The sequence below is a fragment of the Sciurus vulgaris genome (genome assembly GCF_902686455.1).
Source record: "Sciurus vulgaris genome assembly, chromosome: 10".
Lineage (NCBI taxonomy): Eukaryota > Metazoa > Chordata > Mammalia > Rodentia > Sciuridae > Sciurus > Sciurus vulgaris.
The window spans coordinates 14,081,278-14,153,366 of NC_136470.1; the positions used below are offsets into that span (position 1 = coordinate 14,081,278).

Below are 72,089 nucleotides of genomic sequence, written 5' to 3' on the forward strand. Positions count from 1 at the left end.
GATGGAAAGGTGGGCTACCCTCATTTCTTCCTGCTGTTCACTCACTTAACCTTCTAAATAAAAGCATGGAACAGCAGATTTTGCACCTTCAGATTTATCCTTCTAAAGTATGTGATATAAGAAAATGCTATATGAATAATTGTTAAACCAACAGAAAGGGAAACATAGTCAGTTTGAGATCATAGGAATAGCATATGGACATGCCCCTCACAGCCAATTGAGGCAGTGCAGAACTTTCTCCTTGCAATATCCAGAATCTTCCAAATTTAACCAGGTTTGTTAACTTTCAACAAAAAGCCATTCAACCAATACCTTGTAAACATATTGCTCACTTTTTGAAGGTTAGCAAATCACCAAACTACATATTGGGACATCAGGGAATCACTGATTGTAAACTTCAAAAGAAGTACAGTACAAAATATAAAGTACTCTTAATTCTGTAGCTTTTGGCATATGTACCATGGCAGTTGTTAAAGATTTGTTTTGTTTTATCTCATTCAATGTCTAAGTATTTTTCATCTCTCAAATTATTTAGACATTCACGACTTTTTTCTGATTTCATTACTTCTTTGGTGTACGAAATTGATCTGCATATTTTAATGCACTTTCCTAATCCAATAAGCATATGCTATCAAGGCATATTAATTGTTGCTGACATGCTCACCATGATTATTTTACTATTTTTTATTGAAAATTCAGATGTTCAACACATTGGTTTCATCTCCTACTAATTTAATTTGTGCTTATAGATGTCTAGCAATGACAATAAGATTCTACTTTAAAATGAAACATAAGACCATGGATATTCTGAGGTTTCTAGCAATTGTCTTGATAAATGGCATTAATTGGGAACACTCCTCTACATTAATAATAACCTCCAGGCTGGGGAGATAGCTCAGTCGGTAGAGTGCTTGCCTTGCAAGCCCAAGGCCCTGGGTTCGATCCCCAGCACCGCAAAAAAAAAAAAAAAAAAAAAAAAAAAAAAAAATCTCAATAATAACCTCCATGTCCTATGCATTCTCCATATTATGGAAGACAATGACCTTTCCTCAGTGGATGAGTGTCCTTTATGTGACATCTGGTCCTCCAAGATGTCAGGAGCAGGCAGTTTACAGCACATAAGGCACTTGTAAAATGTGTTAGACATGGCCAATGCTTCTAGTGAGGGACTGCAGGGATGAACTAACACAATCTTGAAAGTTCATATCACAAGAAGGGTGGACTGAAGAATGGCTCTTCTATGTTGACAGTCTGGTGTCAAACATATCATTCTGATAAAGATCCCTCATAAGAAGTCAGAGATAGTGTGGCCAGTAGGGCATTTGTTTTATATTGATCTTTCAATTAAATGTTGAAAATTTTCATCAGAAAATTAATATGAACCTGTTTTCTATAATAATCCAATCTAATTGAGGCATTAGTAAACATTGAAGTCCCTCAAAAAATGCATTTAACCGGACTTTGTAAGTTTCTTAAAGCCCCATGCTAAATTAATCTAAATATGAAGCTAATAATTATAATTATTTAATGCATTGTGAAGAACACAATGAAGTGCCAAGTTTTTCAAATTATACCTGTGAAAAAGTACAATATTTCCTACATTATGTTTTGCTTTCTTAATTATAAGTGTGTTCAACTCTATCACAGTGTACATATATATGAATGTATATACATTTCACATAGGTGTATATATTTCATATATATACATCTATATATATGAAAAATGCTGCATCCCTACTTTAAATGGAAACATTCACTTTCAAATAATTCTAGAAAATATGTTCACATGAACATTTAGAGAAATAAAATATCTAATTATGGGGGCTCATACTTCCTTACACACAAGTACCCATCAGGGACCTACTTGATTATAATCAGCTAGCCATGGACCCTAACTTGCAGTTCTCTAACTTACAGTGCATGCTGGATGACAGGTAATTCAGCTGTGTATTTCCTTTTCATTACTCTATTTTCTCATCTAAAGTCAAAAGACATTAGCATACTCTAAAGAAATAAATCTCAAAATAATAAAAGTATTCTTGGACTACTTGAATTTCTTGGCAATTGTTTAAAAATTAAAGGAAGGATGTAGGGTTTGCAACCTAGGTCACCCTCCATGGAGTGGAGTTGATTAGGTATTTTGTAACCTCAAACCATAGCTTTATTGAAAATGTTGAAACCATTTTATTTTCATGACCTAAAGAAGTGAAGTTTACTTAATAGTTTTTCATAGAAGCTTCCGAGGAGCTAGATAGACTTGTCTAGGTATTTAAGATTAATGGTTTCAGAGACAAATTGAGAGGACATACAAACACATATACATGATATTTTGTTGACTCTGTACTTTTTTACTCCTCTTAATTCCATGCACGCAACCTCTGGATTCCAATATAAATAGACCATTGCCAGATCTAACTACACAATGGAAGAGAACAAGCATGTATAAAGATCTCTTGCAGTCCACACAAAGCATGGTGCTTCTCCTGTTTCTACTACTGGCAGTTGCATTGATGAGCCTTCATTTTTCATCACAGTAGAATATCCAATATTCCAATTTTTGGTATGAAATTCTTATTGGTTGATAAATATCTCGTATTATCAATTCAGCATGAACTGCCTCTCTGGAGGTAATGATTGCCTGCAAGATCTATCTTTAACACAAATTTATAAATTCATTACAGAACTTACTCAACAGCAGGGTGAAAAGATTACTATACTTTTAAGCATACTTGACATCTTGTTTCCTATAGAGAAACTGACTCTCCATTCCTCTACATATTATTACAACAAAACAGTACATTAAAATTCACTTGTACTTCTTTTCCAGTAATGTGGGAGAGGGTAAAAAAGAAGAAAAAGAAAGACAGGAAGAAAGACCAAAAAATATATTTGTTCAAGTGTACTGTCTGAAATGTTTTTGGTAAAACACAATTCAATTGTTTAAAATTATATTGACAAACACATTGTTTGAGCATTATTTATTTAACAAGTTTTTTGAATTGCCATAACATACTGAGTACTTGCACAGACAAACATTGCATGAATTCTTCTGCATCAAAAAATGGGCAGTTTACAAATACTACCATGTTAATCCTTTGGAATATAAAAGTGTAACATGACTAAAACTTTAATCCAATTTGTTACTCTATAACCTCATCATCAAATGTCAAAGCAATTTTGATGTTAGTGGGAATGGGGAGCATTTTCTGGAAAAGAAAATATTTCCAGAAAGATCATTCACCAGGAAGTTTTAATGGGGAAGAGTTTCTGCCTCAGTATTTTCTAGAATGTAATTGGTCTGTAGTATTTGATGCAGACATATATTTAATCAGAGACCTTGAGAATTGGTGGATGCCAATTTACTTATCCAGTGTATCCCCAACCAAATTTTGTAGAAACATTCTCAAAGTAAATCAACTTCTCAGTTCAATCACTGAGCCTGTAAGTTGTAGGTCAAGAAATCTGCTTTACTTTTGTCCTAAAGGCAAAGCAACATTTTGTTTGGCAATAATCATTTGAATCTATTCTTTATGGAAATGTTTACCTTCATCTGTTTTTTTTGGGGGGAAAAGATCCAGGAAATTGATGTTTAATGAGTGATGTCAAAATCTATAGTCAAGATACAAAGACTAGAAAGCTAACAATCAATAAAAATATACCAAAATAGGAAACCTTACCAGTCATTTAATACATACTTTTTAGATCAATAATTAGATGCTATTTTCCATTTTGAAATTGTAAAAACAAATAATGGTAACAATACCCAGTGTTATTCAGGAGTTGATCAGCGAATACTTACATGGTGAGGTAGAAGTGTGGATTTAGACACTAGTATCAAAAACTGCTAAAAAATATTGTGATTCAAATAGGTGTGTTCTTTTTTTAACTGATATAAAAATCTAAACAGAGAAAAGCAGAAAGAAGAGCAGACTCGAAACAAATCCTAGAGATTTCAATGGTTGTCATGAGGGCCTATGGAAACATTTGCAAAATCTCTCAGGACTTGGGGTTCACTTCATCTCACTTCAGGTAGTATTACAATTAATTTGAATTCCAAATGCTAGTATATTCTTTACAATGGGGAAATTTACATGGAACTGTAAACTGAGTATAAGTTAGAATGAGAGTATTTTGTTTTGAAAATTTTGTTTATAAGAAGTCCACCATGTTGTATCCATTTCCCCTTTTGCTTCCACCTAGAGTTGATGAAATTCAAGGGTAAGAGGTCTTCTTGCCTTGTCAGTCACTGGTCCAGCCTTTGCTATGCTGTACCCACCACTGATAGCTGCAAACACTTACCTTCTCCCCTGCTCTTAAACATATCCTGGAGAATATGTCATGACCCATCTTAACTACCATGACCCTGGCTCTTTCCTGGATATAATAAGAGGAGTGAGGGTTAATAGCTAGAAAAGGAGTGTTTGAAAAATGTAATTAAAATTATATGAGAAGTCTGGAGGGTGTTTTCACAGTCATCTGAACAATTATTAAGGGAATGCTGTCAGATGAAGGAACCACATCAAGATGGAAGTGAGGGTGTGTAGGGAAGGGTCCGCCAGAGTGAGCGCATAGAGGAAAGTGCCCTGGGAGGCAACAATCTCACCTGAAAGAGTCACATCTCAGCAGGCATCTCTACCTCTACTGAAACACTCTCTCAACTTGGCATCTTTCAGACACTGCTGCTCTGGAAATTGGAACCCTTTTTCTTTGGGGAGTCAGTGCTACATTGCTTTACCTTGTCTGTTCTCAGCTTGCTGCTCTGTACCTATGCTGAGGGTCTGCTCTCTACTTATTAAGTAGCTGCCAGCTTGCTTCCTGGATTGCTGCCAAGAGAATTGTGGTAAAACTAGACCCACCAACCAGGCAACCATAGGCGCAGTATCTGAGACCTCTTACTGTCCTCCTGCCAATTGCTCTGTCCTGACCTTGCCAAGGAATTCACTTTGTTCCTGCTGCTCCCTGTGTCCCAGTTAAGACCATCCACCAACACAGATGAGATGCCCAAGATTCCCATGCTGCCCATGTCTCCCAGTCCCTGAATTTCATGTCTTCTAGTGGCTTCCTTTTGATTTATGCCAACAACTGATCAGGTGAACAACAGTGGCCAACCACTAACCTTATCATCCAGTAGATCTAGATCTCTGACCTAGGCACTGGTGGTTTCTAAAATTTGTCTTGTTGTCTAGAGAACCTGGCATTTACCTTTCAGTAATTTTGGTTAAACAGAATCAATAATAACACTATTTTTTTAATTTAAAATGTGTTCCTGTATATCACATCTTGTAAAAATGTGCTAAGTAAAATTATTTTCTTTTATACCATTTATTTCAAGATTCTCCAGGGCAGTCCAGTCTCTAGCTCAATTTTTACTCACGTGTCTTCAACCAAGCCAAAAAGATTTGCTTTAACTTCTTATAAATGTGCTTACTTGAGTCCTGCAAATATTGTTTTTCTTAATATTCATGTGTTAATCCAATTAAATTTGTGATATTTTTTAAATTAATGAGAAAGCTCTGTCTACTTGATAAAGGATGGTAAATGTAACCTGAGTTATGTGATTTCTTCTTTGTTTCCTTCAGCAAATATAGATTAACTTTTAAAGTTGTGCCAGATACTGAATTATATTATTTTCTTTGGATTGTACCCGATGTTGATTTTTCTAAGGTCTTTTTTTTTAATCATTAATATGGTAGTGTGGTATTGTATCATTAACATAAAACTCTCAAATTCTCATTATGAGGCTTTCTTGGGTAGGACTGAAAGGGATTAAATCTAGTTCAATGGTGGTTCGCAGCCCAAGTTAAGAGGACAGTATTGGGGTTTATTCTACCTTTTTATCATTCTCAAAGATGTCCAGGTGATCAAAAATGTATAATCCTGTTGGAAAGTCTCTAAGCAATTGCTGTAACTGAAAGCATAAAACTACTAGGTATACCTGATGGGATCTAAGTATGGAAGAGTACCATTGAATGTTCAGTACAATCCCTGTGTAAATTCCCCAGAGCAGTATCAGTTACTATCCCATCAACTCTTTTGCAACTGGGAAAATTATGCTTAAGTAATTTATTTACAATGTGCTATTTCAGAAATAATTAATTGCACAAATTGCAGAAAATCATGAATTGTTCCAATTAAAATACAAATGCAATCTGACAAATGTGAAGTTTAAATTCTTCTCAGTACTTTATTTACTAATACTGGTAAATGAGCCAAATGAGCTGGTTCACAGTGATAGATTAACTGGTGGTGAATTAGTTTTCTATAACTTCTTAAAATTTGGAAATTAGGTGTTTTTTATAAAGGTAATGATCTTTAAAACTCAGGAAGACATTGTACAGTGCCTACTAAAGGCATGTTTAGCTGTTGTTCATTCCTCACAGAGTCATAAATCGTCACAAATGCTGTGTTCTCCTTCCCTTGTATACTGCCTGGTGTGTCCAGAGCTTAATAACAAGGTGGCTCACCATGAAACTCATTAACTTACTTCATTTCCTGAGAAATAACGTATAAGGAAAACTGAAATCGATTATTGACAGAGGGAGAGGAGAGTCATTGCAGTGTGTGACCTAGGCAGGTGCACTGTCACCACTGTGCTAGAGGCTGTACTGGAGCTATTCAGCATTCCAAACCATCATGGTGACCGACATTTTGCTCTCACATCGAGTAAAGTTTGAATTCAGGTTTCCATCAGGAGCAAACCTTTCTGCCTGCCTCAGGAACCCTCTGCAAAAGTTAAATAAGGGGAAAGATGAGAAAGTGCATTGCCAATGATACCTGAGTGGTATCAGTACACAAAGCATTATTAAATGGTAGCTTATTTGACAAAATAAGCTAAGTCCCAGTTGCCTATGGCAAAAACTGATGAAGAAATTAAAAGATCTCTTTGGTTTATTAGTGGTCAATACATTAGCCCATTGTTCATAGTTTATTTCACCTCTTATTTCAGGATTACTATAGATTTACAAAAAGTTATGGAGATAGAAAAGCAAGTTTCGTACTCCACATCTAGTTTCCCTATTAATAAAAGTTTACATAGGAATTCACTTTGTCACCATTAGTGAAGCAATGAAGATTATTGTGAGGCAAAGTCTATACTTTATTCAAGCTCTCTTTAGTTTTTCGCTAATATTCTTCTCATGTTCCAGAATACCATTTGGGATTACCACATAGAATTTAGTCATCATGTCTCCTTAGACTACTTTAGTTGTGACATTTCCCCAAATTTTCCTTGTTTACCATGTCCATGAGATTTTAAGGTGCATGACTGAGGAATTTTATATAATGTCCTCAATTTTGATTTCCCTCACATTTTTCTCAAGATCAGACTGGCACTCTGGGATTTCAGAAGGACCACAGAGGTCCATGTCAAGAATATACGCTGTAGACATGACTTTTCATGATGTTACCTAAGTTCACTTTTTTGCTGTATTAGTGTTTTCTTAGGCTGTGCTGTGTAATTCTTTGCTTTCCTCTTTTTCTATACTGCGAATTGCTAAAGAACGCCACTTTGTACAGTCCATGTTTAAGTGGGAGTCAAGTTCTACCTATTTAAGTGTTGAGTAGCTCAATATCCTATTTGGGAATATTCTTCATGAGGTATTTGTCAATTCTCTCCTATTTATTGTTTTTACAATGAATTATTTTATGGATGTGAACACATGGGTATATATTTCATACTTTGGTGTATAGCTAATAATATATTTTTATTTATTGCTCAAATTGTTCCACTTTGGCCATTAAGAGCTCTTTCAGTTGGTTTCTGTGTCTCTTTGACAGGTACCAAAATTGTTTGGTTAGGTTTGGTTTGGTTTTTGAGCAATCATTTCTTTCAGGCATAAAAAAAAATTCCAATTTTATCTGGTATTCCCTGTGAGAAATACACATATTCCACATGCATATGTCATAGTTTAGGAATCAAAAGTACATGTAAATTCATTGAGCATTTGACCTCAGGAAGGTCTTGCTTAAGTAAGACCCATGAAGGAACTCTTTACGGTAAACTTATTCTTACATCATAAGTGCTTATCAATTTTTGACATTTTTATGATTTTATGCTTTCCTATCACAGAATGGGACCTTTTAAGAAGAGAAGAGGAGAGGAGAGGAGAGAAGAGGAGAGGAGAGGAGAGGGGAAGGGAGGGAAGGGAAATAAGAAAGAGAGAGAGAGAAAAATCTCCAGGGCATAGAAGAAAGCCCAATGCATATGGAAAATTATACGAAAGCAATGTCATTCTGGATTTCATAATAAGGAATTAAATTTTTGTTAAATGAAAAACTATCTTCTGGTTTCAGCCTTTGAGAGACCCTTGGTAGAATATATCTATTTGTTTATTTTCGGAAAAGAATATGCTTGAGTAAAGTTACAGTTGTGAATTTGTTTGACCTAAAGTGGAACTTGACTTACTTATTTTGAGGGAAGATATCCTGAGAAATAATTCTCAAAATGAACCAATGTATAACAAAGTGACTTTAAATAAAACAGAAATAGTAATAATTAGGCTCAAAGAAGATTTTATAGTTAAAAGAAATGTCCCCATAATGAACTATGAAGAGTGAGACCTGAATTTAATTATGTTAAAAAAGAAAGGTAAATTGACTTTCTTTATGTTTTGGATATTTATGTATATGGAGGCAGAGATTTAAGTGGTGATTTGGACTTCTGCTTCCAACCAAACTGGAGCAGCAGGAATAGAATCTATTCTCCCCATCTGAAATAATAAAAAATCTAAACACAATATCTAAAATCCTGAGCCACTGGGATTATAAGCATGAGCTACTACGCCCAGGAGCTGGTTGATTAAGTTCTGCAAGATCAATGTATGTTGTTAGTTATAATAGACACCTCCCTGTTCAATAAAGAGAATTACAACCTGAGTCACTTCATTTTCAATTTATGCAAAGATCATAAAGTGTGTATATAGTGCTACCAGTATTATAGGATTCATTTAAATATGACTGTTGAAATATGCACTCAGGAACAGATATAGAGTCAATGCCAGTAGAGATGTTTCCTGATGTCTCAGATGTAGAGAACACTTACCTGATGACCAGATCCACATAAATGAGCTGTGAAGAATTTTGAGAAATTCTAAGAGGGAAATTCAGCTATCTGTACATTTCTGGTTAAGGAATGGCCTTCTTCTGGAAGCAAGAGGTGCCTTTTTCCACAAACTGGTATTTAAAGAGGCAGTATGTGGCAGCATTTTGAAAGGTCAGCCCAGTCAAATCGCCCTTGGCTAACTGCTGTGGGTGTGGCTGGGTGGACAGTGGTCAAGGCCTTACATACACTTTTTCCATTATATCCTGAAACATATCAGTGAGATGGTGTTCAATGTGCTTATTTTTGCATATGCAGTAAATGAAGTTTTGAAAATTTAGATCTGAGAGCAAAATAATTACATAGTACTGAGCTTGTGTGTTCTGCCTTTATTTGCTCTGGCCACAAATGTTCAGTCTTTGGGTTTCACCATTCAGAAAGATAACTCTGAGAGCTGGAGGCAAGAGAACAATTCTAAATAAGATCTTTTATTTTCCTCCTTTGATATGTATTACTAGAATTCTGTTTCCAGATACACAAGTCCATTTTTCTAAACTATATGCTTTGAGATTGAGTTATAGAGTTTAGCAATATTACTGACCTAAAACCACATTTCTTCCTGGCAGATTGGTCTAGGAATTCTACTTTCTTTCCACATACTTAGTATAATGTAATACTAAATAATCTACAGACAAATAAAACTTTCCAAAATATTAACTTATAAATTATATTATGTTAAATAATAGGGAAGCTATGAATTATTTCAAAGGCTTTTACACATGGGGAATACTCCTTGTAAAATAGTAATATGCAAACTGGCTATAAACAACACTGTTATATTTTCTATTTCATACTGAATTCACATATCCAAGGAGATATGGCCTATTTCTTTTACAATAGCATCAATCAAAACACATACGCTAACACCTTCAGTTTCATGCTAATAAAAGATAGAACCACAGTCCCACATCCACTCATTGGGTGTGGTTTACCAGAAATTAACAAGGCTTTTTGAGTCACTATTCTTCTTTGGGAAAGATGCATCTGAAAATGATATCTGTGTGGACTTTCTCAGACATGAATTGGATTTTGAATTTAGCTTAAATCTCTGAAGAATGAAAAACAAACTTCAGTTCCCAAATAAAGATTTTTTTTTAACACTTATCATTTCTAAAACAAAATATGTTATTGACACTTTTAAATGTTTACACATTTTTTATATATTTTTTTGTTTTATGAAAAAAGTGACCATACATGAATCCTCACCAATTACACAGATTCATTAGTGAGTTTTAAGAACAACTTACAGAAATGGTGAAGACTGATAAAGGAACACAATTTCTAATGGAGCAATTGACCTGTAGTGCAAGAAAACTGGAACAGGGTAGACCACATAGATTATGAAATGGTAGTTATTTGACGATGTGATATTGATAATATGTCCTTTATAGGTTAGTGGGAGGAGTGCTTGGGAGGTACCTGAATAATACTCTAAGGAGATGTCTCACCAGTGGTTCTGAAATATGAGCAGGAGGATAGGCTTTGGAGGGAACCCACACCCAGCAGCCAGGATATATAAAGGGTAAGCACAACGGGAAACAATCACAGTTCAGCAACCTGCTCCCTGAAAATTAATCAAGGCCTGACCATCATCTCCACCATGTCCAACAATAACTGCAGCTCTGAAAACTACAGCTCTCCCTCTCTTGAGAATTCAGGTCACACTCCTGTCACCACATCGAGTGCTCTCTGCTCCACTGACGTGAGCTCTGGAGATGCCCCCTGCTCTCCTGGTAACAGCCTTGGCAGCAACACACTCCAGGACAAGTGCCAGGAACTTTGCAATGAACACACAAGCTGCCAATCAACCAACTGTGGGAGGGTTTCTTGTAGCCCTTCTGGCTCTTCTCCAGTTATTTCTGATGTGTCTCCATCTCATCAAGGAACTAGCTGTCTTCCTATCACATCCTGTGATTCCAGTCTCTGTCTTCCAGCATCCAGTAGACAACTTTTGGGCTGCCATCTTCCAAGTCACCGGTCCTACAGCTACCAACTCCTGCACTACCCGACCTTTGGCCGACAACCACTGAATTACCTTGGCTATGATCGCCAGGCACTGAGATACCTGACCCGTGGATGCCAACCTCTCAGCTGCATGCCTGACTCTTATAGACCTATCAGCTACACAGACAGAAATTTTCAACCATGCTCCTCTTCCTTGAGTGGCTGGAGGTACCGTTACTGAAGAAAATCATCCCGAGTAGCTGGAAACAACCTCTTGCTTACTGGCTTTGAAAATTCACTCAGCTTCACATCCATCAATTTTTATTCTACAACATTATGTTATATTGTTCTAATTTTGTGCTAAATATCCTTTATGAGACTTTTTTCTTTTCATTGAGGGGTTCCTATCACTTACTTTTACTTGAAAAAAAGATGTAATGATTTTCAACTTGGCTAAATTTCTTTTCTTTAGTTTCTTTCTAATTAAATCATAATTTGGCATACAAATACTGCTTATAATGTGTTTTCATTTATGTGTACCCTATTTTATTGCTAGTCGTTCCCTTAAAATACATTAACCACTTCATGCAACTTCGATGATTTTTTTTGGATTAGCTATGAAGAACATTGAAAGCTTTAGAAGTAGAAAAAAATGTTTAATTGCAAGCAATCTATAAAATAATAAATTACAATGACTAATTAGTGACTGTCAATATTCATGCACTATATGGTTTTGGAATTTGCCATCAAGATCCTTCAGGTAATAATAAACTTAGCCTCAATTGGATGCTTCTAGTTATAGTAAATTGTGTTGTAACAAATAAGCCCACAAATATCTCTTATTCTTTTAATAGTATTGGCCAAAGAAAAATATCAATAGGTAAGCTCTCCATCAGGTCATTTAGAAATAGTCGAGCAAGATTTGATTAAGATGTGTCCACCAAGATGGAACTAGAGGTTGCACTCCATTATAGCTGAGCATAGAAGGCAGTCCATTGGCCCAATCCAGCCACAAATGAGGCTGTTGTATATAATTTTATATCCAGGGAAAAGAGAAAAATACAGAATTGGTAGAATAGCCAGTGGACACTGTAGGGACTTATCTAAGACAGAATTGATTAAACAAAAGAAAATTCTCACCTATTGCCATGTTGTATCCAAGGTTCTGATTTACAGCTTAAGTTTGACAGAGCTCAGACACGTAATGCTTTTGTTTTGGTCCACAGCTTCAGGTGTGTTCAGATGAGGTATTTGTTTTTAACTTTATTTTTATTTATTTATTTATTTATTTATTTATTTATTTAGTGGTACCAGGGATTGAACCTAAGGGCTCTTAACCACTGAGCCACATCCCCAGCCCTTTTTATTTTTTATTTTGAGACAATTTATCATTAATAAATCATGATGGTGTACGCCTGTCATCCCAGTGACTTGGGAGGCTGAGGCAGGAGGATCAGATGTTCAAAGCCAGCCTCAGCAAAAGCAAAGCCCTAAGCAACTCAGTGAGACTGTCTCAAAATAAAATACAAAATAGGGCTGGGGATGTGACTCAGTGGTTGAATACGTCTGAGTTCAATCCCCAGTACCAAAAAAAAAAAAAAAAAAAAAAAAAGTGGTTATCATTACCTCTGTCTTACTTAAGAAGAAACAGAATCAGTGAGATAAATCCTCTCCCTCAAGATCTCATTTATAAGTTGCTTAGAGCCTCACTAAATTGCTGAGGCTGGCCTTGTACTTGCAGTCCTCCTGCTTCAGCCTCCTGAGCCACTGGGATTACAGGTGTGAGTCATCACATTTGGCTTCAGTTGAATCTTAAACTTCCATAATAACTATGGGACTACAGTCCTCTTTCCTAAAATTGCTATTTTACCAATTCCAGTTTTACAGTTGCTCAATTCAACTTAAAACTTCCATATTTTATTAGGATGACCACTTGCCAAATCAACATGATGTCCATTACCAGGCACTGTGACTTGGTTTTGATCAATTCTAGAATATATATTCAGCGTCACATGGGAAATATGTAGAACAGCTACTGTATAGCAGAAACTTCTCACTCATGAACACATTAACCCTAATCCCCAACCTCTTTTACCAGCATTCTCATTACATTTTGTAAAGAAGAAGGCTTAAGTTCAGAATAATCAAACAACTTACCCAAGAACACATATATTCACATCTCCATATCATTATACCTCCTTCTTTCTCTCACCCTCTCTCCCTTTGTGCACGTGTGTGTCTGTGTGTTTAGTTTCAGGGCATAGTTGAAATTCAAATTCACATCTGTCCTAGAGCCCATCTTGTTTTATGGTAATTTCCTTGATTTTCAAATATTTCATATTTCCTGTATGCCAATCTCTCAAGAAAAAATTATAGGGGAAAATAATCTACCACTTATTTCACATTTATGGGGCCTGACATTTACTAGATAGTACCCCTAATCTTTCTCATAAATAAATCATGATGGGTATGCCTGTCATCCCAGTGACTTGGGAGCCTGAGGCAGGAGGATCAGATGTTCAAAGCCAGCCTCAGCAAAAGCAAAGCCCTAAGCAACTCAGTGAGACTGTCTCAAAATAAAATACAAAATAGGACTGGGGATGTGACTCAGTGGTTGAATACGTCTGAGTTCAATCCCCAGTACCCAAAAAAAAAAAAAAAAAAAAAAAGTGGTTATCATTACCTCTGTCTTACTTAAGAAGAAACAGAATCAGTGAGATAAATCCTCTCCCTCAAGATCTCATTGCTACTAAGTGAGAGAGTTCAAATTTTTAATTCAAAGCACTGGTATTTATCTTACAATGTGTAGCTGAATGCTAACATCATTCCATGGACAAAGTTTGATACACCAGTGAATTTTGATTGTGTTGTTAGTCCCCAGAGATAAAAGAAGGGAAAATATAAGTCAAAATGGTATCAATGCAGAGGTAGAAATTCAACATAATTGAACTGTTTGCTGTCTAAAGGAACAGGAAACATGCTTTAGCAGAGGAAATATGCCACAAATACTATCAGCCACTCATTTTGAAATCTCTTTCATTCACTAGTACCATATATAAGCCAATATAAGAAAATTTTATTAGCTAATAAGTATAGAAGGCATATTTTATTTTTAACTACCTTTCAATTTTTTGGACTGTGTTGAGACTCCATCATCATTGCCTGGAAAGTTCAAATTGTTTCTCTCTGTCTGTACTTAAGGTATCCAAAGTAATTATTCATGTCAAGTGTTTTTCAGTTTTATGGATGAATAAAGTAAGTTAAAGAGGTTTAAAGATCACTCTCTCCTATCTCTGTAACATTTAAAAAATATTTATTGGATAACTACCCTGTAATCAATATTGTGCTATCTAGTGTAATAAAGCCTTGGCCAATAGAACTGATTCTTGCTCTCATGAACTTGATATCTGGTAATGATTGACAAACATAAAATTAAATAACCTAATGTATAATTATATGGTCAGCTTATTCAGATGGTGAGATATATGAGAAATAATTTTGAAGAATGAAATAAAAAATTCCATTTAGACATCAAATTTGAGTGGATAATAAAGAAAGAAAACATTAATGGAGAGATATCAAATAGGTACTTCGGAATAAAAAAATTCTTATCTCGGTATTAAAAAAAGGGAAAAAGGCTCATTTTATTTATCTAATATTCAAAAGCTCTTATTGATGTTTTACTTTGTTCCTGGAATCAGCAATGAATGACACTGACATCCTTGAATAATAAATAGCTTCTGGTCTCGGTGAGATAAAATCATATATGCTCAAGAGGCTTTAAGAAAAGAGATTCAATATCACGTGTGAATGCATTAATTAGTTTGTGAATAAATTTCTGTAGAGGAAAGAAAAAGAAAGAAAAATGGAAGAAGTAGAGCACTTGGCTTCTTGCTTGGTGCTATTTTCCTGCTGTATATATTAGTTGTTTTAAATGTGATGATATACTGGATAATGCTATTAAATTTGAGTGAGCAAATGAGCATTGGTTGGTCTAGGTCAGGTTAATTAATGACTATGTGAAAAAGAAAACAAAGAAGTTCCAAATAGAAATGTTGTTATAGATATACAGAATATATATATATATATATATATATATATATATATATATATAAAACAACAACAGAGTATGTCTAAGATGAGAGAGGAATTGACAAACATCTCTTTCCCTTTTCTACACATACCCAAGAAATTAGCTAATATGAAAATTACTTCCAACTCCTAGATTCACATGGAGAAAATCAAATGGAATTTTAAAGTTATCACCTATGGATATCAGTAAAGAAATGCAGTGCATCTCTCAGATAGTGTTCTATGACCTGCTATGAAAAATGCACTAATTTGCAGGAAGCACAGTAAAGAAGGTGCTATCATTTGGATCTTAATATCCCTCAAAAGCTATGTTAAAGATTTGGTCCTCAACTTGGTGTAATTTGAATGTGGTGAATTTGAATTCTTTGAAAGGTGAGTCCTCATGAAAGATCTTTGTATCTTCAGGGTGTCCCCTTGAAGGAGTTTGTGATAATCTGGACCCTTTCTCTCCTCCTCTCTTTCACTTCCTGGCCACAAAGTGAGTGGTTTTACATCACCATATTTTTCCTGCTGTGACCATGATGTACTGCCTCACCACAGACCCAAAAGCAACTGGATGAACTTACCATGAATGGAAGCCTCCAAAACTGTGAGCCAAAATAAACCTTTTCTCTTCATAAATTAGTTACTTCAGGTATTTGTTATAGTGATGGAAAATTAACACAGAAGCATGACACTGTAATAGACTTGAACAATATCAGTGAACTCAGAAAAGCAGGAATTTAGGAAATTTCAAACATTTAAATGAAACTGAAATATAGAATTTCTGGAACAGAATAAGAGAGTATATGAAAAAGAATGTTGGGTGCCAGATCCTGGAGATCTTAGGAACCACATTTAAGAGTGTGGCCTTTATCATTTTGGCTGTAAGTCATAGAAAACTGTGCTTATAAAAAACTTAATGAAAATATATACATATTAAAAAATTTCAAAATGAAATTTAGCATGTCAGTCAACTACTATGTGAGAATGAAAACATCATGAATTCTCAGAAGTGGTTTTCATTATTTTATGTTAATTCCATCATTCCTGTCACTAATCATCTATAGCAAAGAATATAACTTCCCAGTAGTTTCTTGTTCTCAGACAAGTGAGCCAGGAAACTAAATGAAGATATATTAGTCTTAGAGAATTGTTGCTCTACAGAGATTAAAAGAAATCATAAATGGAATTTTTAAAATTATAAATTGGTAGACACATCAGCTAGATATGCGTATTGAGCCTCTCCTACGTTTATCATCAAGATGTGATAAACTGACTGATGATACCAGGCTTCTGAAGTTACATGTCCTGCATCTAACTTGCATTTTAATTAGTGATGATTAATAACAGGATCATACTTAATTTGATAACTCTAGCACCTATGGTATCCTACCAGATGTATTCCTTTCACAGCTGTAGAGTCCAATTCTATTTTCTCTATGGTCTGAAAAGACAGATTTTAGTTTTCTTTTTGAAACTCAGATGTAGCAAGCCTACATGCTGAGGAAGATATTTTTATAGACCAGGTGGTTATCACTTGTTTTCAAACTTTATGAAGAACAAAGAAGTGGAAAGGAACGTGAACTAAATCATGGGGAATTTGGGTGAGGCACACAAACAATATACTTAGGTTGGGAGTTTTCAAGCTGAGAAAAGGAATCTCCTTTGGAAGCACATAAGAGTTTGAAAGATTCCATTTATCTACAGTACTTAAAGTTCTCAGAAAAGATGGGTAAATGTCAGATAGACTTTGCAAACTTATCTCAACCCTCAATGACTCCAATCTCTTCAGTTATTTTCTACCAGTAACAGGACCTGCACTGATGTGAAGTGATCTGAAGCCTTGAGAAGAATTTGAAACAGACTTTGAAAATTCCCAATGTGAAATGTCAAACGTTCTTTTTACCAATGTTTGAAACAAAAAAGTTGAAATTCACAGGGGGGGAACTTCCATTCTAAATGTCACTTTTTGGTGACATTTTAACAAATTAATAAATAAAAATATATCAAAATAGGAGGCATGATCTGCTTCCATCTGTCACACAAGCCTTATCAGAGATTCTGCTGCTATGTATAATCAAGAGTATCCAGAACATAGGTGAGGCTGATCAAACAGGCTGAGTGATAGCATGCTGGAATCAATGAAGAAACCTCCTATGTCTGTTGCATATAAAAATGTGAATGGAACTAAGAAGAGAACAAGGGAGGTGAAGAAAAACAAAGAGTGATTCAGGAATATCAGCAAATGGTTGAGATTGAGCTAAAGTCAACATGTGGTGATATTCTGGATGTAGGAGACAAATACCTTATTCTGAAGCTAACACTGACCAGTTCAAGGTTTTCTATTATAAAATGAAATGGGACTATCACAGGTACCTGGCTGAATTTGCCTCAGGAAGCAGTAGAAAGGATGCTGAGGAAAACAGCCCAGTGGTTTGCAAAGCTTCTAGTGGTATTGCAATGACAGAACTTCTAGCAACAACACCTCATTCATTTAGATGTTGCTCTCAATTTTATTCTACTATGAAATTATTGATTCTTCTGACCATACATACAGGTTTGCAGAAACAGCTTTTGAGGATGCAGTAGCAGAACTGAGTGGCATGAGTCAGAAGGCTACAAGGACTCTACCTTTTTCATGTGGTTGTTACATGATGATCTCAGACTATGGAAGTTCATACAGACAGGGTGACCTGAAGAGCAGAATAGAAAAGGACTGCAGAATGTGGAAGATAAAAATCCACAACTCATAAAAACCACCAAGAGAAACCATCTCTGACAACCACCACCCCACCATCATTGCACCCCTTGGAATCTTCACATTGACACTGAACCACCACATCCAACATTGGCATTTAGCTTCAGAATTTAGGTTCCTGTCCTGTTTTTCATTTGTTTGTTTGTTTGTTTGTTAACAGTTTTCAAAAGTTCTTCAAGAAGAGAGTAAATTTTTGTGGATTTTTCTGGTCCCAGCCTTTAGTTTCTTAACTACATGAACAGGATTTTTTTACCATATTGTCTCAGTGCAGGAAATGGAAAGATCACTATTAGAAATGGAGATCCCACTCAAAAGCCATCAGATTGTAGGTGATGTGTCTTAGAGGAATTGATCACATTATAGAGGCAAATGTATATCATTTTATTCCTTGTCCCAGTTGTTTAAATAGATTTAATACTAACATTTAAATAATTGGTTGTTAGTTTTAAGTGGTTAAAGGTTCTTTTGTGGGAAGTTCCTTGTAATGGATTTTCTGAAAAATGTGTTTCAAACTTGGCCAAAAAAGCCTAGTGCTGGTAACAGTCAACAACACGTGACCACTGTCCCCACCTGTTTTGACTCTCCCTCTGAAACCCATTAACACTGAAGGTGGTGTGGAAGAATTTGAATGCCCGTTCAAATCTTTGTTTCATCTTCTGCCATCTCTCCCTGCTCCCCTCACCAACCATCCATGTGGGGAAGGGGAGTGGAAAGGACAGTCAGTATAGGTAATGAATGATCAGGTTAAATTGGGGGGACACTGGTTCAAAAGGAAAAGAAATAAAATGTTAATACCTCCAGAGCCCTTCCCCACTCCCTGATGAACCCCCAAAGTTTCTTCTTCCAACCTCTCTCCTGATTACACTTATGGGGTATCCTGTGGTTACCAGTTGATCTAGTGGCATTCAGCAAAAGCCCCAATGGCATATGCCTCTGGATAAGCCATAATGCATTCCCCTGTGTTCACTTCTCCCAAGCACCCCCTCCCCTCACCAATGAAACTAGTCATAAAGAGGGGTGTTTTACATGGAGTCATTCATAAGGAAATGCCTGACTTTTCTTTGCTAGCATATTATGCCTCACAAGTCAGTGGGGATACCATTGTTTCTATGCTTCAATGTGCTCCACGAGTTTCTTTGTACTGTTACCTCCTACCTGGGTAGATCTACTTACAAAGAGATAAAAGATCTGTTTCTTGTCTGTTTTACATATGTGTGCACACCGGTGCAGTTTCCTTGTGTCTTCATGTGTGCTTGTGTCCATATATCATGTACATGATATCAAAATTGACATATAGATAAATGAGCGCTCATAAATTAAAATTTAAATGAGAAATGGATCCAAATACATTTTAGTTCATGTGACTTAAGAACAGGACAGGAGGTCCAATTTAAAAACAGATGAGAGTAATGATGTATTCAAAATTACTAATTCCTAAGTTTTACTAGGTGGACAGACAATTAATAGGTTGTTGGTTTCTATAAAATATCTAAAATGTAATATCCATTACTTCTAGGAGTTTTCTTCAACAAGGTTGAGATGGCTAGTATTATTAACTTCATTTGCCTGACATCTTGGTTTTTATGAGTAAATTAGATTTAACATCAGTGGGATTAATCATAAATGTGTTTGTTAGAGACATCTGATTAATTTATAGAGTTGAAGTACTAAAACATCAACTGCTAAATTTAAAGTCAAATATTCTTAACTTCTTAAATTCCATAAAGTAATATATTTAAACATTATATGTGTTTTCATTAATGGGTAAATAAAAATGTAGTTCTACTACAAATCCCAATTAAATAAAAGAGCTAAATAATTGTAAAATTATAGACATTAAAGATAAAACCCAGGACTCTTGCTTAAGACTGTTGAAGGTGCTTTGCTGGATGTTCAAGACCAAAACTTGGAGACTAAACAAAGGGCCAAGAAAGATAATAACCAATATATGTCTCTTGCCCTCTGAATCAGCTTGAACCCAGGGAACAGGGGGACTTCTTAAAGGGCTTTACAACTATTGGCCACATGACTACCTGATCAGGGGGAATCTATGAAACCCTGGAGAACAGAAAGTTGATCCAAGAACGTGCTGCAAAGAGGAGGGTTATTGGAGAAGGGAGACATACCTTATGCTTCCAAGGGAAGCCACATGGTCAAGGAGACACTGACCATCCTGGCAGATGGTAATAAAGGAGCTAAGAGGCTACTCTCAAGTTCCCAAAAGTGACCATCTGAGGGAACTCAGTTGACTATTAACACTAGATAGGAAAAGGTCAAGTTGACCAGCTTGGTCTTAAAACCTAACAAAACAAAGCACATCCATTCCTGGGCATTCAAAAAAAAAGACACTAATTCTTTTATTTTTTATTTTTATTTATTTATTTATTTATTTTTATTATTATTTTTTTGTGTGTGTGGTGCTGGGGTTTGAACGCAGGGTCTTCTGCTTGCAAGGAATAATTATTTTATGTAACTTAAGATGTACACTTGTGTTAGCCCCAACAAGAATAAGACTGGAGGCTACAAGAGAGGGATTCTTAGACATGAGTTCCTGATAACTATCAAAAGAGATGATCAGAGTCAGATTTTTAGTAATAGTCATTCTAAGTTCTACAAATATTCCTAACCTCTATACAAGTATATTTGATATGTGCTTGCTAGTATTATTATCTAGGCCTAAGTGAGAGAAATAAAGGGATATCTACTAAACATGGGGTAAACCAATAAAAGATATTTTATAAAACCAGATGACATGAGATATCTTATTACATTTTATGGGAGCATCTGTGACATTATAAAACTACATGTTGTGTTTATGTTCCTGATTATTCCAGCAATGTAACCAACATACTGAGAGATTTACATTCCCACCTAGAGGCCATGTCCTCACCAGCCTTGATTTGGGAAAAACTCCTTAGCTCTTGCACCTCCTGGTGAGAGATTACTGGTTTCTAACATCATCATGATATTCATTGACATGTTCCAAGTGCTACAACATTTATTTTGTATTAATCTTATTCCGATATTCATGTATTTTTGGTTCTCTCATACAAGAACCCACCTCTCAATGACTTTACAACTTGTTCTTTCAGAACCAGACTTTTACCACTGACCTCTCTAATGACCCAAAACATTTCTAACAGGGAAACCCAAACTCTTTGTCCCATGTCATCCCCTCTCAGCTCAAAGAAGTCAGAGTATTTATCATCTATTTTCCCTTAGAACAGAAAGGGTTTCCTTCTCAGAGGAAAGATTGAGGCGATGGGGTGGGGCAAAGGACAGTCAGTGTAGGCAATGGATGATCAGATTGGATCAGGAAGATAGGGGCTGATTTGAAAGGAAAGGAAATAAAATGTTAATACCTCCAGAGCCCTTTCCCTCCTCCACCTGTTGCCAAGGTTACCTACGTCCAGGGGATTGTTTCTCCCCCCAGGGAGTTGTAGGAGTTGTTAATGAATGTCTCCTGGGCTGCCCCCTTCCTGTCTGTACATCTGAGTGGCTTCATTGTGCCCTCAACTCACTCCACCTTTTGGTTCACGTTTTGGACACTAGTCACATAGGCACGATAAGGGGAGAAGGGGGCATGAGAACAAAGGCAATCTAAAATCTACAAAAGGGGAAGAACACCACCAATTCCCATCATCCCCATGTGGGGCCCCTGCTCTTTGGAGAAGTCAATCTCTATTCCATCCTTTAAGTAAAACTTGCTTTCTACACTCACCTTGGAGTTTCTGGGGTATTCAGTCTTCACATCGGGGAAACAGGACTCTGGTCTGATCTCATCTCCAGTATCACAACCACCCCATCACTTGGTCAGCCTCATTTTTTCAGTCTGTGTACCTTAAAGCTAATTTGTACTACTGGATAGCTAACTCCAGTCACAGATACTGACTCTGTATTGTTCTTACTAAAACACAGTAAGGAATTAACATTAAAATTAATAAAAAAATTAAAATGCCAAACATATTGTGCTTCTGTTCTTCATACTCCTTTATTTTATTTTTGTTTTTTAAATACTTTTTTAGTTGTAATGTATCTTTTTTTTTATTTATATGCCGTGCTGAGACTCGAACCCATGGCCTCACACATGCTAGGCAAGTGCTCATACTTAAAAATTTTTAAGATTATAAACAATTTTTACATATGGTGGCTGGGTTTGTGGCTCAGCCCCCATACTTCTTTAAATAATACCTCTAATCCAAACACACTAACAGTACTATGCTTGCATGAAGCTAAAATGATTTTTCTTTTTCTTCCAAAAATAATTTGTCTCCCAAAGACTTGCATTTTTAAAAATTGTTTATAATTTGATTGTGAAGAACACTAAGTAATCTAAGTGAACTTACATATTCTGTCTTCCAAACTAGTTAACAAGAGTATTTATGTTAATCATGAAAGTACAACATATATAAATATATAAAACAACATGTATATGTATGTGCATGTATACAGATATATACATACACCAACAACTTGTGAGTGAGTGTGCAAGTGTATGTGTGTGAGAGAGAGATGAGTTAGCTTCTCTGTTTCTCTGTCTCCCTCTGAGCATGTCTTTATGGGTGCATGGGGTTTCCTCACTTTTTCTAAAAAGTTCAATATTTTTCCAAAGAAAAAGAAGCTTCAGAGTTTCAGAGTCTACAATGAACAATACAGAGACAATGGAACTACTTTGCAATAGGGAAGTGTTCACTAAAAGTTGCGTGATTGATGCTCTAAGATGTTAGGTTGCTGCCTGGAATTTTCACTCTCCTCCACTCATTCTAAACTGTATCATTGTTAATCAACTGAGAATAATCTTGAGAAGAGGTATTTCTGGATCTAAAATGCAAAAAGCCTCCAGAAAATAGAGGTCTGCAAACATTAATTTGAATACATGAGGAAGAATCCAAAAGAAGGTCAGAAATTGTTCTTTCTATGTCCAATAAGCACTCTGTAGACATTTTTCTTAATGTGCTATTAAAATTTTGCTTACCCAGTTTAATTGCTTGAAGAAGAGTTTCCTAGCAAATGATGTTGAAGATAAACATCAATTTTGCAATGTTGGTTTACAAGCTTGTGACTATTGGTATCATGTTTATCCCCTAAATTGAATACCACCAATAAGAAGGCATGACATTGTTACTAGTAAACACAAGTATGTCCTATTGATACCATGTAGAAATATCACATACATTTTCTCAAGTCTTTGGAAATCAAATTTTACTTCTAAATTTGGAAAAATATTAAGTCGTCAGAGTGGAGCTCTTTAAAATGTCTTCTAAGATACTTATGCAAAATAGACTGCCAAGACAATTTATAGAAAGATCAGAATCACACCATTAGATTCTCAGCTGAGAACAAAAATATAAGGACTGTTATGATATTTTACACCTGGAAAATTCAGTAAGAGTTGATATATGAAAATTATTTGAAGATGTCAACACTTTCTCCAAGCATTGCAACACTGGAACTCTGCTTCAAATGCAAGGACTAACTCTATTGTTCCTTGTGGGGTATCACCAAGTAAACATTCACTCAAATGGACTTTTGTCAGCCTTTGTTGAGGGTGGGAACAGAGGCAAAGCAGATAAAATACCCAGGTGATTGAATTACTCATTCTCAAGCCTGATAAACAAGAGTAAAATTAGGATTGCAGACATATAGAAGAGACAAACTGAACATATTTTATGAATGAATGAGACATCATCTTCACAGGCAGCACAACAATGAGCTAATGAGATGTTACGATGCACATTAACCTAAAAATATGACAGGAGTACACTGGGTACACGGCCACACAGGCATTGGCACAATCTGGTCTAGTTTCATGTAGACTTAAACAAGCTATGCTTTGCTGCCTACTGAAAGCCTTACTTCAGCTTCTATGTGTCGCTGATATCTGCTGTTTGGAAAACTACAGCTGACACTCTTCTTGGGAGTTACTGCCTGTTTCTGTCACCTCATCCGCTGTGCTCTTCCCTATTGATGTGAACATGGTGATGCTCTGTTCTTGCTCAATCAATTTGACCTGGCTTGTACATAACTGCCCAGAGACATGTGGTAAGCCTTTCAGCTACCAATTATGCAGCTATGTGGCTATAACCTGTGAGATGTCTTGCTATCTTTCCAGTAATCACTGGGTCTCCAATGCCCATCAGCTCTTATCCCTGACATTTCTGCTATTTGTGCAGTAGTTGCCACTTATAAATTCACCTCTCTTATGGTTGTCAATCTCTGTCCTTCATCTCCTATGAACATTGGCCACTGAATTGTGTGCCCAGCTTCTGCCATCCTTTGAACTCTCCTGTGACTCTCAGCCACTAAGATATGTGCCCAATAGCTTCATACCCTTGAACTAAGTGCCTAATCATTTTTAACCTGTTTCCTACAAACAGCAGTTTCCAACCACCCTGCTCTTCTTTGGAGGTTGGCAATCTCCATTTCTTTAGATCATGCCGAATTGTCATCCCAGCATCTTGCCTGATAGCTTTATGAAGGAATTTCATCTTTTTGATGAATGAGTTGTTTTTAGGTTGAGTGATCCTTGTGCTCTTAGCTCAGTTGCTATTTGTAACTTCACCATTTTACTTGATCGCATTCTAAGTGAGTTTAATTGTTTATTCCTTCACTACAATATTCTTGCTATTGAGACTTCTTGATTTTTATGTCATTAATGCATTCTTTATTAGGAGGAAGTTTGCATGGTTAACTCTAAATAAATTTGCTTTAAAGGATATAGAAACAATTAAACCAAATCTTTGGTTCTCCATTAACTTTAAAGAAGTTAAGCTCTTTTAGCTTTATTTAAAAATATATTTAAAACAAAAAAAATTATCTGAAAAACAAAGTTAAGATATATACTTTCAATAACCTGATTGAACATGTCATCCCATTTTGATATAAATGTACACCTATATTTTCTAACAATTAAAAATGGAATTATGAACATTCTTTAGTCAGAATAGACTATGTTTTGCCACAGTTAAAAAAAAAACTCTAAAATTCAATATATTCAGAATTTTAATAGTCTACTTACCAATCATACCACATATTCAATGTTCCAGCTCCAAAATCATTCTCATCCTGGGATAGAGACATTGCCTCTTCACTATATTGGATATTATTAATAGAAACAGATGAAAAAATAGCATGGAAAAAAATCATTCATAGTTCTACATAGTCTTCTAACTAGTACTGAACAGAGAAAAAGTTACTATATCCATCCTACCTTATGGTATAAACCACAAAAATATCGAATAAATATATTTCTTGACAATTAAAAGCACAAAATGATTTTTTTCCTCTTGAAATAAACTTAAAATGACCTCCCTCCTACCCTTCATTAATCCTTGCACAGAAACTATCACTATTTCTTTCTTATGTGCAAGTAACTAATTCAGTTCTATCATATAGTCAATTGAAAATTTGTTCTTACAATTAACTTCCCACATCCCAATAACTATAATCACTGTATTCATTACTTCCAATGTGCCAGAGATACCACTGCATGGTTAATAAAAATAGTCTCCCAACACACCCATGAGAAGACAATGTTCTTGTAGGCTGTATACATAAGAAAACTTAAACAGGCTGAACAACTTGCCTAAAGACCCACACAAGTTGGATCTAAAAAATTTTTTATCCCCCATGTTATCTCTAGTTTTCTTTGTTCAGTTTTATGATTTATCTGGAAGCCATTTGAAAGCTACCAAATCTACAACTGGTGACCATGGTTATCAATTCTAAACTTCAAATGAAACAATTTCCTCTCTTCCACAGCCCCAGAACTCCCTTTTCCTATAGACCAACTAACCTTCATGTCCTCTTTGTTAGCTGACTTTCCGTGAAGTTGGTAAGAAATACCTTCAACATATTCAGTTCTTCCAAGTGACATTTCTAAGTCTTATACAGATCATAGCAAGGCACCTAGCCTAAAACTGAACTTATTCTGCTTCTTTATTTTGTCCTATCTCCATAACTCCATCAACTGTGTTCTTTTTCTTACTTTCTCTCTCTCTTTCTTTCTTCATTCTTATAAAGTGCAGTAAGCTTTTGGTAAAATGTGATAAGGAGAATACAAATAATGACATTTAATAACCACAATACTAACAAAGATTGTAGGCTGATTATAATTGTAAAAGACACCTTCAAATCATCAGCTACCCTCCTATTGTATTTTTTATGCCATGTTGACTGACTCATCCAATCCTCATGTTCACCTTTGGATAAAACACTACTATTACCTCCAGTTTGAAGATGTGGAAATTGAGTTTCAGAAAAATTGAAAGTTCATTTAGCCCCAGAGATAGGATTAGAATTCAAGAATCTTAATATTGATCTCTTATTCTAAACAAGTGCATGAATAACCTTTGGAAACCAGATAATTACATATGCCACAGAAGAGCATGGCTTACTTAAGAGAAGCACTTAGTAATCTGTTGTCAAGCAAGTTATTTTCCTTACCTAAACAGGGTAAAACTGTCCATTTGGGACATTAACAATGATAATTCTAAGACTATATGTTGCAACATCAAAGTAAATTAAGTAAAATATTTTTTTTTCATTTGTTCAATTGGTGACTGGAATTCCTTAAAATAGCACTATTGGAAATTTGAATGACAAAAGTGTTTAATTTGCATCTACTTATGAAAAATATTTGCACATTTATTATCTCGTTCTATCTGCAGGATATTCCTAGCACTGATTTTATATAGAAAGGTACTGAAGTACTGAGAAAGAAAAATTTTCCAAGGTTACAAATGAATAAATGCACTTATGTATTATTTAAAAAGAAGGAGATCCATAACTCATTATGGAAATCCCTGATAGTTCCTTCTCAAAATGTTTAACTCTGACTAAAGCTATCTCTTGTTACTATATACCAAATTTCCATGGAAAGGTAAGCATGAATCACACTCAAATTCTTGTCTTTCCACTCATTTGTATTATCATTTTATAAATGCTCTGTTATCATTCATTTCTGCTCCCCCCAAATTCTGCTTTTGTTCATCTGCCCTTCAGTTTTTGAAACCACTAATGATTCATTAAAACAGCAACATAAATGTTGCAATGTTTTCCACCATTACTGGTCATCTCTGTTAAATTTAGGAGTCATTTGACTCAATATTTACTCAATATTTAATTCAGTTGCTATGCTAATATGGATTTGCACACATTTTTCTTTTTTAAAAAAACTTGTTCTTTTTAGTTACACATGATGTGGATTCGCATGCATTTTGCTTTTTAAATAGTAAGATCAGTTTTGTATCATTTAACAGCACCTTGGCAAGTGGAATTAGAACAAATTATATATATATGGTAGCAAAAAAGGAAGTTAAAATTCCTCGTGCCTTAAAAGACCAGGGGTGTCTGCCATTATTTTCTTTAACGGGCACTTACTGGAAAATTTAGTTTTCTTTGATCTTCTGTGTTTACCCTAAAGGATTTTTAACCTTTGGGTAAAATTGGCAAAGAGTTCCATAACTCCTTTTTAATGAGTTGAAAGGCATCTACTGGTTCATTAAAGGGAGTTTGTTTCTTATTCCTCAGATAACATGGGCATTTCTTTGAATTATCCAACGTCTAGAAAGCTATTGTTTGCATCTTAAATTTGCCCTGCATTCAAAGCAAAAACTCCTTAAAACAAGTGAAGATATTTACTAATATTTTCATACAAGAGGGTTATGACTTATTCTGAAAACTTGGTAGTGAAAAACAACAGAAATATATTCTATTTCCAGAAGCCAAAAGTACAGGCCTAAAGTCAAGTTCAACAATGCTGATTCCCTATGGAGTCTCTAAGGGAAATCCATCTCTGTTTCCCCCAGTGACTCAAGACCACTGGCACTCCTTAGCTTGTGATTGGTTCACTTCACCTCTGCTTCTATTGCCTTCTCTCTCTCTGTTCTACTGTCTCTCCCTTAAAAAGACCCCTGTGATCACACCGGGTGCATCTAGACAACCAATCTTGGAATTCTTAATTTAATCACATCTGCAAAATCCCTTTTTCCACATCAGGCGACATTCACAGTTTCCCAGTGTAAGAAAGTAGGTATTTTGGGTTGGCAGTCAGGTAGCATTAATCAGCCTTCCATGTACGGCAAATATAAAGAATAACATAATTAATGGAAGGAAGGATACTTTTAGTAATTAAGTGAAAACAGAATAATGCAAATGGTTCTGCAAATTCTTCAGAGGACAATGCCACATAAGTGACACTTACTTTCTGCTAAAGCCTTCCCTCATTACAACCCTGATCATTTGTTCTGCTACTTATGCTATCTGCTCTGTCTCTTCCAAAAATGGAAAGTAATGTAGAAGATAACTTTGTAAACACATCAAACATAGAAAATGATGGACCAAATGAAGATGGGAGGTGGTTGCATGGAAATGTGATATTCTGAGAAGGTTAAAAAAATAAAGTCAAAGTAAATGAAGAATTTAAGTAAACTTTGACTTTGCAAATCTCAATGCATCATTGCTTAGAATGTCAGCATATAAAAACAAAGTTTCACATGTTGCAAAAAATTATGCTTTGAATATTGGCCTATGGCATATAATATCCAACTTCATTTGCCGTAGTTACACTTATGTGAATAATATTAATTTAAATATCTTCTCTTTAATTTTTGGATGAAAGTGCACTATGCTTGGTTTATAGTTAAAAGACTTACTCATCCTGTTTGTTTTCCTTGAACCTGCGACAAAGAAGCCAAAAATAAAAGACTAGAAGTAACAGAATAGATGAATACTGAACTAAAGTTCTATCAACCTCTGGATTGATGTATATACCAATGGGGTTCAGTAACTCACTGGGAAGTTGGTTATCAAGTGCCTTATGCATCTTCTTTTCTATTTAGACTACCCCAGGAATAAAATTTTCTGCACACAGTTGCAGGGTTATAGCCAGTTTAATAAAAATATGGTTTCTAATCTCTACCTTTTTTACCTGAAATTCCAGAATATAACAAAATGTACTTAATAGAGAGTTTTTTATTGCCACTTTTCAAAATAATTACTGAGAGAAACACAAAAAACTCAGATAAAAAATACTTAGGGAATACCTTTAAGATTAAATTGGTGTACATTTTAAAATTTAGCTGAGAAGCAGCAAACAAGCAAGGGAAAACTAATTGTCTCCTATGAGAACAATGTCTTTTAAAAACTATCCTGATAACTTATCCTACCAAGAAGCCTGCACTGTCCTCTGTCTGAACTCATCACTGTTAATAAATGTATCGCTGTTTCCAATTCAGTGGAGGCTGTGCTATGGATTATAGTTTATATTTCAAGAACAAAATGTCAATTCACCAGTTTAAATTAAAATCTCCATTTTTTTTCCCTTTTCACCCTACAGAGTGAAAAGTGCTATTTAAAATGTGCAGAGCCTATAGGAACTACACAGTTTATTCAAATAAAAATTTTAAACACAGTCATTTTCTTTTGTTAGTAACAACTAAAAATAAGTTATACCCGAGAAAAATATAATATCTATGTGCAAAAGAAAGCAAATCAAGAAGAAGTAAAACTTACTTGGGGAAGAATATTCTACATCTGACAGCATTTGGGCTTTACAGCAGGGACAATGGAGTACAGGATGTACAATTTCAGTCAATTAGAAGGTACAATATTGAGAAACTGGATTTCTTTGATACTCATAGTGTAGAAATTCTTTAAGAAAGGAATTTCATAGATAGCTTTGTTGCTTAGCAACCACTGACCCAAGGAGATAAGTTCATTTTTAGCCTAGTATAGGTCACTGGGTCTCACTGGGATTTCCCTGAATCTTACATATGGAATTCGCCAAACACTCCAGATGAGAAGTTGTCACCAGTTTGCATCCTGACACACATAAGAGGACAGCAGATGTTTGGGGAAATTGATAATTTTTCTTAATGCATCATTGTCTTCTCCTCTCTTTTGAACAACAGTGTTCAGACAGCCAAACCATCCAACTCATTTTAGACTGTAGGATCAAAACCCTGCAGTATTTTTGCACTAGTCAAAAGACTGAAAAAATGCAGGCCTCTTGCTTTATTTGTAGAATCCTTGTTAACCTTTTAATAACAATCCTGCAGAAGCCCAAGGATACATGAACTCTTGTTAACCACTGATGGACACATGAGGGTTTGCCTATTAACACTGAAATCACTATTCACTGAAGCTGTGGCCTACAGATGATGCGTGATACGTGATAGTTAAAGTGGTGATTATGAATACCTTGAAGAATCAAAATAAACTTATTTTTGTATAAGCATGAAGACATTAACAGTTGTGGATACACAACACGCTAATGAGATGTTGCCATATTATTGTCCAAGGCAGAGAGAAGGAAGAGACTGAAAAGGCTCCCAGCAATCTCCAGGGAAGATATATAAGAGTCCTCCAGTCACTGCCACACACATCTGCGTGGTGAACACCACTGAGCATGCACTCGGGCTCCATGTCTCTTCTGGGCTACCCTGGGCTGTGTAGTGCTACATCCCACAGCACTCACTGTTATGTCCCAGTGACTACTCCCGTTGCTCTTTGCTCTAATGATGTGAACTCTACCTTTGGACACTACTTACCCAGTAGCTACCAAGGAAATCTCTGGCTCCTAGACCATTGCCAAGAATCCTACTGTGAAGTGCCAAGCTGTGAATCTCCCAGCTGTGAGCCCAAGACCTGCACCACAGACTGCGGCTCCACAAACTCCTGTGTGCCCTGCAACTCCCCATCCACAGGTCAAGTCGTCCGTGCCTGCGAGCCTACCAACATCAAATCCAGCACCAGCTGCAGCCCATGTACCTGGAACAAGGGGTATGTATCCAAATGTCACACACCCACTCCATGTCTATCCAGAGCCTGCCAGACACTCCCAAATGGCTCCAACTGCGTGGGGCAGCTCAACTACTTACCTAAGAATTTTCATCCTTTAATCAACCACTGCCGGCCGGGTTGTTTGGGGTATAGAAGCTACCAAGATTTTGGCTTCATCTCCAGTGGCTCCTCATCATCATGTTATATTGCCAGCAGCTACCAACCCCAAAGTTATTTAATCAGAAATTGCCAGTATTCAAATTATGGGCCTGTGAGCTGTCGACCACTGAACTATTTATCTAGAAACTTCCGATCTCTGAGCTGTATACCTAGTACCTTTCCACCTCTGAGGTACTTATGCAGTGGTAGCAGACCTTTGAATTGCTATTGACCAATGGAAAGCATTTACAGGATCTTCAAATTGTAGAATCCTTAATATTCTGGTGAATCACTTTACATGTCTCCAGAAGCTTGATACATTAACTTCAAATAAAACAGAACCACAGCTGTTACTGTTGGAGAGATTTTTCTTTTCTGTTGCTTTGTTAATATCCTTTGTGTTAAAGGCTTATCCTCTAGGTAGGGTTATCTAAAATGGACCATGATGGACTTACTGAAGAGAATTCACATGAAATACAACCATCAATCTCCAGCTTCCTTACATTGGTTGAAACTCACGTACCTGCCGGGGCAACTATCACTGACCTTTTTTCCCAGAAAGTGGGGCTTCCTTGGTTTGATGACTGATTTCAGCATGCAAGTTATTTCAGAAGGTTTTGCTCTTTCTCAACAATTTCATCTGCTGCCTAACTAGCATCTTGCTAGTGAACTGAAAAATAGCATTATCTTAAACGTACTAAGTGGAGTTATTTCTTCCTTACTCTACTGACTGTTTACAAAGCAAATAGCAATGGCCAACTTGAGCTCAAATACAGAATTCAGGAAATCTTCTTCAAAGAAGTCATTAAACATAGGATCTGCTGGCACTTGGGTTTTGCCCTCAATGCCTGGGAAAAAGCCTCAGATGTGACCGAAGTATGGAAGTTATTTGTTGAAAGAATGTCAAAATAGTGTTGCAGACTCTTTAAGAGTAGTGTCGTTCTATGCTCAGGCTTCTCCTCTAATCCTGCCCTGCTGGATGACTGCATTCTGATTCTGGAAAAGGTCTGGGCTCTCGATTAAAAAACAAATTTCTATCTAGAAATGATGACTTTCCTTGTGCTTTATTTCATATTCACTAATGTTTATCCATGTTCTGAGAAAAATGCTTAATAATAATATTATTATTCATCTAAATTAAAAGTATGAGGAAGGTTAAATATGAAGTTCCAAACTCTTGATTTGTTTGGTTTTGTCTCTAACACATTGAGTGTATTTCTTGTAGAATGTCTGTGATATATTTTGACATGAGGAAAATGGGGAAATATTTACAAAATAAAACAATTTAATATAAAGTACTTAAATGTACGTACATTTCTCCCACCAAATATGTGGGTTAATTAATTAATCATAGATAAAATTTGGGAAATTAAATAGATGTAATATTGAATCCCATGAGAAGTGTTTAAGACCTACAAGTTTCTTGCCCATAAAAATGGATATAAAACCATCTTTCTAGATAGTAAGAAAAGCATAATAAATATTCTAATTATTTTTGTAAGAAAAAACAAAATCATGTTTAAAGGCAAATAAAATGTTATTTGGAGATGAATGTAACTGAAGATTGGAAGGGTAGAGAAACAATACCAATATCAATATTCAAGACCTAAAATCAAAACTTCAAAAACATACACATGAAATTGTCCTTCTACTTGGCAGTCAGTATTTGCCTACTGTGGAGAGCAAAGTCTTTAGAAGAAATGTTAGTGTACTTCTTCTGCTTGAACTTGTCTGAGGACAATCAAGCCACTCCTTTGTGAGTTCACTCAATTTTCAGAGAATTCTGTATGCTGAAAATTTCTTCTTTATATTAATAAAAATACAATTGTCCTTAGAAACCACTGATGGATCATAAAAGACTCATTCAGTTCCTTTAACATACGACAGGTGCTCAAGTGTTTGAAAACAATCACTGTGTGTCCCTGTTGAGCATTCAGTTGTTCAAACTGAACACAGTTTCTTCTTTTCAGACTCTAATGGGAAGATCATTCTCTGAGACATTGACTGGGACTCTTTGGGGATATCAAAATTTATAGATCTTATTTTCAAGAACTATTCAGAGAAGTAATATACTGAAGCAAGCACAATACTGTCTCAACCATGCTAAGAATAACAAAAGATCTTAAGGGAGAACACTTGGTGATGGGGTGATGCCTTGGTGGTGAAGTGACAGGGGTCTGAGTTCTGGATGATGGTAAAAGAGAGGCTGGGTGATGGGTGAATTTGAAGAGTTACAGATAAGCTGTGACCAGAGGAAAAGAAACAAAGTCTCATCAGAGAAAAAACAGAAAGAAAATATAGGACATTTGATAAAGGACCTTGAAAAGGAAGATTTTCTCATAAGAACAAGCAAATAAGCAGTAGGAAAGGACTTAAAATCAGCATACTACGCAGATATAGCCAAAACAATGTTAAATAGTTGCTCAATTCACAATAGCCAGATTGTGGAACCAACCTAGATGCCCTTCAATTGATGAATGGATAGAGAAACTGTGATATATATATATATATATATATATATATATATATACACACACACACACACACACACACACACACACACACACACAATGGAATACTACTCAGTCATAAAAATAATAAAATTATGACATTTGCAGGTAAATGGATGAAATTGGAGAATATCATGCTAAGTGAGATTAGCCAATCTCAAAAAACTAAAGGACAAATGATCTCACTGATAAGCGGATGACGACACATAATGGGAGGTGAGAGGGCTGCAAGAATGGAGGAAGGAGGGACTGTATAGAGGGAAAAGAGGGGTGGGAGGAGTGGGGGGAAGGAAAAACAATTAACAGAATGAATCAAAAACTATTACCCTAGGTAAATGTATGATTACGCAAATGGTATGCCTCTACTTCATGTACAAACTGAGAAGCAAGATGTATTCCATTTGTTTACAATAAAAATAAATTTAGAAAATAAGCAGTAGGTATAAAATCAAGTATTTGTAAATATGGTCATATCAAAATTGTGTGGAAATGAAAGATATCCTAGAGAAATAAAAAAAAAAATTAAAAGAGTGCTGAACAAAAGTTATAATCTAAAATATTCTACAAATAAAAAATAACTGAATCAATAGAAAATAAATAATAAGAGCATGACTAATAAAAGTGTTTAATAAAAATATTGAAAAATTTCAATCTCACTATTAGTTATAAATTCATGATATAATTTTTCACCATTCATTTGATGAATATTTTTCAGGTGGCTGTATTTCACACTGTATAGCTATTCACCTGTGAGTCACTTACTAGCCATTCTAGTCAGCCCATCAGCTATCACAGAACCATACCTCGGTTTAGATTACCTGTTACTTTACTTAATAATGGCTCCAAAGCAGAAGAACAGTGATGCTGTCAATTGTATGACAGCATATACTATAATTGTTGTATTTTTTATTAGTTGTTAATCGCTTTCTGAATCTAATTTATAGGTTAATTTTTAGCATTGTATATATACATATATATGTATATGTATACATATCAGAAAAATAATAGTAAATATAGAATTGGGAACTACTTGCAGTTTAGGGACTCCGATGGGAGGCTTGGAATCTATGCTCTGTGGGTAAGAGGCAACTACTGGGCTCATTTCAGCCCTCCCTGGACACCAAAAAGCTAAAACCATAGAAAGTCCAATGCATCTGATTTAAAAAGAAATAAGAAAAGTCCACAAATGAGAGAATATGAAATAATCTGTAACTAAGCCATATTAAGAAATATTTTACAACAAATAAAAAGAGCAGCTAGACTAATATGAATCAATATGATAAAAGGAATATAATAAATCAAGATTTATAGAAATATAAAGCATGACATTTTATGTATAAATACACAAATAAATAAGCATTTCTCTGTGTAATATATATTTACTCTACTGTCCTATAATATATAAAATAAACACTATGAAGACACAACCTAAATAAAAACATATTAGCTTCAGGAGAGTTTTAGCAATGAGATTGAAGATTTTGGAAGTGATTTTTGGACTTAACAAGTATGGTTTGATTACCTTTGTATTTAAAAAAAATTATAAGCCAAAGAAAATAGTACTGAGAAATGAAGTTGGTCCTGACCTCTGATTTGATAAATTACATAATCAGTGACTTCATCCACTCTACTGTTAATGAGAATATTGAATAGCAAATCGAAAGGGGCATCGGTTCCCTGCAGCACTACCATCTAGAACGAGAATCCATCTACATCTGCTCTGTCAAATTAAAGTTAGACAAAGAACATGCTTAATAAAAGAAATGCTATGCCCATAATTCCAGTGCAAACTAATTCATAAACTTCAGCTACTTTGTACTTAAAATTACACAAACAAAACTTTTCTTTCCTTGAATTTTATTGTACAACCTCCAACACCTTCTGTCTCCCAAATAAAACAAGTCTATTTGTTATTATATAATAAGAAAATGATTTAGGAGGCAATTTTATGTTTACAGATTTAGAATATTACTTTCCACTGATGTAAACACATTACACACCCAAATATAATGAATATGTCCAACTCTTTGTTATGCTTTTCCCTCTGCCTTTTATATGCAGCAAAGAGTAAAGTGAAATACTTATATACCTAGTGTCCTAAATGCCATCAATCACACACACTCTACCATGCCATTTATGTAATATACAATCCATTTGATGAATGATTAAATTCTGTCTTAATTTATATTAAGCAGTTCGAGCTTAGATGATTAGCAATTTATAACAAAGTTCAAAGAGTTGATAAAACTACTGCATTTGGCACACCACCAAAAGCCTTAACATACTGCCGAACTTTCATATTTGCTTCTGCCTGCCATCTTGAAGCTGTATTATTGGTCGCTATTTTTTTAACCTTTCTTTCATATTTTGCATTTTCTGACCAGTGTATCAAATGCACATAATTTCTAAAACCAATGTAAATTTAATGGATAGCTAAACTTTTTTGTTATCTTGAGTTCAATGGTATAGTTTTCTTTGAGTTCTCCACAAGATACATCAAATTTTCATCATACAGTGAGTGTACCTAAGATCTACTAAAGGACACTGGATGCCATCTACCAATAGTCCCTCAAAGAGCTACAGTCTCAACAGATGAGCAATGAACGGAGTTGACACTGCCAACATGGAGAAGAGATTCAAAATTAAGGAACTATGTGTTCACTCATAACTCCAGAATTGAATGGCTTATGCTGGAATTTCGATCCCAGGACCTGCTGAAACCAAGGTTCCTAGATGACTTTAAAGTCAATCAGAGGAGGAATGAATCCTTCGTCAGAAGTGTCTCACAGATGATAAAATTTCTTGAGTTCAGAAAACTCTGGTTGATGCTCTTGTTAACTCATTTCAGAGTCACTTTTTTAAAATGAAAAATTATATAGATGTAGAAATTCATTTTTAAAATTTTTTAAAACCAGAAATAAATGATCTCTGAATTTCCATTTACATTTTGATACCTAACAATAAAAATTATTTTAAAATTTCCTTATTTAAAGAGTACAGATTGTAAATCTTAAAGTATTTCTTTCAGTGATAAAGAATAAATATTCTAAGTCCATAACTGTATCCTTCAAGAAATAATTATGACAAATATACTTGTTATTGCTGGGACCATGACTTTTTACCATGAAACATTGCTCACCTGGAGTGTGAGCACTAAGTAAGGGGGATTAAAGATCATACTAATAAAGAATCTGCTGTTTTAAAAAAAAATCAATCTGCATCTCTGCTCAGTAATTTCTGTTACGCAGCAAGCTTTTCTGAGTTGTTTTCTCTTGAGGTGTCAACACATCGGATCTGTCATTTGTATCACAAGCGCTGAGTGCAGGTAATCTTGAGTAACTATGAGAACCACTAGCTGACAGACTCAAAAGTTCTTCTTTGTTCACATATTGTATGTGGGTGGCCCCAAGACCCACATGTCAGCAGTGTAGCAAAGCAATTGTAGATGAAGGTTAATCTTGAATCTGCCACTTACACGTTATATCACTCAAGTTGTCATTTAACCCTCTGGGTCTTTTTAGAGTAAGGGGTTTTCTAAGAAATAAGATAGTGTATAAATTGTTGTGAGACAATGCCTGGGATTTGATCTCAACAAAAGACAGTACTGTACATGTTTAAAAATCAAGAGATCAGAAGCTCAAGTTTACAACCTTTTTCCTGGAACCCAAAGTAGTAGAGCTAGTTAGTAGAGAAAGTAGAACCAGCCTCTACATTCCCTTTGTTCCAGTTCAGTGCATTAGCAGGGACAGTCTTCTCTCATCCATGGTTCCTATGAGTTAACGATTCTCTCCTAAATAGCATTTTGCCTCTCTCTAACCCTTTGTTCACCCAGCCTCTGGAGAGATGAAGTAACTTCTATGATTGATAAGTGCAGGAAGAGTACTTGGATCTGTGCCTCTTACCCTTGGCCTTCCCCTCTTGGAAGTTCCTCTTTTTTTTTTTTTTTTTTTTTTTTTTTTTTTGTCCAAACTGCCGACAGGATGTACAGTCCTACTGTTTTTTCCATCGTGGAAAACTTCTCCTATTCCCATGACACCCCAATATTGGTAAATCTACTTCCAGAGTTCAGTGTTAGCAAGGTCATTTGCTTTAACAGACTTTATTCTACAATTTAGTCTCTGCTGATAACAAAGGTGCATATGTGTTCTCTATGTACAAATTGTATCAGTCCCAAAGAGTTCATAACCCAGTTAGTAACAAAGAGTGGTTTCTCAGAGCTCCACCAAAGGATTTCCTAAAATAGGTTACACAGCTTATCACTTAAGGGAAGATGATATATACACTAATAAATTTCTAATTAATAAATATACAAGACAGATATCATTACCCTATGTACATGTATGGTTACACGAATGATATGAATCTACATCATGTACAACCACAGAAACAAAATGATGTACCCCATTTGTGTACAATGAATCAAAATGCAGTCTGTAAAAATTTTAAGAAATTAAATAAATAACTTTAAATTTTTAAAAAATAAAGATATGTTCACACCACCAGGGTACAATCACAAAGAGCTTGTGGTGTAAAGTAGGTCAGATAAAAACACACTGTGCCATCTCTTGACTTTTTTTCTATTGTTTTTATCATAACTAGGAAGTGAATTGAACTTGAAGTTGGAAGATATTTATTTCATAGACTGTGGACATGTCTTTTATATTTTTTAATCTAATGTTATGGGAAAAGTAGATGATTAAATGAGAAGTATATGAGGGGAGTGAAAATCTTTGAGACCCAATAAAATTATTAAAACTCTCCAAACATAGGTCCTGGGAAATCGGTCAGTGCCTATTACACATCATTTGATGTTGGAGAATGTGTAAATTGAAGGAAAAAAAAAGCCAAGAGCACTGAATCTTCTGTATATGTGAACTGTTACTCCAGGCTAGGACGTTGTCCGAAGGTACTGACCCATAGGAATTTCCAAAACACACAGCAAAACAGTACTTGTGTGAATGAGTCCAATGCAAGCAGTATCTACAAAAGGAAAAGAGTTAAAAAATTGGATTCAAAATGAGAGTAAAATCTTTTAAAGATTACCTTATAGAACTTAGAAATTATAGGTCTGACCTTGTGTGAATCCAAGGATATGAATAAACAAAAACGAATTTTCAAGAAGAAAGGCTTAATTTGGACAACAGAGCTCCTAATTCACAGCTTAGAACACACAGTATGTAGCGCTGCCATGAATCAGAGAAGTTGGGGAGAAAGAAGACAGAGAGGGTAAAAGGGTAGGAAGGAGAGGGACTGGAGGGCAAGGGGCAGGGGATAAGGGAAAGAATAAGGAAAAACAAGAAAGGGAAGGGATAATGTTTATTTAAGCCTTTTTCAGAAATTCCTCCTCATCCCAATATGAGAAATATCAACTTCAAAAATTCATTACCTGGTCAACCCATTAAACTAGAGATGCCCTCAAACTGAACATTAAAAATCTCATGCAATCCCTGGCCTCTCCCATAGTGGACCAAATCTAATTTCAGGATTCTTTTTCTGTGGACCATTGATAAATTTGAATCCTTATTAAATCCAATGGAGTCTGTGAAGTGTATCTTGGAACCAGATAAAAGCAATAATGATGCTAACATTATGAAAAATCGTGAGTAGATACGTGAGCTAATAGATTTCTGTGTATATGCATATATGTGCCTTTTCCTTTTTTCTTAAACCTGTGCATGCATCTGGAAGTCCTAGTTGCACTGTTCTGCAAAATATATATTTACCACTATGGTTTTAATTATCTGTTTAGCACATGGGTAGAAAAATAGCAATAGTGTGCCAATCTCCATAACTGAGGGAATGGCTGATAAAAAAAAAGACAGGATTTGGTCTGAATACTTGATTCATTTTTTTTTTCTTGTCTCTTTTGAAATATAGGTAATGGAGATTTTAAGCATAACAGTATGATCTGGCCTGAGGCATAAAACATCTACATTTCTTGTTGCTTTCAGGTAAAATACAGTACTGTTATAAAATATTAATAGAAGCATAATATGAAAACACAAGTATTCTAGGGAACTAGTCTGATAGCTCCATTTCACAGGAACCCTGATGGGTTTCAAGGAAGCCATCTCTGCTCATTCCAGAAGCCTGGACTCATTAGTGTACACAGTCCTGACCAACCTGAAACTGGAGGTAGAGTGAGGTGGAAGTGAGGGAAGGACTCTAGAAGGTCCAGAGAGAAAACACCGATCCTGTGTGAGGACACAAAACCAGCCCAATTCCTTCTTCTTTAATCTGATTTTACACTCACCATTCCAACACAGGCCCATGTTCTAAGCTAATCAACAGCCCAACTTGAGATCCAAACCCCTAGAAATGCCAATGGCAGCCTGCTCTAAAGTCAGCTGCTAAAGGCAGAGGGTCTTCATGATCAAATGGGTTGAGAGAATCAGGGAGCCAGGTTGACCGAAACCCTGGGCTGGTTTTATGTCTGTGTCCAATATCATAGAAAGGCCATGCCTTTTACTATCCTGGGAGAAGCAAAGCCTAAAGGCAATTCCAGTGAGTATTTTAGTTTGGTGTCTTCAAAATTCCCAACCAATGGGCTGTTTTAAGTGAATGGTCTTGTACTTAAAGGTCATTTGGATAGGTGCCAGCTGACCTGTGGGTCAGCATACCTGCCTGTGGGAAGTGGAGACAGTGTGGCAGGTCAGGGAAGCCAAGTCAAGCAGAAGGCTGGACACAAGGAAAGCAGCACCTGGTCATACAAGGGAACTAGTCTTCGCGTCAGGACACCATTTTCTGGTTTTGGTGGCCAAGTTAGTAACACATTGTCTCTCTGGAACTCAGTTCCCTTCCAGTAAAACAAGGAGGTTGAATTTAATGAGCATTTACACTTCTAAAATATGATGATTCTATCATTCTAGATGTAGCATGTTAAAATTTTTATGATGTTTGACTCTGTCTGCTTTAAGTGCTCCCTGCCCAATGTGCTTATCAGAATCCACCCAAGACTTGTCAGTGTCTTTTAATGATACAGGCGTATTTTAATTACATGTGGCAAATAAACTATTAAATTGTGAGAGATGCATTTAGTTCTGTTAAGCACTCGTTATTGAATTGCCAAGAGTTACCAATAGAACTCTTATATCCATCTTACATATTTCCTCAAGACATTGCATTTAGGCTAATGTTAATTTACGTTTCAAGGGTAGAAAAACACAGGACATGTTATGGGAGGACTATAATCAGAATTTCCTCTCTGAGCTGATTTTTCTATGGAGAACCTGCAAATTGCAGTCATTTCAACTCGCAGGCTCCACCCCTCTTATAAAACATGCTTCCTAAGTACACTAGCAAAACCTGCCCTGCCTTAGGCCAGGTTGTTAAAGCTTTTCACTAGACACTAGCCTCTCTGTCTGGGGATCTGATTTCACAACTGAACACACTGAATGTCATAATAAGGTAATAAGAAGTTAGGCGGTAAGGCTGCCCATTTAATCTCTACAATTTATTACCCTTTTTAAAAAGTGACATAAAATGTCTGCCGTAGTTTTTTAGACAGCACCTTAGCTGGAGTTTGGTTGGGCTGGGATAGGGACAACTTCCCACAGTAGTGAGGCCTACCAATTAATATATTCCTTCCTGAGGGGAAGCTCCCGAGAGAGCATCTATTTCTTTTTAAAGCCAAAATATAAAAGGAAAATGCAAACAAAGAAAGAGCAGGCAGGCCAATAGATGCAATCATCAAACTTAGAAACTCAACAAATGCTGAGGATCAGAAATGTATTATAGCCAGGTACCAGAATATAAATTGATCAAGGGACAGATCGGAGAGCAGCAGAGGATGCCACCAGTAGACTGTCTTTAAACAGTGCGATATTTTACAGGCTAAGAAAAAGCAGTGTGGAGAATTTTTACTTAGTTCTAAAACTGTGAGCTTTGGTTGCTAGGTCACTGTGAGGAATGATATTTCAATATAAGGCAAGAACTAGTAGTTCTCTCTCCCACCTACCCTCCATCTTTCTCCTTTCCTCTCATTATTCTTGCCTGGAGACAACATTAGTTGTAAAATTAGGTATTAAATTGAAAAATAAGCTAATATTGTGCAACAGGTATACTTGTGAAGTTTGTTTGTTTGTTTGTTTGTTTTAACATTTTACTTCTAGAAGCACTATTGAGTGCCAGTCTGCCCATGTGATTTAATCAGTTTGATGAAGAGACAATCTGACATGTTCTAGAGCTCATTTGGATATTGAATGAGTCTCCATCTATCAGCTGCAAACCCAGAATGATTCGATAATGACCATCTGGAAGAACTTTTCCTGAATGTATATGGTATGCCTGGCATTCGGTGACTACTCAGAATCCATGCAGGAAAACAGAAAGCATGACACTTTAATGTGGAGAATTACTTGCAAACATATCAGAGAACTGAAAAGACAAAAGAGAAATGCCCAAATGGAAGAGATAGTGATTGCAGAGGCAGCCCCATGCCTGGAGTCAGGGACAAAGGGATGAAGTTGGGTATTAGAATCTAGAATGTTCTAGGCCAGTGGGATTTCAGCCTTCTGAAGAAAGGCCCAGTGAGATATTAAAAACCCGGGACCCTGTGAATCTGGATCAGACTTCTAAGGCAGGGCTGCTGCTGGGACAGTGATAGACTCCTGATAGGGTAGGGAGGGAGGGATTTCGTGTCACTAGTTCTACTAAGCAGAACGGAGACTGGAACCCACTGCCAGCCTCAAGGAGATGTTAATTAGAACAAAAAGCCAAAGCAAGCAAGCCCCTTCTCCTCCCCCTGCCTTCCAGCTGCACTCTACTGCCACCACCACCACCTGACCCATTGATGGAATCTTACAGGCAGTCACTGAGAGAGAAGAAATGTGTGTTAGAGATAGATTCTCCTCTGTCAGAGCCTCCCAAAGCCCAGTCCACAATGACAGCTTTAAAACCAAGAGACAGCAGCTTCACAACCTTCACAGACTGACTGTTCTGAGCTCACTTTAACTGTCTATGCTACACATTTATCATTCATTTAATTACCTCTGGACAAAGATTTTTCTCTTCAGGAAGAAAATACTTCAGGATTTTGCTGTTCTTGCCTGAAAGGCCTATGATGTGAGTCTCCACAGGATACCAATGTTGGCAAAAAAATGTGAGTGAGTTTTAGGACAGACATACATTGTGATGAATCCCTCTCTGAATGATATTATAAAATAGAATTATATATATTATATATAATGTATTTATTATAATATAAAATTATATTTTATAACATGATATAATATAATATTTTATAATATAATATTATAAAATTATATTTTATAATATCATTTCAGTGCAAAGAGGCCTGTTTCAAAAGAAAGACTGGCCCATTGTTACAAATGAGTAAACATGTCAAACATAAGAATTGCATAAATTAGAATTGCATGGCTTAAAAAATGAGTTCCATAATATAACCTCCAATTCTTCTCAACCACTCTTCTATGTTTCCATGGGGCCTTAGGCTTTGCCATCATAAAAACCATTTGGAACTTATGTGTTAGACTTGGATGGTGATCCAAAATGTAGTATTTCTTTTCATTATCGATTTCAGAACAACCGAAAGCTAACATAAAGGAATTGATAAAAGAAGAGTGAACTGGTGTTTATACTTCAAAAATTTCTACTCTTAGAGACAGGTTCTATTTAAGGAAAGGGTTCTTTCTGACATTAAATCCAAAATTATATAGATTGACCTATTGCTATATACTGTTTATCTCCCCTGCAAGCGTGCGCGCGCGCGCACACACACACACACACACAGACACACACACACACAAAACTCATATGTTGAAGCCCTAACCACCAAGTCGATGGTTTTAAGAGAGGAAGGGTTGAGATGCTTAAGTCATAAGAAAGAATTCTTATGCATGAGATTAGTGACCTTAGGAGGCTTGTGAGAGCCACATTGTCCCGTCCACCATGTAAGAACACAGCAAGATGTAAGCAGTATCAAACAAGTAGAGAGCCTGAGCTGTCACTAGATTGACATCTACCTTGATCTCAGACTCCCCACACTTCAGAATTGTGAGCAATGAGTTCCTCTTGCTTATCACCCACCCAATTGATGGCATTTTTGTTATAGCACCCTATTGAAATATAACCTTGTCCAGCCCAAATGGAGTCGAACTCATCTAGAATAGGAGCAAGCAGGACCTCAATCAATCATCAGTCATGTGAATTATAGGCCTAAACTTAAATGAATTCTGAAATCTTTTCTAATAGCTCCACAATTCTTAGTCTTCTCATTAAATATTTGTATAATCCACGGTTGCTTTTGTGACATAGAGCCTATGACACAAACAAATGCTAAAATGAATTTGTTCAGTGTATGGCCAGAACCGCATGGGCTGGTTCTCCATCTAGGGCTGCTCTTTGTTCTCCATTCTAATGGCATTTGCTTCTTCATGAGGATGGAACCAGAGGTTTGAAAACAGGATTGTTAGCCTACATCCTACCTCCTAGACCTGTTCTTTGACCTGGGAGCCTGGAGCAGCATCTTGGCAGAGCAATCTGTTAATCAGCATGGAATCCCATAAGTGCAATGACGAAGGGAGGTTTCTACAGAAGGCTTGCATATTAAAAGAAATAGAATTAAAAATGAGAAAGAGTGATAGTGACAGAGCATCTGAGTTTCTCCTGAAACCATGCAACTATCTCTGTGTGTGAACTTATGGAATTTATAAGCTCTCAGATACCCAGGTTCTTCATTATAAAGTAAGACATTACAGTACGTTGCAATATTCTCCTTCACCTTCAGCGTCCAACAGTTTAGACTCATGCATTGAAAAATTTGATGTATTTGTAAAGTTAAAGTTTTGTTAGCAGAAATACAAATTTTAAAACATGAGATTTTATTTTCCCTGTCCAGAAAATTAAACATTAAATACCAAGAGTGTTAATGTTGTTAGATTTTGCTAGGAGTTCAATTTTCAGACAGTCATTTTAAAGGCACTATGACATCAACTGTTTAAATTAAATGTTCAGACCCTTGGGGTCACCTTACTCACAGCTAGGAGCCACACAGACCAATGGCTAAAGAACAAGAACTGTGTTGCTTAGACTATCTGGGTTTGGATTGCAGAACTATAAGCTCACGGCCCAGGAAGATTTATTTAGCATATCTATAGTCAGTTTGCTGGGCAAGACAAGAATTTCAATAATACCCTATCAAGTTGTTGCAAGGACTAACTGAGTCAATGCACATATTTTAGGAAACTTAGAAATGTGCCAGGTAAATATAAAGTAGCCCTTAGTAAATATTAGCTCTTTTCACTACTGGTACTATTATTATCAATGGTGAATCTGTGAGCATGCCCACAGAACACATACTGAAAAATTTTTATTCATTGGACTTTAAGGAGAACACTAAGAAATCAGCTAAATTAGAATCAGTAGTGGATGTAAGAGGAAGATGAACAAAGATGGATAATTAATATGTGATCTGAACTTTCTCAAAGCCAGCTAAGGGGACCTAAATGGAGGGAAGAAAAGTATAGGGATGTCACCAAGAAAACCACAGGAACTTCTGGGGAATATAAGAAGATTCTGCACATATGTAGGAAAATGACAACCTAGAGTGTAAGGTTTGGTGCCAATAAAAGGACAGAGAAAGTTCAAGGTCACTGATTTATTGTTCCACTGTCCTTACTCCTATATGTCCTAGAAGGATCATTACCTGCCCCGTGACGAAAGGATTCAGCAGCATTAGCCCAACACCTTCACAGAGACCAGGATGAAAGATAAATAAATCAAATTCACAGCAAGGGTCTTGCCACTGGGAGTCTCAGTTGATTGTGAGAGTCAGTCACATTTGGTGGGTCATCTAGGGGATGTGGTATTGACAAGAAAATTCTTGTTAAATTTTCAAACTAATAGGAATTCAGGAAACACTATTGAAAACGTTTAAAGCCTGAAAGAGGGGGTAAACCATGCTGATTAGGGCTAAATCTGTGTAGAATTGTCATGATTACAATTTTTTTTTTCCTGAGGAATTCTCTAAAGCCCAACCCAAGATTGAATTCAGACATCCATTCACCTTTCACCCGCCCCCATCTTTTCTTCACAGCATGAAGACAGTTATATGTCCCACTGTAAGGTAGATAACAAGCACAGTGACATCTGATTTGATTTCTGACATCTAAATATTCTGCCTATGTCTTAACTATCTGAGATCTTCATTGCTTATACTGAGAGAGATTTCTGGGGCCTCTGGGGCCTGGGGTCACTTAAGTTCCTTTTTTTTTTTTTGGTACCAGGGATTCAACACAAGGGTGCCTAACCACTGAGCTACATCCCCAGTTCTTTTTTATATTTTAATTCAAGGCAGTGTCTTGCTGAGTTTGAGGGCCTTGCCAAATTATTCAGGCTGGCTTTTAACTTGCAATCTTCCTGCCTCAGCCTCCAGAGCCATTGGGATTATAGATATGCACCTCCATGCGCGCCTGGAGTCACTTAAGTTCTAAGAGTACTTCTCATTCCTTCTCAATGTCCAGAATCTAAGAGAAAGTATCTAAAGCAGAATATACAGGTGACTAATTTTATTTCAAAATTTAATCCAAACTTTGGGAGACAGAGTTAGTTACCATGAAGCTTAAACATCCTTCGTTACCTGTTTCTAATGAGAAGAGAAACTCCAACTGCAGAAAAGCATTGATATGTTGATATACTGATAGGAAAACTTTAGCAATAAATTATTCAAACCTTTTTCTGTTGAATCTTTTCCTTGTTGAATTGTTTGTCTTTTAAAGAAACTACAGATTCCCAATTTCTCACTGTGGAACACAGCAGTTAATAGGGTCAAATCATTTTCTTAAAACTGAATAAATATTTCTGTGAAATAGCTATACCATTTTGGATTGGGTTTTAAGAATGAAAAGAAATGATTGAAAGGCTGAGAAGTAAGAGGGCATTAGAGGTAGAGAAGGGAAAAGGAGAAAACGTGCTGCATGTTATCAATCACAGGCAGATTGAACCTAAAACTGCAGAGCTTCAGAAATTATTCACTGCTTGTTCATTTGTTTGTTTACGTCTGTATTTCTGGAACTCAGGGAAAATATTTTCTTTAGACAGCTTCGCCTTGATAGCTCACAGCCATATTCTTATATGTTGCTGGTGGCTTTCTTGTTTTTTCAGGCCTCCTTTCTCAGTGAACAAATATTTATTGCACACATATATCATATCAGGCATAGTAATACTTGAGGTGAACAAGACAAAAGCACAGTGTAACTGATAATCTAGTTCCTGTCCCCTCTCTCTAAGGAAATCAAACTGGTCACAGTGGATAATGAAGAAACTCTATTACGGTCTCCAGGCTGACTCAATACTGTAGATATAAAAATAATAGAGAAAAGTATTGAACTTTTGTGATCTGAAGTTTCTGAAATGCTAACCTTCACTTATATATTTTATCAGAGACACCAAGCTTTGTTAAAAAAAAAACGTAAACTATCATTTTAATTTAATTTATTCAGCGTGTATTTGTTGAGGAGCTACTTTGCACATGGTCATTTAGACCTTCTTGCTTTCTAAGAGCAATTGAAGTCAAATGATACATATCCATTTTATTCTCCTATTCCGAACATGAGCATAGGGAACCACTTATTTTTGAAGTGCAAAGCTTTCAGGAATATTTGCCCTGCTTCATGTTGCTTTCTTAATATTCCTGCAAAGTATTCTATCTTTTGTCCTAACAATCTCTCTTAGTGAGTCTTGCGGTGGGGGTGGGGGGGGATTAGTTATTTGCTTGAGTTTTGACTTAAATAGGAAACACGTTAGACCGTCATGACGATGTGACTTCCATGACACATCCCCCGTCTCTCTTTGACCATGAGCTTTCTCTAAATGCTTTTCCTGTTCCCACATTTCCTTACTTTACATTCTTTCAGGTTTTAAGACCTTGTTTTACCCAAAGACAATCAGGATCGATACTTTCTTCCTATCTGTTCCTCCACAAAGGCAGCATAAGCTAATGGAGACATTACGGAAATGTTAAAATCAGTAATTTCTACCTCAAAGTTCTGGTCCTCCTAAGAGTTTATGTGTTTCCACATGTTTACTACCCTCTCTGAACTTTATTTTTATGTAAAATGTGGCTAACAAGACCTTTCTCAAAGTGTTCTTACATGGATTAGAAGGAGTGTCTCAGCAGATAAAGCACTCAAGAGTTAGTAGTAACGCTTGCCTGAATTTGTCTTGGCGACTTGTATCATTCCATCTCACCTATTCATTCTTTGTGGGTATTTCTAAGACTCCACACCCCCAGCACTGCACTGCTGAAACAGCCTTACCATTAGGGACTATCCTTTTCACTCCTTTATTCCTCACTCTAATTAAAATCCAAACTTCGCCTCTTTAAAAATACTTGTTGATGTGTCTTGGCAAGTATCAAGTGGTATCTTAACCTAAGATTAAGTAATCAACCTAAAACTTCATTATAAGATGAATTTTTGAAACATTTATTGGAACTTGGCTATGGTACATATAGAGGTATTAACTGAAAGTATAATAAAAGTTGATATGGATTATGTATGTGTATGTATATATATGTGTGTGTGTATTAAAACCATAATTTAAAAGATCTAGACAGTTGCAGAGATTACTCCAATAAAAAGAGATAGCTGTAGGAGAGGAACATGATGATTAGTACTGTTGGGGTGAGGAAAAAATTTCTAAGTTGGGGAATTCACATAACTACTTTTAAACAAAAACAAATATTTACTAAATATTTATGCCAAACATGGGAACCACCAAAATTTGAGTCTGCACTTTATTCCAACATACTTTTCTTTGTTATTTTGTTCTACACAATAATCCTATGAAGTAGGTCCCACAATCTACACTTTATCAATGAAAAATTGAAATGAATTGTGTAAGGTCCCATTTGTCTAGCAGCTTCATGTTGAAATCTTGCAGACGAGGGGAAACCAGGGCCGAGGGAGCTATGGGGTGAACTTGTGCCCTGGGCTTTCTAGGCCAGTCTGATCCAGGCTGCAATGGTCCCCACAGCCACATGGGCTCCAGCCAACTTTCTGGACTATACAAATTCTAACAATGGACATGGGGTTAAATTAGTATTATCATTATACAAATACTTGTAGTGCCTCCAGAGAAAACAAAGAGTGATTGAGATTGTAATGGTTTAGAATCAGGTACTTGTCCCATTGACTTCCATTAGAGATTCCACTTATGTGATCAGAGTAAAATACCAAAGAAGTTAGTTGCCATCTTGAAGAATATTGAAACATGGAATTATCTCAGTTACTTCAAAAACCTAACATGTTTTGCCTGAGTCCACATTAGAGACAAGAATATGGGGATTCTTGCTGCTCCTGAATGGATGGCTTCCATCAGCTTCCTTTTGAACACTGCATGCAAATGAACAACAACACATATCTTTCTATCCCTTTATAAATACATTAGTGTCTACATTGTATAAACAATAGAAATAAAAAGTTGTATCCCATTTGTGTACAATGAATCAAAATGTGTCTGTAAAAATAAAAAAAAATATTTTAATTAAAAAAATAAATAAATATATTAGTGTCTGTATAAGGTCTTTGATAAAATGTACTACATGTCTACAGTTGATTTTAAACACTTCGTAAGTAAACATTTAATGCTCTAACATGTATGATTCAAAAGCATGTTTGGGCCAACTTCTGAATAACACTTATCATTATGAGTCAAAAATGCACTCTACTCAAGTGATATGAACATAGCATTTTGTCTTTTATTTTGGGTAAACAAATACTATGCTTGGTCTTAAAGAGATGATTTTAAACCACTAACATATTACTCTTTATTTCCAACTGAGTGAATATTTATGAATGGAAAACTATTTCCCAAGTTTGTCACCCAATAGAGTGGTACCAATTATTTCCTCATTCTCACAGCTCCATTTTTTGAGTCTTTTACCCCACAGCTAATGAAAGATGGCATAAACCAAAGGAATTTATTATCTTACCACAAGTGGAGTTGAGTGGGAGGAACTTTCCAGGATGAAATCAATGGCACTGTGCTGTTAGGGATCAAGACTTTTGTTTCTGCTTAGTTTCACAGTCTTTAGTCCCTTAACTCACATTCTAGTATCTTCTCCACCTAATTTCAAGACTGTTGTCACATACCAAGTATGAAATGCAAACTAAAAATCAGACCAGATGGGAGCCCCAGCCCCCACCTCTGCTTAGTCTTACGGTCTAGAGCTGGGTTGCATGTCCATGCCTGACCCCCTCACTGGCAGGAGAACTGAAGTATCTATAATTTCTCTCTTAGGTCTGGAAAACAGCCATATGGAAATTAGAACTCCTCCAACAGGTACAAGGTAGAGGGTGGATAACTGGAATATCCGACAAAAAGTATGTATTCCCAGAGTGATTGAAAAGCATTGGTTAAATATTCCCTCTTGAGGAAACAGAAGGCATCTAACCACTGGATGCCAAAGGATAGATTACCTGCCTTTGAACACTTTTTAAATTTAAGATGTCATGACACAGAATCCAAACAGAATTTAGCATTAAAAAAAAAAAAAAAAAAAAACTGTATGAAAATTGTTTGTTTTAGGTGCTTAGATTAGCCCTGATGGTATGTGTTTATGGAAGGGTCTCTCTAATTTCTTTGTCCAGGATTTATGTCTCAGACCTTTAAACAAGCCAAGAGCTGCTTGAAGAAGTAACTACAATAACTGAATTAGAATTTAAGGTTGAAACCTAGAACACAGAGAGCAACTAAGAAGTTGAGTATTAGGATGTCTACTAAGAAACTGAATTACACTTTCGTTGTGTGGTCAGAGTCTCTTCAAAAGGAAAGAAAGTTATTTTCCACCTTCCCTAGGCGGGTAACCAGGGCTTTGCTTTTCTGAAAATGTGCACTTCTTACCACCAGGGGGCAGTTATTAGCCTTCTGAGGGTGAAGAGGATAGCACTGAAAATAATTCATAAACATGTGTTTCTGTTTCCAAGAGTCAGGCCCAGAATACCAGGGGCAGAAAAAATGTATTGTTTGGTCAAAGCTAGTAAAAAGCTTGGGGTAGAAAAGTTCAAGACTGAAAAGGGAGAACATCTTTGAATGTTCAGAATATGAAGATCTAGGTCTGGATTGTAGCTGCAGGACACAGAGGTCTGAAGGAAAAGCTGGTGAGGCCTGAGTAGATTTATAGATCCAATCCTGATTCCATGCACTAAACTCACTTCGAAAAGAGTGTATGCAATTATTTTCTTCTGTCTTGAAATTAAATACCATCCTCTGAATTAAAAAAAAAAAAAAAAAAAAAAGACTTGTAATACAAAGTGTCCTGCTGCAGGAAGCTCAAAAACTTTTGGAATTAAAAGTATATTAAAGGATAATGATAGTAAAATAAGAAAATGTGTACAACCATAGAAATGAAAAGTTGTATCCCTTTTGTGTGCAATGAATCAAAATGCAGTCTGTAAAAATGAAATATTAAAAAATGTGGGATTGAAAAGAAGAAGGAAGCAAGGGAGGGAGAGAGGGAGGAAGGGAGGGAGGAAAAAAGGAAGAAAAGGAGAGAAGAAGGAAAGGAAGAGAGCACAAAAAAGGGAGAGAATGAAGGGAAGGTGGAGGAGAAAGTGAGAGGAAAGGAAGGAAGAAGGGAAGGTGGAGAGGGAGAAAGAGAAGAAGCGGAAAAGGGAAGAATCTAATGAGTCAAAGTTAGACAAACCCTCAAAAAGGTTTCACAGGGACTCTTACACTTGGCAGTTGGGATTGGGACATTGTGTAAGTCAGTTTTTCACAGCTGAGACCAAAATTCCCAAAAAGAACGACTTAGATGAGGAAAAGTTGATTTGGGCTCATGGTTTCAGAGTTTCAGTCCATAGTGGGTCGATCCATTACTCGGGAGCCAGGGTAAGGCAAGGTGGAAGGGTGTGGCAGAGGAGCACTCCTCCATTCACGATGGCCAGAGAGAGATGGAGGAAGGGAACACAGGGAAGATGCACCTTCCAGACCAAAACCCCACTTACCCACCCCCTCCAGCCACATCCCACCTGTCTACAGTTCCCACACAGTCAGTTCATTCAAACTAGCATTAATGGTTTCAGCCCTCAGAATCTAATCATTTCACCTCCAAACATTCCTGCATTAATACAGGAGCTTTGGGGGGACTCCTTACATCCCAACCATAATCAATATGATAGAGAGGTATGGAGGAGGATTTTCTTGGTGCAGAGAGGGAAGCCATGGGTGTGTAGGGTGAAAGGTTGTGTCAGTTGTTATAGTTAATTTTATGTGTTAACTCGATAGGCCGAAAGGATGCTCAGATGGATGGCATAAAACATGGGTCTGTGAGAGTATTTCCAGGAGACACTATCATTTGACTCCACAGACTTGAGTAAAGAAGATAATCCTACCTGGTGTGAATGGTTCTCGTTTAATAGTTGAAGCCTGAATTTAAACAAAAGGCAGAAAAAGAGCAAATTTGTTCTCTGTTGAGCTGATACTTGGATCATCTGCCCTCAGATATTGAAGTTCTTGGTCCTCAGAGCTTGGGACTCGGACTTAGAATTACACCATTCGCTCCTTTGCTCTGAGACCTTTGGGTTTGAACTGGAATTATATCACGGTGTATCACTAGTTTTCTTGGCCCTTCAGCTTACAGTTAATAGACATGGGTCTTTCCAGCCTTTGTAAAATCATCATCCAATTTATTCCTTATAACATGCCTACACACACACACACACACACACACACACACTCATGAACCAAACAATCTCTTAGTCAATGATGAGATACATAAGTGGGGGTCCTACAAGATTATAATGGAGCTGGCAAATCCTTCCTGTCAATGACTTCTTCACAGTGCAACTCATTCATCACCTGTCTGAGGTGACATTGGGGTAATTCAGCCTACTTCTTTGTCAACAGTTCCAAAGTATAGCACATACAGTTATGTACAAAACAAAATACTTGATAATGAAAATAAAGACAATTCTACTGGTTCATGTATTTACTATACTAAACCTTTTGTCACTATTTTAGAGTATCTCTTCTACTTAAAAGAAAATAGTTACTGTAGAATAGTGTGGGTATTAAGTAGTCATCTGGATCCTATGACTGCCTGGAGATGCCACATCCTGTAATTGACCAATGCTGTCTAGGTTTGCAGGCATTCACTCTATGGTATACGATGATGAAATTACTCTTTAATATTTTTCTCAGAGTGAAGCTTCATTGTTAGATGACACGCTGTTATATCACTTTGGTTGTTTCTGTAGTGTCCTCACTAACGAATAAGCCATGTTCACTATTTCAGTTTTTCTCTGGTAGATGAGAGGAAACTGATACAATTTTGAAGCAGAACATGATATGTTCAAATGCCTTTTAGAAATATGACTTCATCAGCAGGTATAAAAATTTGAAAGGAGCAAAGAGAGGTTAGTGATAGAGAAACCAGTCAATAGGCTGTTGCAATAATTCTCATGGAGTTGCCAAATGTGAATAAAGGTGTAAATGGAGACAGATATGTGTTCTCCATTCTGAAAGGTACTGCTTCAAGTTGAAAGATCTTGGGGGTTGTTCCAATGAATGAAGTTGACAGAAACTGGTATCTGTCCCACAACTTGAAAACTAAAATCAGTGACATTTGGTTTGAAGTAATTGTAATGGCATTGACTTCATATACCTCAGGAAGCAAGTTTTATTTTTCCATTGCATCTTTGTAGAAGCCTTATAGTTACGAAGATGTCTTAATGTAGTTTTTATTTTCATTTTCATATGCTTTGGTTTAGGGAATCAATGCCTAAAGTTCAAATGGATGCTTTTTTTCTTGAACATCTTCTATACATTAAAACTTTTAATGGTTGAATTAAGTGTCCAAGAGCTTGTGTCAGATGGAAAACTATTAAAAAGCAAATTAAAGTCTAATTCTCATTTCTTCGTGTAAGTTGTGGAGAAGCCAAACTTAAGAGTTTCATTAAATCTAACAGACTCATTTTAGCCATTAGTGTCAACCTCCTCCCACTATCAAACCTTCGGTCAGGGCTGCTTAATTAACTAATTTGACTTTTCCCCTTTTCCTTTCTTCAACCCCACTCTGGAGATAATGAATAGCCATGCTTCTGGTAGATAGGCCGCAGGAGGGAGGAGTATATAATCAGCCCCATGAAGAGTGGATTATCTTTCACTGCATTTTTGTTCCATAGATAGATAGAATGGAGCAAAGACTTCAAGTGGCAAAACACCAGCAATTAATTAAGCAATTGCAAGAAGATGCTTCAATGCCAGAATTTTTAATCTTGGAAATTTTCTTGGCTGATGCTTTTCCTTTATTCTACAAAGTCCTCTCCTTGTGTCCAGAAAAACACCTATTTATCCCCTCCGTCTTATCGAAGGCATTATTTGAGTGCCCCGCAGATACCTTCCTGCACAGCTAACCCCTCAGTGCTTAGTGTCTTCAAGTACTTTGTGGGGTTATCATTTGACAAGAAGGTATTGATCATTGCTTTCTTGAAGGCTGTTACCACATTCACCACATTGGGATCTTCCTTCCTTCCTTCCTTCCTTTCTCCTTCCCTCCTTCTCTCTCTCTCTCTCTTTCTCTTTCTTTCTCTCTCCCTTCCTTCCTTCCTTCCTTCCTTCCTTCCTTCCTTCTTTCTTTCTTTCTTTCTTTCTTTCTTTCTTTCTTTCTTTCTTTCTTTCTTTCTCTCTCTCTTTTTTTTAGTAAATGTCTTTATTTAAGAATTTTGTGAAAAGCAAAAAATCCTAAGACTGCACATTGATGGATCATAAAAAATTGAACACGCTTGTGTAAACAACACCTCTCTCAGAAACAGAATCCCAAAACACTGAATCAATTTCAACCCACCTTTTCTCCCCAAAGGTAAGCACTGCATGACTCTTACCAGAAATTAGTTTTACCTATTTTTAAAATTTATGTAGAGTATGAACACTTTGAGGTAATTTTTTTCTCCAAATGATGTGTGTAGAATCCATGCATATGGTTTGATCATTTTCATTGCTAAATAGGGTACTATTGTGTGTATTATGATTTTATTCATGTGTCATTGTGCTATAAACATTTAGATTGTTTCAATTTTTGACTATGGCACATAGTGTTATGAACATTGTTGCATATATCGTTAAGCACATATTGGTCAAGTATCTTCTCAGGAGTAAAATTTCTGAGGCACACCACATGCTAATGTTTATCTTTTTTTTTTTTTTTTTTTTCCTGCGGTGCTGGGGATTGAACCCAAGGCCGTGTGCTTGCGAGGCAAGCACTCTACCAACTGAGCTATCTCCCCAGCCCACTAATGTTCATCTTCAGTAAACACTGTCATTTAATTTGCAGAGCTTGGTCAGTTTGTCCACCTCCAGCAGTGCAGGGGACTTTCAGTTGTCCACATAGCCTCCTCAGCTATACCTGCTCTTCCTGTTTTAATTTGGCCTTTCTGTTTTGTGTGTGTGTGTGTGTGTGTGTGTGTGTGTGTGTGTGTGTGTTGTGTCTGGGTGATTCATCTTGCACTTCTGTGATCACTAATGAGGTTGACTAACTTTTCCTTGTGTTTCCTGGTCATTTGGGATATGCTCTTTTGTCTAGTGCCTCTAAGTTTTTGCTGTTTTTTGTGTTATGTTTTACTTGATAATATATATGTATGTATAAATAATATGTATTGCAAACATCTTCTTTCTCTATTTGATGTTTATATTTTCATGAGTTTATTGGTATTTTTGAGTTATTAATTGTAGTATGGTTCATTTTTTGTCCATTTTTTTACTTTATATTACTGATTATTGTGTTCTGTTTAAGAAATTGCTACTTACCTTTCAAGTCATGAAGAGATCAATCTTTTCTGTATGTTATAGGTTTTAATGCTATAACTTTTTCACCTAAATCTAGGCTATGCCTGGAATTTACTTTCCATGCATCTTTTGACACAGGGATACAAGTTCTACCTTGTTTCTATAAATGCCCATGAAAAACCAACAGCATTTACATTTCTTATTCCACCACTCTGCATTGAAACCTTTGCCATAAATCAAATATCCATTCACGTGAGTTTCTCTCCTGACTCCCTGTGTTTTCAGTTGGTCAATTTATTTACTCTTGCTCAGATCTCATACATTAATTTCTCTAATTACCATCACTATATACAAATGTATTGTTATTTTGTATCTTAAATAGTCTGGCTTCTTTTTTCACATTGCCTTTGGTCCCCCCTGCCCCCAGTTTTGAATTTCCAAACAAATCAGGTTGACAGTTTCCAAAAAGAATAATGTGATGAGATTTCGATTCATATTGTACTAAATCTATAGATCAATTGAGAAGAATTGGCACTTGAACAATGTGGCATCTTCCAATCAATACATGTGATAAAAACTTCCATTTATATGACTATTTTCAAATTAAATTTATAACAAGATATTTGCTTAAATACAATTAGAAAGATTTTTATAATTCATTTTCTTAAGCTTTATTACTAGTATAAATAAATGCATTGATTTTATATTTATTGTATACAGTGACTTTCCTGAGTTCATTTATTTATCTGAATCGTTAATTTGCATACTCTTTTGGAATATCTGCATATGTAATTATATCAGTTTGAATGTTTGTGTTATATATTTGTGGTTAGTCCTTATAATGTTCTTTCTCCTTGAATTATTATATTTAATGGGCTGTACAGAACAATAGCAGATTTAGAACGGACTCTAACCTCCTTGACAATTCTCAGACTTGAGGGGGGCTGACTTTTTTGCCTCATTATTGCACAAAACATTTGCTATGAGTGTCTTGTAGAAATTTTCCCTCAAAATAAGGTCTTTTATTTACCAACATGCTGTTTTTGTTTTTCTTCTTCTTTTTTTTTTTTTTTTTCGCATGAATAAGGGTTGAGTTTGGTAAATGTTTTTATTCAACCCACTGAAAATATTCTGGGCTACTTCCTTTTTATTTATTAATGTATGGAATATAACTGATTAAATTTAAATGCTAGACAAAATTTGTATTCCTAGAACAATTTCAATTTGTGATATAGTTTTCTTTTTAAACCCTGCCAGATTTAGTTTGCTGACATTTGGTTTAAAAGAGTGACATCCAGATTCATGTGAGAGAAGGCTCATAGTTTCACATTGCTGTCTACATAGCTATCTAGACCACCTGCGGGTCTCTTTGCAGTATCTCTCTTATTCTGTTTCCTTTGACACATTTCTTAGTCCACTGGTTTGGGATTGAAAACGAGACTTATGAAATATAGCATTAATGATTCCCTTAGCTTTTAGTAGGTAAGTAGATGAAGATTATACTCATATTCCTAATGACTAAACTGATTTAAAAGTGAGTTTCAATATTCATAAGGTCTGATACATTTATATTCTGTCTTAACTTCTAGAATGTATTCCTTCAGAGGTACCAACTGAAGATCTATCTTGCTTACCAAGGACTTTCCACACTGAAATCCTTTTTTTTTTTTTTTTTTTTTTTTTAAACTCTAGCACTGAGAACTACCAATACAATGGCGTAGCTTTGCGGGCCTCTTGAGAGCAGGGGTTCTACTAAGATTCTGTACCTCTTGGCTCCTGAATGGATGCATGCTTTCAAGGGAAGAGCTGAACTCATGTCTCTGTGATGCTTTCTCTCCAAGATCTTGGGCTCCCAATTACTGGTCACTTTGGTAAGGCTAAATATTCACTTGGAGTCTTTAACACTAAAGATTAACAAATATCCAACTCCATAATTTTGGATTTTGGTACCATCTTTGCCTGGACTCCTCAGCTTCTCTGTCCACCCCTCTTATGAATTATCCAGTGTCTGGGTGGAAACATGGCATAGATGGTCTGGGTCACGGGAAAGAGCATCTCTTTTCTGAAGGACATTGGCCACTTAAATCCTCGCTGCTGGGCTATCTGGTGGCTCTCAGCTGCTTTTAAACAGATTTTTTTTTTTTTTTCTTATTCAGGTTCTTCTCGGTGGAGGGATTGTTTTAAAGCTGCAAATTAATGCATCTTCATCGAATAAAAATTAACAAGTAACATTTGAAATAACAATATTATTCGAGTAGTTATTAGCTACTTTCTTGTGTCTCAACTTCAAATTCTACAGTAATAATCTTCCACTATGCTTAGAAAAATCAGACATCTGTTTCGAACCTAAATTTCAATGACAAGAGTACTGTTAGATTGGAATTTTAAAATTTCAGTCTGTACCAAATCTTACTGCAGCCTGTCTAGTTTGAGAATGGAATTCAGTTTCATTAAGGTCGACTCCAGTCTTGAGTTAACTTTCTTCAGACAGAAGCAGCCTCACAGTACTACACACACACACACACACACACACACACACACACAATGTTAGCACAGGCACTAGATTTATCTAAATGCTGTCTCTAAACAACTAATAGCTGAAATAATCCATGCAAATGCCAAGACTTATTTTGTAGACCTGTGCTCTTTCCACAATACTGAACTGTTAACCTTGACCACTTTCCTGGCAAATGAAGGTAATCAAAAACAATAATTCAAAAGACCTAATGGCTACGTTGTTCTTTAGTGACCTAGATTGTTAATCTCTTTCCATAAGCAAAGGTGATTGATTTGATGTACCAAAATCCACATTCCAGGCCAAAAAAACATGTTTGACATTAATTATACATCAGGATAAGGCCAGTCAACAGGGTCTGTAGATCATGAACAGAGACTATAAAATAAACTCTATCATCAAGGAAAAATCCCTGTAGCTATGTTGTTTTGATGTGAATTGACAAGGATAAATAATTACAGGGACATAGTTAAATACTTGGCTTAAAAAAGGAAAAGAGAGACTCCTATGGGGGACTTTGCTGTTGACAAGGCACAGAAAAGTCCTGTACCTTAACTGGTGAACTTATGTGGATTCAGTCCTAGGTTCCCCCAGTGTGGAATATTTTTCAAAACAGTCAAAATCAGTTTTTTTAAGTGGAAAAGAGTATGAGAAATTAAGTAAAATAGCCATAGATTATAAATTTTAATCATTAAGAAAATTCATCTGCCCTGCTTTTCTCTGCCGCTTATACAACTTCACAGTATAATTTATCATTTTGAAGGTGTGATTTAACATAATGGGCTCTGGAAATAAGCCAATAGAATCATAACTTGGCTAACTTGATTTTTAGCAACTATTAATTAAAAATAGATTAATGTGTGCACCTTCTTCTGTTTAGTTTTAATATTTTTAAATGAGGCAAATCAAGTAGGGCCAGGTGACTTAAGCTTGAGAGAACCCTGTTCCTTAAAGGGATCAGTTGTGTCTTGGTGGGTCAGTTCTTACCCTGTGGTTGAAGATGCCAGATCCTATGAGTGAGTGGATCCTTTAACCTGGGAGGGATGAGCCGCAAGTCTCTGTCCACTAAGTGTGATATCTTCGCTAATGCAAAAGAGAACAAACTAGGTGTTAGTTAAGACTAGCAGTTGCCTGGTGTGGTGTGGCAAACCTCTAGCCCAATAATTTGGGCGACTGAGGCATGTGGATTGCAAGTTTGTGATCAACCTCAGCAACTTGGTGAGACCCTGTATCAAAATAAAAAATAAAAAGGCTAGGGATGTAGCTCAGTGGGTAAGCACCCCTGGGTTCAATCCCCAGGATCAGGAAAAAGAAAATAAGAATAACAATCATCCAAATATCTAGAGATGACTGAGACTCATTTTTTTAAAAATATTTTTGATAATTCTCCAAAACAAAATAATAGGTATGGTCAAAAGAGAATATAAAGACAGCAACATTCCTTCATAAATACAAGAGACATAGTGAACACACTATCCTGAAGCTTTGTCAGAATGAGAGGTAATAGTTCTTTGGCAAAGACTGATATAGTACCTGCTACACAGTGAGGTCTGAATACACATTAAGGTAAGGCAACAAGCATTGCTAATATCAAAGACAGGGATTGTGATATTAAGAAAGCTGGGGACAACATTTAGACTTGAAAAGCAATTCATTTCTTCACTTAATATAACTCAAACTTTTATTCCGGGTTAAATTCTGAAATCATTCACATAAGTCAATAAGTTCTCCTCCCAAGTCACAGCCTATGTTTCTCAACTGTTGAGCACTTGTTTCAGCTGATCTTGTGGTTGGACTATCTTTACATCTCGATATAGGTGTGATTATTAAGTCACCCTAGCTCTTAGATTTGCAAATGATATGAATCTATATTTGGAAGATCCAAAAAATTCCACCAAAGAACTTCTAGAACTAATAAATGAATGCAGCAAATAACAGAATATGATCAATACCCAAAAATCAAAAACATTCCTATACATCAGAAATAAATCCACTGAAGGAGAAATAAAGAATCCTACCCCATTCATAATAGCCTCAAAAAAAAAATACTTGGGAACCAATCCAATAAAAGAGGTGAAAGACCTCTACAATGAAAACTACAAAACACTAAAAAAATAAAATAAAATAAAACTAAAAAAACAATGAAGAAGGCCTTAGAAAATGGAATAACCTCCCATGCTCTTGAATAGGCAGAATTAATATTGTCAAAATGACCATACTATGAAAAGCATTATACAAATTGAATGCAATTCCTATAAAAATTCCAATGACATTTTTCTTAGAACTAGAAAAAGCTATCATGAAATTCATTTGGATAAATAAAAGACCCAGAATAGTCAAAGCAACCCTTAGCAAGAAAAGTGAAGAAGGAGGCATCAAAGACCTCAAACTATACTACGAAGTTATAGTAATAAAAAGAGCATGGTATTGGCACCAAAACAGAAGTGGAGACCAATGGTACAGAATAGAAGACACAGAGACAAAGCCACATAAATACAGGTATCTCATACTAGACAAAGATGACACAAAAATTAACTGGAGAAAAGATAGATTATTCAACAAATTGTACTGGAAAAAAACAGAAAGCTGCATGTAGCAAAATGAAATTAAACCCTTATCTCTCACCCTGCATGAAACTCAACTTCCTGTGGATCAAAGACATAGGCACTAGAGCAAAGACCCTATGACTACTAGAAGAAAAAGTAGGCCAAATCTTCATCATGTTAGCCTAGGATCTGACTTCTTTAACAAGACCCCTAAAACACAAGAAGATAAATCAAGAATCAATAAATGGGATGGATTCAAATTAAAAAGCTTCTTTTCAACAGAATAAACAATCAATTATGTGAGAGAGAGCCTACAGACTGGGAGAAAATCTTTACCACATGCACCTCAAATAAAGCATTAATCTCTAGGATATATAAAGAACACAAAAAACTTACCACCAAAAAAAAAAAAAAAAAAAAAAAAACTCTAATGAGTTAAAGAACTTAATAGACACATAAGATATACAATTGATCAACAAATATATGAAAAAATGTTCAACATCTCTAGCAATTAGAAAAACACAAATCAAAACAACTATAAGATTTCATCTCACTCCTATCAGAATGGCAATTATCAAGAACACAATAAATGTTGGCAAGTATGTGGGGAAAGAGATACGCACATACACTGCTCGCAGGAATGCAAATTAGTGCAACCATCATGGAAAGCAGTGTGGAGATTCCTCAGAAAACTTGGAATGAAACCACCATTTGACCCAGTTATCCCACTCCTTGAATTTTACCCAAAGGACTTAAAATCAACATACTATAGGGACACAACCGCAACAATGTTTAAAGCACCTCAATTCACAATAGCTAAACTATGGAACCAAACTAGATGTCCTTCATCAGATGAATGAATAAAGAAAATGTGGTACACAATGGAATATTACTCAGCTTTACCTAAGAATGAAATTCTGGCTTTTTCTGGTAACTAGATGGAGGTGGAGAATATCATGCTAAGTGAAATAAGCCAAACCCAAAACCCAAAAGCCGAATGTATTCTCAGATATGTGGATGCTAATTCACAATAAGGGTGTGGGGAATAGGGCAGAATAGAGTTACTTTATATAAGGGACAGGAGAGGAAGGGGGAAGGGGGACGAAAGGATAGTAGAGTGAAACTGACATTATTACCTCATGTACATGTATGACTGCATGACTGATGTGATCCTACAACATGTATAATAAAAAAAATGAGAGATTACACTCCATTTATATATGATCTCTCAAAATGTATAAATGCATTCTACTGTCATGTGCAACCAATTAAAACAAAAAAAATATTTTTTTAAAAAAAGAATTGAAATATGTGAAGGCAAACAGGTTGGTAAAGCATTAAGCAACTGCTCCCTTATAATTGTTTTGAGAAGAAGACCAAGTAAATTAAGAGTGAATCTCTGAGAATAAGATTGGGTCATGAAACCACCAATATGACACATATTTTCCATGGCAAATCTGTAGAATGATTTACAGACAAAGATTTGGGGAAGTTCAAAAAAACACAGTTGTGTGCTGCAAACAGCCATTTCGATCAATGACGGCCCACATATAAAATCATGATTCCATAAGATCCTAATGAAACTGAAAAATTCTGTTATCTAATGACATCATAGCTCTCACAATGCTGTTCAATGCATTTCTCAGATTTGTGGGGCTGCTGGTGTACACAAAGCTGCAGTGTTGCTAAATATGTACGTGTAGCCTCTACAATTATGCGCAATGCTTAACACTTGATAATGTGCAATTTCATTACTGTTTTATGTGTTTACTATGAGATTTTTTTATATATCTTGTCATTAGTTTAGAGTATACTCCTACACATAAAAATTTTTACTGTGAAACAGTGTGCTCTGTCAAGCTGGTAGCACCTCATATATCTTATTTTTACTGAGTCTCTTAACTGCATTAAAAGACTACATCAAGTAAATGACATATACCATCAAGAACCTTGTGAGTTCCCTCTATGGTGTTCACACAATAGTGAAATTTTCTAAAAATGAATTTTTCAAAACATATCCCTGTTGGTAAGGGATACATGACTGTACAGTAATTTTTACAGGGAGAGCAAACTGCCCTTAAAAAATAAGCACGTAGCATAATTTCAGTGATTATTTATTTATTTATTTGCGTTTTATGCTAACTAAAAGGTTAAAGAATAAAGTTCATTGCAATTTTATCAAGTGCAATAGAGTGTTGAGAAGAGTTTTAGCAAAGTGAAAATGTTCACTAAGTAATTAAGTATGGTCTACTTGTTTCAGTTTAGAATTATTTATATAAAATTATGTATATCCGAGCCAGGTGTGGTGGTGCATGCCTGCCATACCAGTGATTCTGGAGGCTTAGGTAGGAGGATCACAAGTTTGAGGCCACTCTCAGGAATTTAGTGAGGGTCTAAGCAACTTAGTGAGAACCTGTCTCAAAATTAAAAATAAAAATGGCTGATGATGTGGCTCAGTGGTTAATTTCCCCTTAACTCAATTCTTGATATCAAAATAAATAAACACAATAAATTACATATTTATTAAGTGTATAAAATACATATTTTTCACAGATTTGAAGGCTGTCTGTGAGACATTTAGACTTTGAGGGTGTCTCCCATTGACATCTTAGCTTTCTCTAACAAACACAATGATTCTACTGTATTAAAAAAAATCACCTATTAATTTTTATTATAATCTTTAATTCTAAATTTTTCTTTTGATTTTCTTTCCTTCAACATCATCATGACAGGTTATGGTTTGAAAACTGAGTCACTTTTCTGAATAAAAAACAGGGTGAAAAATAAAATATATTTTTTGATGATTTGTTACAGAAAACACAATAAAGATAATGCTTACTGTAACTTAAAATTAAGTGCCTTCATTTAGAAAAAGCTTTGCCATAATTAAACTGGGCAGGAATTCCTACTTAATTATAGGAAAATTGGAAGATCTTCTAGTAGATAGGCACAGAGTCATGTAAATATTTAATTTTCACTGTAATTTCTTTGAATCTATTTTCTGAACAGGTTCATTTAGTATGTGATCTTGAAAACTATTCTTTTAGAACTAAGATGTCTCCTGCATACCTGCATACAATTATTATTATTATGATGATTATTATATTTGCATTAGGTATAAATAACAAAGATAATAAAGATTTCATTTATATTAAATAAAGACATAAAGATGAATGTATAGCCTTAAAAAGGTTAGAATTACCTAGTTATTACTAAGAAAACTAGTTTCTGTATTTATTTTTAATAGTTAAGGGAGTGTTGATAAATTGAGCTTTTGGGGAGCCTAGAAAATAAAATAAAAAATAAAAATGTGTTAGCAGCTGTCAACATTTCTCATATCTATATTTTCTCCTCATTTCAGAGAGTACTAAGCACCAACAAGTATCTAGGTATCTGCATATGGGGAGATTCAACCCCTACAATCTACATGAAGATATACATTAACTATGTATTTTACATCTTCTTATGATAAATTTCCATAAATAGGTGAATTTATTAAGTGCTTGCATACTGGATGTTATATAAAATATATATTAAATACAACTATCATATGTCATTTTGATTAAGCAAAGTGATTCTGAGTGACTGTAAATGATAAACAGAAACCTATGTGGAACTCATGCTTTTAACTTCCATGGATTTGAGGTTTATTTCTACTGACTCTGTAGGCGTCCAAAAGCCCCATTTTAAAGCACCTGTTTCTAGCTGTGCTACCTTGGGTAGTCTACTTAACCTTAGTTTTCTCACCTTTAAATGATAATTATACTATTTTGATCTTGACATAGGTGTGATAATTGGTGGTATGAAAGTGTTTTGAAAAGTATTTGGCCAATAGTAAAGGCTTCCTAATTTAATTATCTTCTTGGCAGAGACAGAACCCTGGTATAGAACAAACAGTAACTATGTAAAGGATGAAGTGAGTCACAAGGATCAGAAAACCTTATGTGAGTAGGTCACATGACTATTTTATTAATTTATCAAGTAGAGCTTCCATAAAAATTAAAAACTGGAGAGTCTGAAAACAAATGTAGTAATTTTTACCCTATGAGAACACAGAGGCTTCCTCTAGTCACTGTTTATTGCTGATTAATTCAGAGATATTACTTTTTTTAGCAGAGTCATTCCAGAGCACCTTGGATGTGTTCAGTCTGGGTCCAGGTCAGCTCTCTGCAGAGATATGCAGTGGGCAGAGAATTCCAGTTTCTGCACCAACAGTTGATACCAGAAGTATCAAGATACTCTCACACAGAAACCGAGAGTGAAAAAGTTGCCTTAAGTTTCATGATTTTGCATTCTATTTGTGTATCTCAAAACATCTAGGGATGGTTTGCATTCTCGTTGGTCAAAATTTGCCTTCTGCAAACTTTTTTTCAAATAATCTCACAGATATCTCATAACTCAGACATGCTCTTAGCTGTGTATGCATTCAAAACTATGAATCTAAAAAAAAAAAGACTATGAATCTTTAAAGTTGAGACTTTGGGTTCACAAAGAAATTGAGCAATTTCTTAAAAGCTAGGACTTCTCTCAACTTCTGCTAGCTCAAAATAAGTGAAACTGCCATTCCCCATCTGCTTCATCTAGTCACGTTCTGAAAATATGAACTTCATAAAGAAGCCAAGGGTAAGTATTCTTTGTTTTTTCTTTTCCATTTTAGGTTTTTCAAATGCTGTGTCTTCAGATTCTTAGAATATTAGCTAAAAATTTAAATATCTGAGAGTCACTGGGAGTCCTCCAAATACAAGTAGTAGAGAACACAGTAATATCTCAACATTCCTGATCTGAGGGAAATACTTATTAAATCTCTCCAACAATTTCCATGTCCTGGTCCATTGACTTCATTTAGAAAAAATCAAAAGCTCTATACTCTATTTAAAATTTTCATTTTTTTTTTCTTCTAAATCAGTTCTTTTCAGCTTCTGCAGTGATAAAAATTTCAAAACAAAGAACATTCCTGGAATACAGAAAGCAAAACTTTAGGCAGACCCTCAGTTTCAGTCATGAAATCTCCTAGAAATCACATATCTTCCTTTGTTTCAATTAGTGCAGTATTTTCAATTTTAACCTGCCATTGATTTGTTTAAATATATTATCTTATATCTTGAAGCACCAGTCTAGTCACATAATTTTATTTCTCTATAGTCTCTGAGAAAGTTGACAAATCAGGAAGGTATTTCCCATAGCTTCCAAGTACACATGTATCCCAGTTTCCCAACCCCTACCCTGGAACACCAACATACCCCTGTACATTTCCCATGATGTGCATAAAGTCATTTTGAGTGTTAGAATCACAGACTTTTTTATGTTGGATGGCATAAACATGAAGATTACTTTCATATTGATTTCTTCCTCCATTTCATGATTGACCTTGTGTCACAAAGTTCACATCATAATCTCTTTAGATAAACAGGTTGGAATGTAGGCAGATCAACATTCTCAGTAACTGAAATAAGCATTTAAAATATTTTGTTTTCTAAATACCCCTGTCATCAAGGGCCACAAGGATGACAAATGACCTGATCATTTCTGTGTTTAAGACAAAGGCTTGAAAATCCTTCCTGTGAGTGTTTTTTGCTCACTAGTTCACATGCACTAGTTAATGAACTTAAAAGTATTTCATGATTTAAAAAATCCCAAAGTTAACACTTTAGGATTGAGGCAGGTGTCCAGCTATAACTTTGGTGAACCTTGTTGGGAAAAAATAAGTCTCAAATGAGAAGACTTGAGCTTTGCCAATTATTAGCTGTATAATTTTAGACAAATTATGTAATGTTATTGAGTTTCAATACCCCATTCATAAATTGTAGATAAGAAAACCTATCACATTCACTTCAAAAGATATCATGAGGATGAAATGGCATATTTATATTTCTTTCCAAGCACAAATAGAGTTGTATAAAATGACAGCTATATATCTATTTGTTAGTGGTGAAAGTGGAGTTGAGGATATTAGTCATTGATTAAACAATAAGCTTCTGAATTAGTTCTGTGACTGCTTCCTCTGGAAGAACAAATTATTCAGGAAGAGATAAGACTGATGGGGTTCAAATCCAAATGTGCCATTTACAAATACTGGAGTTTTAAGCTAGTGTTTTAAAATTCATTAGGCTTTGGTTTCCTCATATGCAGATGGAGTTTATAATAATCATACTTGCTGCCTGGAGGTCTCTTAATCTATTGGTATAATGTGCCAAATGGCTCATAGTGGTTGGCATAGAAAAAGTTTAATAAATAGTTGACATTGTAGTAGCAGTAACATTGATAGTAAAATGGCAGCTATGTCTTTGAGTAACAAAGAACAATTCTCTTTCCAGAACCAATTTAAAACATTACTCTTCCTCACAAAGGTAATTGAATGTTGCTTACATAATTCCACAGGAGTAGGGCTCTAGGGAGAAAATTGTCATCACATTGATTAAGGTACCAAAATACAGTGTTAGGGGTAGAGGAAAGGAGGCATAAAATGCTACATTTTCAGCCTTTATCTGCAGTATTTAACAGGGAAACACTTTCGTTCTAGAAAACAAGAACATATACCAGTGCACAGATTGTACTCATAGCAAAGACTTGACTAAAGTTCAAGGCAACGATGGCGTGAATCCTTGACTCTGTGCTCACCCCAATAAAAGAGTCACTTACTCCATTGTTGTCTCCAGTAGAGCCTATATATAGTTTACAAATTTATAAAAATGTAACTCTAAAACAACGTAGAGAAATATGGAATCTTCCTTCAGTTCCTCCTCCTTGAGCTACTGGCAAGAATTCATAATAGATATGATTAAGCAAGACTTCCCTTGCCAAATCCCAGTTCATTCTTGTTTAGGGTTTTGCTACTATCCTTGGGATCCTCCTTGCTAAATTTTGGTCTTGGCTTTTGCATTTGCTCAAATCTTTTTTAATTGGGAAAGAGAAGATGAGAAATGACTCTCCTCTCTAGTGTCTCTGAAAACTCTCCACTTGCCCTTGAATTGCTGCAGCTATTTGGCATTCTTGACTGGACCTAAAGTTTCAACATTCTCCACAGGAATCAATATTCATCTACTCCCCATAAAGGAGTAAGGACGTGAGATGACTAACGTTCCTTCACTCAGGAAAGTTTTCTTCCTCCTTGGAAGTGAGGATAACATCATGTTCCGATTTGCACGGAGTGATAACAATTTAAGCGTCACACTATCAGCTAACTTCTTGGGAAATGGGAGTTGATTTTAGTGTTAAATCATACCATGTGTAATACTGACTGGCTTAAACAAAGGCAGCATCAATATTTTATGTCATATCTAAGAAAATAACTGCAAAAAAAAAACATGCCTTGTAGTAATAAAAGATTCAAGGCTAGGAAGTGTGCCTTTTTTTATTTGTTTGTTTTTGCAAAAATCATATCCTTTTTCCATTCCTCACTGTCCCACCACAGGCAATCTCCCTCTTCAACTAAAGGAATGCAGCAATCTCCCTCTTCAACTAAAGGAATCCAGCAATCTCTCTCTTCAACTAAAGGAACCCAGCAATCTCTCTCTTCAACTAAAGGAACCCAGCAATCTCTCTCTTCAACTAAAGGAATCCAGCAATCTCTCTCTTCAACTAAAGGTATCCAGCAATCTCTCTCTTCAACTAAAGGTATCCAGCAATCTCTCTCTTCAACTAAAGGTATCCAGCAATCTCTCTCTTCAACTAAAGGTACCAACACAGTATAAAAGCCACAAAACTGAGTTCTATATCTTATTAGCCTACTTTCAAGGCCTATTAACTTGTACTTGAAGTCTTTGTATTGGTTCAAGGTGGATCTTGCTTTTTCTCTATTTATTATTGTTTATGGTCTAAGAGGTAAATCTTCCACATAAGAAGGTGATAGTGCAGATGTAGAATGGAAGAGACTTGGGTAGCTTCAGCTCCATATTGATTTTTCCACTTGAGATCTCTTTTGATTTTTTTGATAGGGCAATTCTTTTTGTTTTCCCTAGAAGTATAGTGCTTTAGAGAAGAACATGATGACTTCAACTTCAGGCACTTGATTTTCTTATGAGCCTTTGCTTAGAGCTCTCCTTTTATTTCTCACTGGGAGAGACTGGCTATGCTCAGTGCACTTCTCATTTTTCTTGTCTAATTTTTCTTCTCAGGGACCTATTCTAATTACTCTGTTTACCTTAAGATATATAACACAAGCTTCGTTCATTTAGTGAAGTCATTAATAAATGGGCCTATTTCTTCATGTGTTTTTCTATTTCCTGGCACATTGGTAAAAGTTACTGTTCTTATCAGCACCTCTGGTGACCTGTATAGCTCAGGGTTTCCACCTCTCACTGCACATTGCTTCTCTTTAACTATTTTAATAGTCTATGCATTCAAATTCTCAGCAATGCCCTTTTCTGTACTCCCTTTCCAGGAAAAACAATCAGTTGTTTGTGAAACAATCCTTAAAAATATGACAAAGCACAGCAAAAGCTGTTAAACATGTTAGAGTGTTCACCAGGAATCAGGAAGTTTGATATGCTTGCTTGATGTCATCAAGGAGCTCATGTGACTAAACTTGAACTCTTTTTTAGGGATTCTAATGGATTTGTTCATTAATAGGATATGTATATGTTCACATTCAAATGGGTTTGCACCCATATGTATTGATATACACACATGAATGTTTTGCTTTAGTTTGGATGTTAAGTGCCTCCCTCCAATATTCCATGTGTTGAAGGCTTGGTACCCACAGTAAAGCTACTGGGTACCATTAGGAAGTAGGGCCTAATGGAAGGCTTTTAGGGCACTGGGCTTTGCCCTTGGAGGGGATAGTAGAACGCTGGTCCCTACTCATTCTTTTTTAGTTTCCCAGAAATGAGGCTACCGGATTTATTGTACAACGTGTTCCTGCCATGATGTGCTGTCTCCTCACAGGCCTAATGCAATGGGTCCAACCCCCATGGTCAGAAGCCTCTGAACTATGGACCAAAATAAAGGTTTTGTCTTTATCCTTTGATTATCTCAAGTATTTTGTTTTAGTAATGGAAAATAGATGGATGGAGAGAATCACACTAGAAAAAGTAAACTGAAAATGGCCTGAATCTTTAAGAAATTATCCCCCAAAACATCAAGCAAAACTGGCGAAACCTCAAGGGAGAGGCTACCGCTGCCATGACATGACAGCCGAAATACGAGACGTGTCTTTCCACGTCAGGGAGTCTGAAAGTTCAACCAGGAGACTTTCTTATAATAAACCGTATTGAAGAGTGGGCATAACAGAGAAAAGGGTGTGAACTTTGGAGAAAGAAAGAATTAGGTTGGTGTTTGACTCCACTAGGTGTTGCTTTTAACACCTGTAAGCCTTGGTTCCTTCACCTGCTTGGCAGAGATGATATCTATCTTGGAGGGATGTCACAAGGATTAAGGCTATAATCCTTTTAAAGCACCTGAGAAATTGTAGGTCTCATTAGTCATAAGTGGCATTATCCATTGATTGCTCACCCTCATTCTAGAATGCTCCCTCCACACACAAAACACTCTTGCTCTCAGCCCCACTTACATACAACCCTCTGCCTGCTCACTCATTAAGTGACAGAAGAGAGACAATGGCTCCTTGCTTCTTCTTTTGTATCATGTGAGTACAGTAATACCAACAATCGTAGTAGTTTCTTCAGGAAATACACTTGAACTTCAAGAAGACAAGTCCATCTGTCAGCAGGTGGCTGCCTCTTTTTCCATACTTTGATTGGTGTATTCTAGTGTTACACAATGGTGGGATTTGTTGTTATGTGTTCATACATGTATGAAATACAACGCTGTAATTTGGTCAATATCATTCTCAGGAAACTAACGCTTTCCCTCCCATCCTTCCTCTGCCTGATCCCTTTCTGCTCTACTGATCTCACTTCAATTTTCATGAGATTGCTCCCACTTTTTTTTTTTTTTTCCTTTTTCCACACAAGCTTTCACATATAAGAGAAAACGTACCTCTGGGCCTTGGCCGCCTTATTTCTCGTAATATTCTCAAGTTCCACCCATTTTTGTGCAAATGACATAATTTCATTTTTTCTTCAGAGCTGAACAAAACTCCATTGTGTATATATGCCACATTTTCATTATCTATGCATCCTCTTTTTGACACCTATGCTAATTCCATAGTTAGACTATTGTGAACTGCATTGTTATAAACATTGGTTTACAAGTATCACCGTAGAATGATACCCTTAAATTTTAGGATAATACTGAAGAGTGCTATAACTGGGTCACATAGTGTTTCTATTCCTAATCTTTTGAGGGACCTCCTTACTGATTCCCATAGTGGTTGTATTAATTTACAATCCCAACTATAGTGTAAAAGTGTTTCTTTTTCTCCACATCCTTTCCAGCATTTATTATTGTTTGTGTTCTTGATGATGGTATCAGCCTTTCCTTTAGAGTTAGAACTCAAAACATACACACACACACACACACACACACACACACACACACACACCACATTATTGAATACAAATCAAGGCAAACTTTTACAAAGAAGACGTAAGGTATCATATCAGCTGTATTGTACCCTTTAGTAATCCTCATGTGTCTTCTATTTGGTGCAGGGTCTGTGTTCTAATTCCTAAGTCCTTGATCCATTTTGAGTTGAGTTTGTGCAGGGTGAGAGATAGAGGTTTAATTTCATTTTACTGCATATGGATTTCCAGTTTTCCAGCACTATTTGTTGAACAGGCTATCTTTTCTCCATTGTGTGTTTTTGCTCCCTTGTCTAGTATAAGGTAACTGTATCTATGTGGGTTTGTCTCTGTACCATTAGTCTACCTGTCTATTTGGTGCCAATAACATGCCATTTTTGTTACTATTGCTCTGTAGTATAGTTTAAGTTCTGGTGTGGTGATCCCTTCTGATTCACTTTTTCTGCTCAGGAATGTTTTGGCTGTTCAAGGTCTCTTGTTCTTCCAGATGAAGTCCATGATTGCTTTCTATACTTCTGTGAGGAATGTCAATGGGATTTTAAGTAGGCCCTAAACTTCATCATGTTGGCTTAGGATCAAACTTCCTTAGCAAGACTGCCAAAGCACAAGATATCAACTCAAAATGGATCAAGGACTTAGGAATCAGACCAGAGACCCTGCACCAAATGGGAGACAAAGTAGGCTTGAATCTTCTTCGTGTTGGCTTAGGACCAGGCTTCCTTAACAAGATTCCTAAAGTGCAAGAAATAAAAGCAAGGATCAATAAATGGGATGGATTCAAACTAAAAAGCTTTTTCTGAGCAAAGGATACAATCAATAATGTGAAAAGAGCCTACAGAGTTGGAGAAAATCTTTTACATATGCACTTCAGATAGAGCTCTAATCTCCAAAATTTATAGAGAACTTACAAAACTTTATACCAAAAATACAAAGAACCTAATCAATAAATGGGCCAAGGAACTGGACAGACCCTTTACAGAAGAAGATATACAGGCAATTAATAAATACATGAAAAAGTGTCCAACATCTCTAGTAATTAGATAAATACAAATTAAAACAAGTCTAAGATTTCTTCTTGTTCCAATTAGAATGGCTATTATCAAGAACACAAACAATAACAGATGTTGGTATGATGTGGGGGAAAAGGCACAGTTTTACATTGCTGGTGGAGTTGCAAATTGGTGCAGCCACTCTGGAAAGCAGTGTGGAGAATCCTCAGAAAACTTGGAATGGACCTACCATTTGACCCAGTTATCCCACTCATTAGTTTATACCCAAAGAACTTAAAATTAGCATACGGCAGTAACACAGCCACATCAAATGTTTATAGCAGCTCAATTCACAATAGCTAGATTGTGGAACCAATCTAGATGCCCTTCAACAGATGAATGGATAAACAAACTGTGGTATAGATACACAATGGCATATTATTCAGTCATAAGGAAGAGTAATATTGTGGCATTTGCAGATAAATGGAATTGGAGAATATCATGCTAAGTGAAATAAGCCAATCCCAAAAAAACAAATGCTGAATGTTT

The 72,089-nt window shown here is 35.9% G+C and overlaps 1 protein-coding gene across 1 annotated transcript; it reads left to right on the forward strand.

The window, feature by feature from the left end:
* Positions 1 to 30,282: 30,282 nt before the first annotated feature.
* On the forward strand, positions 30,283 to 31,047 carry KRTAP24-1 (keratin associated protein 24-1; the record flags this gene model as incomplete). Its single annotated transcript, XM_079155822.1, has 1 exon — positions 30,283 to 31,047. The coding sequence occupies one exon, from the start codon at positions 30,283 to 30,285 to the stop codon at positions 31,045 to 31,047; it is 765 nt and encodes a 254-aa protein (XP_079011948.1).
* Positions 31,048 to 72,089: the final 41,042 nt, after the last annotated feature.